The following is a 71,718-nucleotide window of genomic DNA, read 5'->3' as shown; positions in this document are numbered from 1 at the left end:
TTTATCTCATTTGCTGTTTTTGCAACGGTCTGCGTGCAAATTGGCTGCTTTGTTTCCCGACAAAACAGTGACTACACTCCAAAAGCAGTGGGCATGAAGTGCTTTTGGGCACTGAAGGTGTGAAATATGTTCTTCATGGGTCTTCTAATTCAGCTCCCTTGTACCATCAGAATCAATCATTCCTTCCGACCAGTTCCCTCAATGGGATTGTCTACATTTGTTTGAAAGACATTTAAAAGAAAATTGAAAGAAAGACTTGCATTTCTGTAGCAGCTTGCACGACCACCGGACGTCCCAAAGCGCTTTACAGCCAATGGAGTCCTTTTTGAAGTGTAGTCTCTGTTGTAATGTGGGAAATGCGGCAGCCAATTTGCGCACAGCAAGCTCCCACAAACAGCAATGTGATCATCTGTTTTTTAATGATGTTGATTGAGGGATAAATATTGGCCCAGGACAGCGGGGATAACTCCCCTGCTCGTCTTCAAAACCATAGAGCCTGCTCCGCCATTCAATGAGATCATGGCTGATCATCCAAATTCAGTACCCGGTCCCTGCCTTCTCCCCATATCCCTTGATCCCTTTAGCCTTAAGAAATATATCTAACTCCTTCTTGAATATATTTAATGAATTGGCCTCAACTGCCTTCTATGGTAGAGAATTCCACAGGTTCACCACTCTCTGGGTGAAGAAATTCCTCCTCATCTCTGTCCTAAATGGCTTACCCCTTATCCTTAGACTGTGACCCCTGGTTCTGGACTCCCCGACCATCGGGAACATCCTTCCTGCATCTAGTCTGTCCAGTCCTGTCAGAATTTTATAAGTTTCAATGAGATCCCCTCTCATTCTTCTAAACTCCAGCGAGTATAAGCCCAATCGACCCAATCTCTCCTCATACGTCATTCCTGCCATCCCAGGTATCAGCCTGGTGAATCTTCGCTGCACTCCTTCCATGGCAAGAACATCCTTCCTCAGATAAGGCGATCAAAACTGCACACAGTACTCAAGGTGTGGTCTCACCAAGGCCCTGTACAACTGCAGCAAGACATCCTTGTTCCTGTACAAACCCCCTCGCTACGAAGGCCAACATACCATTTGCCGCCTTAACCGCCTGCTGCACCTGCATGCTTACCTTCAGCGACTGGTGCACAAGAGCACCCAGGTCTCGTTGCACTTCCCCTTCTCCCAATCTATTGCCATTCAGATAATCTGCCTTCCTGTTTTTGCCACCAAAGTGGATAACCTCGCATTTATCCACGTTATATTGCATCTGCCATGCTTCTGCCCAATCAGCCAACCTGTCCAAATCATCCTGGAGCTTCTCGGCATCCTCCTCACAGCACACACGCCCACCCAGCTTTGTGTCATCTGCAAACTTGCCGATATTACATCTAGTTCCCTCGTCTAGATCATTTATATATAGTGCCGTGGGATCTTTTACATCCACCTGAGAGAGCAGACGGGGCCTCGGTTTAACGTCTCAACTGAAAGACGGCCCCTCCGACAGTGCAGCGCTCCCTCAGCACTGCACTGGGAGTGTCAGCCTGGATTATGTGCTCAAGTCTCTGGGGTGGGGCTTGAACCCACGACCTTCTGACTGAGGCGAGAGAGTGAGCCACGGCTGATTTGGGGGGGTGGGGAGATATAATTATCCTGGCTTTATTGAGAGCAGAAGTTGAATATTGAATTTTGTTCGCTGTCCTAATGCGATACAGCTGTGCGTGCTTCATTCCTCCGCCTTCGCGTAGTTTGCATCCTTCAAGAACCACTGGATTTGAGGGAAGCTTAGATCATGTTCTGGGAAAACAACAGATTGGGCGATGCCCCTTTAGGTTTCTGACTTCATGACACAATAACTAAGTTAACAATCATGACTGTAACTCCAGCCTTTATTTCCTGTGTTCGGTAACTTTTAGCTGTGCACGCGTGCTGCTGTGCCAATCTCGGGGCTATGAGCAATGTTACAGGCTGCTTAAAATGCTATTTGTGTGACTCTCTCGCTCGTGTCCACCATCACCCCAGTTTGCACTGTGGGTTGGATTCGGAGACCGGCAGCAACACTTGGAAGAACTGCAAAAGGGAACGTGGGCAGCTCATTCGACCGTGCGGGTCATCGCAGCGCGACTTGATGCTGCCCTCGACCAGCGTCCGCAGTCTCTGCTGGAAGTGTGGACAGGAGGTGGGAATACAGTGGGGCTCGGATGTAATGCGGAGCAGTCTGCTAACATTGGCCGTTCAAGTTCAAGATGTGAAGAGTGGCAAAGTTGCTGGAGTGTTGTTGGCACCGATGTGACCGCCTCAGCAAGCCTGGAGAGGCAGGGGCAGCAAAAACGCACCTAATAAAAGACGGGCAAAGCACGCAGTTTTTAAAAACTGGTTAGTTCGGGAGGAGGAAAAACTCAGACATCTCTCTCGCTGGAAGAGGTTGAGAAACGAGGCTTTTTAGTGGGAATGCTGCAATCTGCTTCACCTTCGAATGATTTCAAAAGCTCTGAAAGAAAGACTTGCATTTATATAGCGCCTTTCACGATCTCCGGACCTGGAAATATAGAAGATAGGAGCAGGAGTAGGCCCCTCGAGCCTGCTCCGCCATTCAATTAGATCATGGCTGATCATCCAAATTCAGTACCCGGTCCCTGCTTTCTCCCCATATCCCTTTAGCCTTAAGAAATATATCTAACTCCTTCTTGAATATATTTAATGAATTGGCCTCCACTGCCTTCTGTGGTAGAGAATTCCACAGGTTCACCACTCTCTGGGTGAAGAAATTCCTCCTCATCTCTGTCCTAAATGGCTTACCCCTTATCCTTAGACTGTGACCCCTGGTTCTGGACTCCCCCGCCATCAGGAACATCCTTCCTGCGTCTAGTCTGTCTAGTCCTGTTAGAATTTTATAAGTTTCAATGAGATCCCCTCTCATTCTTCTAAACTCTAGCGAATATAAGCCCAATCGACCCAATCTCTCCTCGTACGTCATTCCTGCCATCCCAGGTATCAGTCTGGTGAATCTTCGCTGCACTCCCTCCATGGCAAGAACATCCTTAGATAAGGACGTGCCAAAGCGCCTTGCAGCCAATGAAGACCCTTTGTTCTTGAAGTGTAGCCACTGTTGTGATGTAGAAAAAGCGGCAGCAATTTTCCGCACAGCAAGATGATACTGACCAGGTAAAATCTCTTTAGTGATGTTGATTGAGGGGTAACTATTGGCCGGGACACCGGGGAGAATCTCGCTAGCTATTTGAAATGGCCACCTTTTTTATTCCAAAAATGATTGCACTGATGTGACTGGTTGCAAGTGTCCTCGAATCATATCGAATCTTGCATCACAGAAGGAGGTCCACTCGGCTCATCGTTCCTGTGCCAGCTTATCCAATGAATTAATCCCCTTTCCTTGCTCTTTCCCCATAGCCCTGCAGATTTTTCCTTTTTAACGTGTATAATTCCATTTTGCAAGCTAATTGGCCAAGGGGTCATTTGTCACGTGAGTCCAGCCAATGAGTGTCTGAAGAGATATTTGCGCTACTCTGATTCTTTCCAGTCCAGCAGAGGATGATAGAATCACACAGCACAGAAGGCGGCCATTCGGCCCATCATGCCTGTGCTGGCTCTTTGAAAGAGCGATCCAATTAGTCCCCTTCCCCATAGTCTTGCAGAGTTTTCCTTTTTAATTATATATATCCAATTCCCTGTTTCAAACTGCTGTTGAATCTGCTTCCACCGCCCTTTCAGGCAGCGCATTCCAGCGTCCTCTGTGAAATACATGTTAACACAGTTCCTTGTGGTACAGTGCTCCACAAAACTGGCTCTATTCTGGCCACTAATTGGCATCTCGCTAAGAAGGCACGGATACCCGGTTTGGAAGTGGGAAAATGTTGCGATAGAGATGGGGTTGGGGCAGAGTAGAGGCGGTTTTACTCTACCTAACGTGAGGATCAGCTAACACATTGCATACCAGGGATTCATGCGGGGACTTTCCTGCTCTGTTTGGCTCGGCTTGTGAATCTCCATCTTCACCAACATCGCTAGAGGAAAAAACGCATTATCTGGTCATTTATCACACCGCTATTTGTGGAGTCTTGCTGTGTGCAATTTGGCTGCCGTATTTCCTACATTACACTTCAGAAGTACTTCATTGGCTAAAGCGCTTTTTGACGTCCTGTGTTCGTGGCATGCACTGCATGGATCAACGTTCTCTTTCTTTCACATCGCTTCCTCCCCTGCCTTCCCCTTTCTTGCTGTACTTGCCAGGGCAGTTTTTTACGCTTACACTGGCTGCCTGAACTGGAAAGTGTTCCATTTCCCGGTGCTAGCATCTCTCACCTTGCCGAGCACGAGAAAGTAAATATAGGTGTGCTGGGTCAGGTGGAATTCACGATTGGCAGCTTGACTGAAGGACAAGCCTGAAAGTCAGCCGCGCCAGCCTTCAATAACAAACTTTTGGTTTCTTTGTGCATCTTCAAAATTGCAGCTTTGCGTTTATTTCATTAGTCACTAGGCAGGTTCTGAGCATTCCTGTAAAATGGCAGCTAATATAGCCACTAAGTACATTAGGAGTAGGCCGCTCGGCCCTTCGAGCCTGCTCCACCATTCAATAAGACCATGGCTGATCATCTACCTCAACTCCACCTTCCTGCATTATCCCCATATTCACTTAATATCCAAAAATCTTATCGATCTCAGCCTTGAATGTACTCAACGACTGAGCCTCCACAGCCCTCTGGGGGAGAGAATTCCAAAGATTCACAACCCTCTGAGTGAAGAAATTTCTCCTCATCTCAGTCCTAATCGGCCAACTCCTTATTCTAAGACTGTGACCCCTGGTTCTAGACTCTCATGTTAAAAAATGTTTTAAACGGTGTCTGCAATTACCTGTAGTATTTCGTACTGAAAGAACAAAAGACTTGCATTTTATAGTGTCTTTCACGACTTCGGGGTGTCCCAAAGTGCACTGTTGTAATGTAAGAAACATGGCAGCCAATTTTCGCACAGCAAGCTCCCACAGATAGCAATGTGATAATGACCAGATCATCTGTTTTTGTGGTGTTGGATGAGGGCTATAAATTGAGCTAAGGCCTCCCTTGCTCTTCTTCGAAATCATGCCGTGAGATCCTTTACGTCCGCCTGAGTGGGAAGATGGGGCCTCCTCTGAAAGACGGCACCTCCGACAGTGCAGCACCCCCTCGCTGGGAGTGTCAGCCTAGATTTTAGTGCTCAAGTCTCTGGAGTGGGACTTGAACCCACAACCTTCTGACTCGGGCAAGAGCGCTACCCACTGAGCCACGGCTGACGCATAGAAGATAGGAGCAGGAGTAGGCCATTCGGCCCCTCGAGCTTGTTCCGCCATTTAATGAGATCATGGCTGATCATCCAAATTCAGTACCCTGTCCCTGCTTTCTCCCCATATCCCTTGACCCCTTTAGCCTCAAGAAATATATCCAACTCCTTCTTGAATATATTTAATGAATTGGCCTCAACTGATCTGTGGTAGAGAATTCCACAGGTTCACCACTCTCTGGGTGAAGAAATTCCTCCTCATCTCAGTCCTAAATGGCTTACCCCTTATCCTTAGACTGTGACCCCTGGTTCTGGACTCCCCAGCCATTGGGAACATCCTTCCTGCATCTAGTCTGTCTCGTCCTGTTAGAATTTTATAAGTTTCAATGAGATCCCCTCTCATTCTTCTAAACTCCAGCGAATATAAGCCTAATCGACCCAATCTCTCTCCATACGTCATTCCTGCCATCCCACGGCTGTTTTCTGTTCTCCATAATGGGTAGTCATGCTTGGGGAGGTGAGGGGGGGGGGGGGGGCGGCGGCGGTGGGATCTTGTTCTGGTTCCTACTGTTGTGCGTCAGTCCCACAATCGGCTGAGGTAGACCCAGAATCTCCTGTGTTCATTCTCTGGTCTGCACCGAGTTAGCTGATCTTGGCTGGGCAGAAGTTGGGAACGCCGAGATGGGAAAGATTTGGTGTTCTTCTATCCAGTGGGTGCGCGGGCTTCTGTGACCCCGACCTCTTTCTCCGCCCCCCCCCCCCCCGATCCCCCACATTTGAATGGTTTGCCAACTCTCACTCTGTCAACTAACACTTGTTGAGGTATCAGGCAGCGAGTGCATTTGAAACGATATCCCATTATGACTCGGCACCTTCGAGGGCGGAAGGCGAAAACATCCTGTAATTGGAACTTCTCCATTGAGCAGCACGAGTGTTGCTTTAATCCATTTTGTGTTTGCAGCCAACTGCCAGCACGGATCAAATCGGCAGCAAAGTATCAATGCCTTACCAGCTGGCCGACACTGTCTCTTCCCAACCCCCCCCCCCCCCCCCCCCAAGACATTGCGTACTTTGTACAGATTGTGGGCATTGAGGAGAGCGAGAGGGGCTGGTACAGAGCTGTACTTGTTGGATCTCTCAGCTGAAGGGGGGGGGTTGGGCAGCAAGGGTTGGGTGAGTCTGTTTCAGGCTTGGCTTGCGTCATAAACCTGCAGCGCAGTCCGTGTACCATCTGTGGGCTGCTGTGTACCTGTTTGTGTTTGGATGACAGCAGCCTGCTGCTCTTATTTACAGAACTGATCTCATGAAATGAGACCGTACACTTTTTAACTTGTCTGCGTAATATTTTCCGTGATCCATTTGTTTTAATTTTTTAATTCCTTTTTCACTTCCTTTGTTTTATTTCCCCTCCTCCAACTCTGGCCTCTTGTGCATCCCTGGTTTTCACGGCTCCACCATTGGTGGCCGTGCCTTCAGCTGCCTGGGCCCTGAGCTCCCGATTTCCCTCCCTAAACCTCTCCGCCTCTCTTTCCTCCTTTATGACGCTCCTTAAAACCTGCCTCTTTGACCAAGCTTTTGGTCGCATGTCCTAATATCTCCTTATGTGGCTCGGTGTCAGATTTTTGTTGATGCTCCTTTGAGGCGCCCTGGGACGTTTGACTAAAAAGAAAAAAAAAGACTTGCATTTCTATAGCGCCTTTCACGAGCACCAGACGTCCCAAAGCGCTTTACAGCCAATGAAGTACTTTTGAAGTGTAGTCACTGTTGTAATGTAGGAAAACAACGTTAATGGTTCTACATAAATGCAAGTAGTTATTATATAACAGGGGTCTTACAACATGTGGGTATACTGGTGTAAACCCCCACAACCCGGCCAACCACCACCAACCCCCCTCCTGTCCTGAAGGGGCTGTCTCTTGCTAGCATAAGAAATACGAGCAGGAGTAGGCCACACGGCCCCTCGAGCCTGCTTTGCCACACGGCCCCTCGAGCCTGCTCCGCTAATCAATAAGATCATGGCTGATCATCGACCTGTATGATTTGGACAGGTTGGGTGATTGGGCAGATGTATGGCAGATGCAGTATAATGTGGATAAATGCGAGGTTATCCACTTTGGTGGCAAAAACAGGAAGGCAGATTATTATCTGAACGGCAGTAGATTGGGAGAAGGGGAAGTGCAACGAGACCTGGGTGTCCTTGTGCACCAGTCGCTGAAGGTAAGCATGCAGGTGCAGCAGGCGGTTAAGAAGGCAAATGGTATGTTGGCCTTCGTAGCGAGAGGATTCGAATACAGGAACAAGGTTGTCTTGCTGCAGTTGTACAGGGCCTTGGTGAGACCACACCTTGAGTATTGTGTGCAGTTTTGGTCGCCTTACCTGAGGAAGGATGTTCTTGCCATGGAGGGAGTGCAACGAAGATTCACCAGACTGATACCTGGGATGGCAGGAATGACGAGGAGAGATTGGGTCGATTAGGCTTATACTCACTGGAGTTTAGAAGAATGAGAGGGGATCTCATTGAAACTTATAAAATTCTAACAGGACTAGACAGACTAGATGCAGGAAGGATGTTCCCGATGGCCGGGGAGTCCAGAACCAGGGGTCACAGTCTAAAGATGAGGGGTAAGCCATTTAGGACTGAGATGAGGAGGAATTTCTTCACCCAGAGAGTGGTGAACCTGTGGAATTCTCTACCACACAAGGCAGTAGAGGCCAATTCATTAAATATATTCAAGAAGGAGTTAGATATATTTCTTAAGGCTAAAGGGATATGGGGAGAAAGCAGGGACAGGGTACTGAATTTGGATGATCAGCCATGATCTCATTGAATGGTGGAGCAGGCTCGAGGGGCCGAATGGCCTACTCCTGCTCCTACCTCCACTCCACTTTCCCGCCTGATCTCCATATCCCTCGATTCCCTTGAGTCCAAAAATCTATCGATCTCGGCCTTGCTGGGGTATGATTTCAGGGGTGCTGGTTGCGTTCTGACCCATGACCTTCCCCCCCCCCCCCCCCCCCCATGTGACTTCTTCACCTGAGAATCTAGTCAGTGAGTGTTTCCAGGCCACGGAGGAGGGGCAGGGGAGGTGGAATCATAACCACGCCCGATTCTGTATTCAGCTGACGTCCCCACACACGTACGTTCCAGCAGGAATCCACTTGGCAGTGACCAGGAGCAGCTGATTTTCCTCTCTCTCGCCCGGCTGCTGAGATCAGCACAGACCAATGACACTGATTAACAGATTACTGCCTCTGAGGTCCAAAATATAATCATTAATTAATCTCCAGTTATGTGTTAGCTGCAGTGATTATCCCTTTAATGAGGTGAGCCCATCAAGTGAGTTTGGTGAAAGTCCCTTCTGGTGGGATTGCGGGCGGTTTATCTTGTCACAGTAAATGCCCTGTCCTCCCTCTAGGCTACATGTAGGGATGTAACTGGCCCAATTCACTTTGTTCAGGTAGCGATGCCGGTTGCCTTTTATTTTTCCATTGGTTTTGGGAACAGCCGGCAAGTTCTCCGTCTCTGCTTCCACCGGGCGGCTGATGGAGGACGGTGAGCCCAGTATAACTGGGAGGAATGTAAGAAGTCACACAACACCAGGTTATAGTCCAACGGCTTTATTTGAAGTCACAAGCTTTCGGAGCGCTGTCAAATCTATGAATAGAGATCGGCCCCAAAATCTAAGTAAAACTTCAATTTTTTTTTTTAAATCACATTTTTAAAATAACTATAAATTACATGCGACTTTCGTTTATTCGGAGGCTATATGTCCGGAATACTCGATCTAACAAAAATCAGGAGCCGTTTTTTTAGTTCTCGTTGCTTTTTTTCCCCCCCAGTCAGGCACTGCAAGGTCTGTAGCTAAGCAACAGCTTCAGCTAGAGACACTTGCAGCTGCAGCCGACTGTTTTGAAGCTGTTGCTAAGCAACAGGGTTTGTTGATTGGAGCTTTTCAGTTCCGTATCTCTCAACATTAACGCTGGTATGTCCGGCACTTTTGATGGTACGGCACTAGCTCGGTCCCGTCAGTGCCGGATATCAGAAAGTTTCCTGTAACTATTAAACAAAAATTTAAATTTTTGAAAAAATTAAAGTATTTAACGGGGCTAAAAATAAACTTACGTTTCTTTAAAGTATTTTAAAACGATAAACCTGTGGGGGGGGAAAAATCGGAAGTTCCAGGCGTACGCGCTGCTTCTCCGGCGCACGCGTTTGACCTGTGAACCCCTTCAAGGGAACGGAAGTTCCAGCGCATGCACGAAACCGGCACTTTCGTTGGCCCTACGTGTGAGTATACAGTGCGCACTCACCCATGGGGACCCGAATTTCTGGCCCAATATCTCTTGATGTGGCTCGGTGTCAAATTTTATTACACTCCTGTGAAACACCTTGGGACGTTTTCACAATGTTAAAGACGCTATCCAAATGCAAGCTGTTGTTGAGTCACTGGCTATTACGGATCAGGAAAATACAGGTAGAACGTCCCAAATCCGGCAACACTGAGGCCGAGCCGGTTTTCGGGTTTTTCCGGACTTCGGAATGTGTTTCTGATGTCCGGAAACGCCGAGCCCAGGTTGCGATATTTCCAGACATCAGAAACACGTTCCGAGTCCGGTAATACCTGGGCCCAGCTTCCGGTTTTTGGTAAGCCACCCTCGGGGTGTCTGGATTCCAGACCCCTGCCACCAATCGTTCTGGATTCCGGAACTCCGGATTTGGGACGCTCAACCTGTACCAGATTTGATCTCTGGTCTGTGCCAAGGCCACTGAAGATTGTCCGGAATCCCAAGACACTATCCTCAAAATAACAGCTCGCCGGGGGGGGGGGGACGTCCAGGGTGAGAGGGAGCAATGCTTTTAATGGGGACTAGGGTATCAAAGGTGGAGGCGAGGGTGTGATTGGGCAGTTTGGTAGCTGCAGAAATATCGTGGTGAATGGGCCGAAGGCTAGACAGTTGGGAATTTGAAAGTGTCCTAAGTGATTTGGGGGAAGTATTTTTCCAGGGGCGAGCACAGAAGGAAGTGGGGTTGGGAGGGGGATTTAGCTGGAGAGCGATACAAGGAAGTGATCAGAGATGGCTTTATCTGTGATTGACACGATGAGAGTAGAGGGGCCACGCGAGATGGCAAGGTCAAGGGGTGGCCGTGAATGGGTAGGGGAGTTTATATGGAGGGAGAGCTTTAAGGGAGGGAAATAGAAGTGATGGGCTCGGGTCCAGAGTGGCACGCGAATGGACATAGGACAACTCGAGCTACATTGACGTGGTTACTAGCAAGATTAGGATAGATATGGCCTGGCAATAAATAGATAAGAGACAAATAAAAGGGAGTCCAAAAAGAGGCCCAGTATAAGTTCTTGGCAATCCATGTGATAAAATGGAATTTGACTTATTCTGTCACTGGCCAAGACTCTGGCTGCTGTTTATCGAGGTGTACAAGTCATCAGTTTGCACAAACACACGACCCCAGCCCACCTGTTGTCTTGGTGTCACTTACACAAGACAGTTGAGTGAAGATCAGGTTTAGCTCTGATGTCTTCTTTCCCCCCCCCCCTCCCCACCCCCCAAAAAACTGGAACATCTGTTACACCTCTGCGCTGTTTATCACATGAAGAATGATCATTTGTGCAATTACAGGCGGCGTTACCCCTGCAATCATTGCGACGCGCATTGCCACGTTCAAGGTTCATGGGGGGAGGGGGGAGCTAAAGAGTTATTTTAAAAATTGGCAAATTGAAGAAGGGAAAAAAATGATACGTGGCTATCCATGCGTTGACATTTTTGGTTCAATAAAGCCTACCATTTGTGACAAATTTTGGACCGAATCACATTGCGATTTCAACTGGTTAATTGACAGTTTTACTCAGAATCCCTAAAGTGAAATATTGAGTGGATGTTTGGGACTTAGTATTTAATTAACCATCACCCAACTGTACATTGTATTTAAAATCATTAGTTTTAGGGCTTCACTAAAGCTGGGATTGTTCTCCTCTTCTGAAGACTTGCCAGGCTCCTTCTGATACCTTGGCATTCTTTGTGTGGGCACCAAGACGGTGCCAGTGGGGACAGCCTCGTCTGATCCATTCCTCGTCTGATGATGAGTCAGCCGTGGCTCAGTGGGCAGCACCCTCGCCTCCGAGTCAGAAGGTTGTGGGTCCAAGTCCCCCACTCCAGAGACTTGAGCACAAAAATCTCGGCTGACACTCCCAGCCCAGCACTGAGGGAGCGCCGCACAGTCGGAGGTGCCGTCTTTCGGATGAGACGTTAAACCGAGGCCCTCGTCTGGTGGACGTAAAAGATCCCGTGGCACTATTTGAAGAAGAGCAGGGGACTTCTCCCCAGTGTCCTGGCCAATATTTATCCCTCAACCAACATGACTAATGGATTACAATAGCAAAATACTGCGGATGTTGGAAATCTGAAATAACAACAGAAAATGCTGGAAACACTCAGCAGGCCAGGCAGCATCCGTGGAGAGAGAAACAGTTAACGTTTCAGGTCTGGGACCCTTCATGACTAACAGATTATCTTGTCATTATCACTTTGCTGTTTGTGGAAGCTTGCTGTGCGCAAATTGGCTGCCCCGTTTGCTACATTACAACACTGACTACACTTCCAAAAAAAAAAGTACTTCATTGGCTGTAAAGCGCTTTGGGACATTTGGTAGTCGTGAAAGGCGCTATATAAATGCAAGACTTTTTTGATGCCCACACTGGCACTTTTCATCAGGAGTGACTGAGTCGTGATCAGGAGCGGGAGCCCTGACCACCCTGACTAGCCTGGCGGCACTGTCAGGTATCTCATAGAATTTTATAAGTTTCAAACAGGACTAGACAGACTAGATGCAGGAAGGATGTTCCCGATGGCGGGGGAGTCCAGAACCAGGGGTCACAGTCTAAGGATAAGGGGTAAGCCATTTAGGACAGAGATGAGGAGGAATTTCTTCACCCAGAGAGTGGTGAACCTGTGGAATTCTCTACCACAGAAGGCAGTAGAGGCCAATTCATTAAATATATTCAAGAAGGAGTTTGATATATTTCTTAAGGCTAAAGGGATCAAGGGATATGGAGAGAAAGCAGGGACAGGGTACTGAATTTGGATGATCAGCCAGGATCTCATTAAATGGCGGAACAGGCTCGAGGGGCCGAATGGCCTACTCCTATTTTCTATGTTTCCTATCCCCTATCAACACTGTTGCCGAGATAAGCCTGCATAGCAAGGCGTTTCTGGACCGAGATGTAGGCCAGCAAGCACGGGGTGATGGGTGAACAGCACTTGGTGTGAGTTAGGATAGAGGCAGCAGAGTTTTGGATGAACTCCAGTTTACGGAAGATGGGAGGCCGGCCAGGAGAGCTGTGGAATAGTTGAGTCTGGCGGTAATGGATACGGGGGTTTTAGCGACGGGCTGAGGCGGGCGACGATATGGAGGTGGAAATGGGCACGTTTGGAATTGGGGAAGCGCACAAGAGTAGCCTGCTGACGCTCGCTGTCCAGCCTCGTACATTAATAATGGACACTTGGGTGAGATACTGGACCCCCACCAACATCTGTGAAACTGCAGCCAGCAAGGAGCCGATGTCTTCATTAGAGAAGGAAATGAACGAGGGGTGGAAAGCACAACCAAGTGTTATGTACGTAGCGTGCAGAATAAGCAAAAATGTCTGTGTTTTAAAATCCTATTTTGGATATTCTGTTTGGCTGTGTATGGGAACAGACTTGTTGTGTAGCTCAGTCAGCAGGTAATTGTAAGTAATCCTAACTACCTATGGCTGCACCCCTTGTGCTTCAAGGGTAATGAATGCGACATTAAGTATTGAATATAAAATGTTATGTTCCTGTATAATCTTATGTATAAATATATATGTTGAGTGTAGCTATGAAGTGACAATTTGCTTCATTTTTTTTTAACTTTTCCTTTCATTCTCCCTCCTCCCCCCCCCCCCCCCCCTGCTGAAGGCACTGTCTCTTGCTGGAGGTATGGTCTGGTTAGCTCCCGACATCTTCTATTGGACAGATCGCGACCTCCAGATGTGCATTCCCTGGATAGCAATCTGGAGTGGGGGAGCCCTGGCTGGTTGCTCACGTGCTTCCCCAGGATGCCACCGTCAGTCGCAGCACCCCCTGCTATCATCCTGACTGCGATCGGGTAACTCGGCCTCCTTCTTGAACCGCTGCAGTCCATGATGCTGCTTTCTAGCAGTTTGGTACAACTGAGTGGCTCGCTCGGCCATTTCAGAGGGCAGTTAAGAAGTCAACCACATTGCTGTGGGTCTGGAGTCACATATCGGCCAGACCGGGTAAGGATGGCAGATTTCCTTCCCTAAAGGACATTAGTGAACCAGATGGGGTTTTTACAACAATCTGGTAGTTTCATGGTCACCATTACTGATACTAGCTTTTTATTCCAGATTTATTTAATGAACTGAATTTAAATTCCCCAGGGGCCATGGTGGTATTTGAACTTGTATCTCTGGATCATTAGTCCAGTAATATAATCACTGTGTGCTTGGTCTGTTTGTGCTTTTGAATCACTCAGCTCCAAAATCCTTTGTGAAGTTAGTTTCATCTTTTATAAAAAGAAAAATACTAAATACTTGTTTTTGTACTTGCATGACCTCAGGATGTCCCAAAGCACTTTACAGCCAATTAAGTACTTTTGAAGTGTAGTCACTGTTGTATTGTAATGGGGCCGCGAAGTGAGCGCATAGAATTGCTCACACCTTTAGCGAGATGTCTGCCGATCCCCAGAAATGCATGACAGTGACACCCTGTGACAAATGTTAGATACTGCAGTTAGAATTGAAGGGCTTGACTTCATTTTTATTGACAGTCACAACGTTAGGTGGCATAACTTTATGCTTAGTGCGCCCACCTGCGGGTGCAATATTATTACAATGTTAAGACCACTTACCATTTTTAATATACCTTTTAATGTATTGATACTGAATTCATTCTGTTTCTTTTCCTCCCCCCCCCCCCCCCCCCCCAAACTCAGATTTCCTGTTTAAGTTCCTGGTAATCGGCAGTGCGGGAACAGGGAAATCATGTCTCCTTCATCAGTTTATTGAAAACAAATGTAAGTCTGTGATTTAAAGGGGACTTTCTATTGTCACCGGGTAGATACGTACTAGAGAACTGTATTTACAAACGCCGGGCCACTGTTTGGCGTAGCACCATGTTGGGTCCACCACACGGCTTTCTCTGCTAAATTAGGTTGCAGTGGTGGTAATTGGGATATATTTTTGGAAGAGGGAATATGTGCCCCTTCTCTATCCTCGGACTGTGCAATATAACCATTTGCAGCAATTTTGAGAGATTCCTGCCCCACAAACGCATAGGTTCAATTTATCTGCAAACTCTCTTCTCTCCACCCCCCAAAATCAGTTTTCTCCCCTTTTCTAGAAGGTGCTGCCTCTTGCTGTGGGTACAGATCCACACAAGGTATCTCACCCAAGTGATTATTCTTTGCATGCACCTAGGCACAGAGAGTCCACGAGCTATTCGACTGAGAGCTCATCATAACCACGCTCGAAGCCATTTTCCCTAACCTTGTGGACTGAGGCCGATTCTAGCGCCCTGCCCGAGATCCACTAACTTAGTACAGTCCAATTCGAGAACTGGCACAGACACGATGGGCCGACTGGCCTCGTCCTGGTTTTTGCAAGGTCTGAGGGAAGCTCGCAATGTCAGTAAATTGCAGGTGTAGACCGGCACCTACCGACCCATAAGCCAATGCATCTGAGCACGGTGCAGTTCATGGTTTCCTTAAGGTGCAACAACCCTGCATCGTAAGACCACCGTGATCTGGTGCTTGAGCAGTGCAAAGCTGGAACAATCCTGACTGGAAGACAGTACAGTCGGACTCCAAAAAGGCCCCGGCTTGCTCACCTCGTGCATTTAATCATCTGTCGGCTCCGTTCCTGCATGGCATGTCATTCCCAAACCGGCAGACCTATCTGAGAGAGAGCCAGCCTTCTCCCTCCACAGATTCCCCCCTCTTCAGAGGCCGCTGGCCTCATGCTGGATGGAGTGCAGTCCTGCAGGTGCCCCCTGCCCCCCCCACCCCTTCAGTAGCTCTTTCAAGTGGCCATTATTCGTGTCTGCCTTGAGAGCGAGTGCGGGCAGGCTATTATTCCCTTGTAGGAGGGCATCACAACTGAGCCCGATTATGCATCGTCCATACGTGTGCTTTCCAGCATGGCTCACTGGACAGTGAGCAGAATCCATGGTCGATTGTGACCGTCCCCTCCCGCTCCTCTCCAGCCTAAGCCTGGTACACTGAGCAAATTGTAGTAGTCTTGCCACCGAGCCCAGATCTGTTAACTCGGCACAGGCTGGAATCCATTCAGTACCCAGCGCTGCCAACGAATTAACTTAAGTGGTTGCTGGTGGGAGTGTCGTAGTTTTATACCTTTTTTCTCTTGGCTTTTATGATCTCCTTTGGTTACCGTCTCGATGCTCTTGTCTCCAGTCAAACAGGATTCTAACCACACGATCGGCGTCGAGTTTGGATCGAAGGTAGTTAACGTAGGGGGCAAGACAGTTAAACTACAGATCTGGGACACAGCGGGACAGGAGCGTTTCAGGTGAGCCAGACGTGAGAGTTCTCTTTAATTATTTGTCTGTGATTACCACAGTAAAGAATGGTGTCTCTTGTAGATTAAAGAGGGCACGTCGACATAAAAACCCAGCCTCATCTTTATTGTGTTTCTAACGTTTTTATCCGACTGCTGATCCCGTCGAGAAGTTTCTGTCAACAACAGGATAAGGGAGCTGAATCATCCCGGGCTGATTGCTGTCTCCAACTATGATTCAGCTCCCTCACCCAGTGGGACTCAGTAACTTCCCTCAAACATGCAAAACCATGCTCAGAAACCAAATATTTGGCCCATTGGTTCTGTGAGGGTGTTTTTCTGCACGCGTCACCTCATCTAATCCCACTCTTGTTCGCTCCCCATCCAATGTTCCCGCGAATTTATTTCTCCGTGCGCAGTCTCTTTAAATCTGTTCCAGCTGTTGAGCAGCCACACGCCCGCGCAGCTCGGGGGGGTCGCTGCTCTCATCCCCTTTAGCATTCCTCTGTTTAAAGTGACTAATTCGCCTTCAACAGTTTGTGACCGAGAATTCCACACTCTGAAAAGATTTTTCTAGCCTCCCGTTCAATTTACTTTGTGCTCTTCCTCTGGCCAATTTGAAGACCTTTATCAGCTCACCCTTTGACCTTATTCCATGAGAATGTCTCACGCCATAAGAGTACAGTACAGTTCCGTCTTTCAGATGAGACATAGAAGATAGGAGCGGGAGTCGGCCATTCGACCCCTCGAGCCTGTTCCGCCATTTAATGAGATCATGGCTGATCATCCAAACTCAGTACCCTGCCCCTGCCTTCTCCCCATATCCCTTGATCCCTTTAGCCTTAAGAAATATATCTAACTCCTTCTTGAATATATTTAATGAATTGGCCTCAACTGCCTTGTGTGGTAGAGAATTCCACAGGTTCGCCACTCTCTGGGTGAATAAATTCCTCCTCATCTCTGTCCTAAATGGCCTACCCCTTATCCTTAGAGATGTTAAACCCGAGGCCCCGTCTTCCCCCTCGGGTGGACGTAAAAGATCCCACGGCACTATTTCAAAGAAGAGCCGGGGGAGTTCTCCCCAGTGTCCTGGGGCCAATATTTATCCCTCAATCAACATCACTCAAAACAGATGATCCGGTCATTATCACATTGCTGTTTGTGGGAGCTTGCTGTGCGCAAATTGGCTCCTGCTTTTCCTACATTACAACAATGCCTGCACTTCAAAAAGTACTTCATTGGCTGTAAAGTGCTTTGGGACGTCCTGAGGTTGTGAAAGGCGCTGTAGAAATACAAGTCTTTTTTTTATTCACTGGTGAAAAAGCGGTAAACTCATCAAGTTTGTCTTCATAACTAACTCCTCATCCCTGGTAACATCCCTGTACTGCACCTTTTTCCATTGCTTTTATGTTCTTGCTATAACGGAGTGACCAAAATTGTACACCTTGCTCCACCTGAGGCCTAACTAAAGTCTTGCACAAATTCAGCATTACCTCCTTGCTTTTGTGTTCTATGCCTCTAGATACAGACCCAGCTCTTCCATTTGCTTTTTTTATAGCCTCGTCCACTTATGTTGCCATCTTCGACTTGTGTATCTGCACACCAAGGTTTCCCTACTCCATTTATATACAGTTTAAGATATATTTATTTCCTTTCCTTATTCAAAATGTATTACTTTACATTTTACTATGTTGATCTGCCCATCCTCCAGCCTATCTATGTCCTCTTGCGGTCTGCATCACAATTTCCACCCAAATTTCGTATCAGAAATTGTTACCTCAATTCCTACTTTCCTTAGCTGAAGGCCATTGAAGTACTCTGCACAGACACGGGATTTTACCTGGGAGATTCTGGTCTCTGTGACTAATACAAAATGCCTTTACCAACCAAACAGTCAGGGTACCCGAGCCTATTTTTTTTCCACTCTCTGCCCAGTGAAACAATTTGAGCACATCTCCGATCTCCCCTTCCCAGAGAGGTGCAGCATCAAGGTCTGGCAAACCATACAGATCAGGAATACCAAAGGTTCAATTCCTGGTCTGGACGGAGCTGATTAGCAGTGGGATCGCTGCACTTGCCGAATGCTGAAGTCAGACCGGGCTCTTTCCCATTCCTGCTGGCTATCCGATGAACCTTTCCCACATTACAACAGCGACTACGCTTCAAAAGTACTTCATTGGCTGTAAAGCACTTTGGGACCTCCGGTGGTCGTGAAAGGCGCTATAGAAATGCAAGTCTTTCTGTCTAATTTGTGGGTGCCTGGTGAGGGCAAGTTTGGGTTTGGCTGTGATGGTTCCAATGGTCGAATACCCCCACCAATGTCCCCCGTAAGCTGCACTGCTTTCTGTATGGCCTGCCTCCCCCAATGCACGGTGCATGCGCGCTTACCTACAATATAAAAGCCGGTGAGTGGCCTGCGGGGGACCTTGCCGATGACTCCGCGGCCATACAGCTTCACGGCAGCATTGCCTCCCACCCCACATCTCGCCACCCATAATGGAATAGTCCACTGGAATGGCGCTCTCATTAAGAATAGGGTAAGGTACCAGATGGCCCATTAAACAATGCCCCAGCATACGTTGCTGTCTTGAGAAGAGAGATAAACGGACGGGGTAGAATGAACTTCACCTCTCGCGTCGTCCTTGGGTGCATTGTTTGCCCAGTGCAATTGTTATTTCCCTACATACATTGCCCTTGCTCCTCTGAATGCAGTTGATGGATTTAGAGACTGACAGAACAGCTGATTTGCTCTGATTTTTCAGAAAAGCATGGGTTGCTAGATTAAGATGACACAAATTTATTTCCCCCGGGTGACTCGGCAGCCTTCAGAGTCGTCCTCAAAGTTGTTTGACGTCTAGGAGCGGAAGGGAGTGTTGACAGCGGACATGTTGCACGGAACAATTTCAGAAACAAGGCAGCCAGCTTCACACTTGGTGCTCGAGGCCACTGTTAATCACAAATTTAGATCTAGACATTTCTGAATAAATTCCCTACTCATTCCCACCCCAGCAAACCATATACTGGAAGCACTGTTCCAGTCACTAACCTGTTGTTTCTCCTGTGCCCCTTCTCCCCGAAATATGGTGCTAACTTGCTGGCACAAGGTTCCATGGGTGCCATCTGTGGGTGCAAAAGTCTGCATTCCCTGACTACCTCAAATGTTCTTTCTGGACATTCTGTGGGATCAGCACAGCATGTGTTGTAAGTTGTGTAAACTGGCATAAAAGCAAGGATATCTCCATAGGAAAGTAAAATAATAGAATGTGCAAGAGTCATTCAGCCATATCGGTACTGGTCTGGAATATGTCAGCTTGGTCACTTGTGTTTATGGGAATGGGAAGAGTTTAAGATGGCAATTCAGGTCACTTCTGGTCATGGCAATAAAATAATTTAGAACCTATTTGGGTTTGTTATTCTGTTGGCATTTGTATGCATCTTTGGCGTACAGGTTGAACCCCGGTAATCCGGCACCTCAGACCAGGCCGGTGCCGACCATTGAAAGGGATTTCGTGAGGAGCCAGGCTGGGGAAGGTTAGGTAAATAACACCTAAAATAACAATATTAGTATTGTACCTAATATTGTTATTTTAGGTGTTATTTACCTAACCTTCAGTGGTTCAGAATTTTCAATGGTCCGGCACCGGCCTGGTCCTGAGGGTGCCGGATTACCGGGGCCCAACCTGCACTATAATTTATTGGTGGTATGCATGGAATGTAGTGATCAAAGGTGAAATTTGGTACGAGATGCGAGTGAACCACTGTTCAGCAGCTCACTGGAATCGTGAGAGTATGGAGTCTCTCCGAGCCCATACTGGTTGTGGTTAGTATGAGGTTTCAATGAAGTCCTGATCCTGCATTGTTACAACTGAGTGAGTGAGTGTGTGTAATCTGGTGTTTAAAGATTTTTATTTATTTGTTCTGGGGATGTGGGCCTCGCTGGCAAGGCCAGCATTTATTGCCCATCCCTGTGAGGGAGTCCCAGGATTTTGACCCAGCAACGAGGAAGTAATGAGACGAAAAAGAACAAGAAAGTAATCCAATGTCAACCATCCTCTGGTACATTGCTCAAGTGGCTATTTTTCCAAGTATGAGCCCACATGGTCAATGAGCTATTTGATTGTGGGTATTACAGCTGATCTAAATCCCGTCCTTTAGTCTGATATGTACCCGTGCACTATCCAGCGGGTAGCACTGGACAGTAGGGTACTACCCCTACCCCAGGCCAATTATGGTGCCCTTAGAATCATAGAATGGTTACAGCACGGAAGAAGGCCTTTTGGCTCGTCGAGCCCGTGCCGACTGTCAGCTAGTCCCACTCCCCCGCCCTTTCCCCGTATGATGTGCCAAATAACTGCCTGAATCCATGAGGTTACAACTTAAAACTAAAGGCTTTTATTAAGTAAGAATCTTGGCATCAAGTTAGCACAGGGCAACCATCATTCATCACCGACCCAGCCCTTATGAGTAAAACACAGCTCTTATAAATAAGACTTACACCAATCAGGAGGATCCATAAAGGCGGAGCTAGGGAGGAACATTAGTGGTTACACCTGTAAAACATTTACAGACATTAACAAGTACAACAACAGACAATCCAGAACACAGAGTTATTTCATCACACCGTAGCCCTGCAATTTTTTGTCCTTCAGATACTGAGCCAACTCCCCTTTGAAAGATAAAATTGGGTCTGCCTCCGCCACCCTTTCAAGCAGTGCATTCCAGATCTTAACCACTCGCTGCGTAAAAAAGTTTTTTCTTACGTTGCCTTTGGTTCTTTTGGTTCTATTACTGCTCCAGCTAAGATTAGCTAACACAGCACAGACCTGGGATCTTCTCTCTGGTTCAGTGCCACACAGTGTAGTACAATTTACTGACTGAGCCATTGGGATGCATTACAGTTATGAGGGGCCTAGATAGTGGATAGGATTGACCTATTTGAGAGGTCAATAACCGGGGGAATAGATGTAAAGTAATTGGTAGAAGGATTAGAGGGGAGTTGAGAACTGTTTTCACCCAGAGGGTGGTGGGGGTCTGGAACTCACTGCCTGAAAGGGTGGTAGCGGCAGAGACCCTCATCGCATTTAAAAAGTACTTGGATATGCACTTCAAGTGCCGTAACCTACAGGGCTACGGACCAAGAGCTGGAAAGTGGGATTAGGCTGGAGAGCTCTTTTTCGGCTGGCACAGACACGATGGGCCGAATGCCCCCCCCCGTGCTATAAAGTTCTATGATCTTTGTCTCGTCTCTTTCAGATCGGTAACGAGGAGTTACTACAGGGGAGCAGCAGGGGCACTTTTGGTATACGACATCACGAGGTATGTTCACTTGTGTTCCGATGTAAGTTGCATATTCCTGTTGATGTGCCTTCAATAACCACAAAACTAGAAGTTATAAACTTTAACAAGTTGGCTTTTAATCACTAAGATCAGAGCTAACATCTCAACACACTGACTGGCTCGCAGGAGTGAGTCATAAAGATCCTGGGATCTTTATGTAAGAGAAGTCAGGGGTAGAGCCAAGACCTGGAACATTCCAGGTTAGTCAGGAAAGAGGAAGTGAAACTATACACCGTGTGGGGGAGGGTAATATACATGAGTGCAAAACAAATACAGGCAAGCCAAACACATTTCATTACACCTGTATAAAGCGATGCAAATTTAAGGCTTTTTGCTTAAGTGTGGGAGTGACGTATATGTCAGTTTTATGGTGTGTAGTCAAACGCGGAGCCAGTAGAATGTTTTTAACCTCTCCTACTCTCGCGTATCCATTGGCTTGGGTGTGGGCAGTGGCCTACCTCTGGTGCCTTGCCATTCTATAAGATGGTGAGGGTCACTAGAGTGTTTGTCCATGGAGGCCAACTCTGACCTCACCTGACATCCCCAGCAAGAATCACTGGATAGTGATTAGGAGTGGGAATTCCTGGCTTGGGAGAGGGGGTGGGGTGGTGGGGAAATCAGCTAGGGTTCTGCTGAGGGCAGTTGCAGCACCTGTACAGATCACGGATTGAAACTGGAACCTCCCTGTCTACATTGCCCAGTGTTACTCTGGAAAGTGCGTTTAGTAACTGAGCCGTCAGTGAAGGCTGGCGCTCCTTTCTCTAGAAAAGAGAAGGCTGAGAGATGACCTAATAGAGGTCTTCAAAATTATGAAGGTGTTTGATAGGATAGACGTAGAGATGTTTCCGCCTGGCCTCTTGCACATTCCCGATTTTAATCGCTCTACCATTGCCATTAGCTGCCTGCGCCCTAGGCTCTGGAATTCCCTCCCTAACCTTCTCCCCTTCTCCACCTCTCCTCCTTTAAGACGCTCGTTAAAACCTACCTCTTTGACCAGGCTTTTGGTCACCTGCCCAAATATCTCCTCCTGTGGCTCGGTGTCAAATTGTGTTTGATTACGCTCCTATGCAACGCCTTGGGATGTTTTACTATGCTAACGGTGCTATCTAAATGCAAGTTCTTGGTGTGGGGGAATCCAAAATTAGGGTCCATAAATCTAAGGTAGTCACCAATAAATCCAATAGGGAATTCAGGAGAAAGTTCTTTACACAGTGTCTGGTTAAAATGTGGAACTCGCTACCACATGGAGTAGTGGCGGCGAATAGTATAGATACTGTACAGGGCGTTGGTGAGACCACGCCTGGAGTACTGCGTACAGTTTTGGTCTCCATATTTAAGGGGGGATATACTTGCATTGGGGGCAGTTCAGAGAAGGCTCACGAGGTTGATTCCGGAGATGAAAGGGGTTGTCTTATGAAAAAAGGTTGAGCAGGTTGGGCCTATACTCATTGGAGTTTAGAAGAATGAGAGGGGATCTTATTGAAACACATAAGATTCTGAAGGGGCTTGACAGGGTAGATGCAGAGAGGATGTTTCCCCTCGTGGGGGAATCTAGAACTAGGGGCATAATTTCAGTATAAGGAGGCACCCTTTTAAATCGGAAATGAGGAGGAATTTCTTCTCGGAGGGTCGTGAATCTTTGGAATTCTCTTCCCCAGAGAGCTGTGGAGGCAGAGTCTTCGAATATATTTAAGGTGGAGATAGACAATTTTTGAATGGTAAGGGAGTCGAGGGTTATGGGGAGCGGGCAGGGAAGTGGAGTTGAGGCCAAGATCCGATCGGCCATGATCTTATTGAATGGCGGAGCAGGCCCGAGGGGCCAATTGACCTACTCCTGCTCCTACGTCTTATGTTCTTATATGTTAATAGTGTAAAGGTGAAAGGAATGTTGTTTCTTTCTCCTGGATCAGCCCATTGATGAGCTGCAGGGAGATTTTGCTGGCAGAAGTCATCATCGGCTCCCTCAGTTACTCAGTGGGTTCAGAATCGGTGACTGAGCCCACTATATCCCAGGCTCAACCCCCCTCTCTTTCTCCCACCCCCCCCAGTCTGTGGTTATTGTGCTGAACCCGCCAGAGCAGCAGCAGCACAGAGTTGGGACGAGGCAAATCATGTTCGGGTTCCCGCTGCTTCTAGCCGTCCAGTGACCCCTACTGGAAGAGCATCTTGGTGTGGTCACTGGGACAGGATCAGGCTCGAATGTGATGGCTCCCTGTGGTTTAATCGCCACCTGTACTTTGCCCTGGGGCAATACTGCTCAAAATACTCTTTCCGATTACAGCCCAGCCTTGGAAGGGCAGGATTTTCAGCTGCCTAGGCCCTAAGCTCTGGAATTAGCTACCTCTCTCTCCTCCTTTAAGACGCTCCTTAAAACCGACCTCTTTGACCAAGCTTTTGGTCATCTTCCCTAATTTCTCCTTATGTGGCTCGGTGTCAAATTTTGTTTTATAGCACTCCTGTGAAGCGCCTTGGGACGTTTGACTATGTTAAAGGCGCTGTATAAATACAAGTTGTTATAATTGTACAGTTTTATTTTACAATTCAAGTGGACACAGCATGCAAATTTTATACCCCCTACCATTGCACTTTACTGAAATACTAGCGACCATACACGCGTAGTGCTTTTTTCCGCCTTGTAGTGTATTAATGCTAATAAGCCCAGCAACAACAATGAGAAAACTAGACCGATAATCTGGAAAGTAGGAAACCCTTCACACTTAATGCACAAAGTAATTCTAAAACAAAACAAACACGACAGCAAACGAGAAGCTAAGACCTCTTGACATCGGCAACACTCCGGGCAGCGAGCCAGTGGAGCTCGGCACTTGGGAATCTCGACCACGGCCAAACAAAATAAACTAACAGGCTGCTAGGATGGAGAAATACGGTTGTCCCCACCGTGAAGGGAAATCCAACAGGTAGAAGCGTCGGTGGGGGTGCCTTGGGGAAAGATGTCTGTGTACTGATCCACTCGTCACTTGTACTGGTACCTGTACAGTAGCATAATGATTATGTTACTGGACGAGTAATTCAGAGGCCTGGATTAATAATCCGGAGACCTGAATTCAAATCCCAACATGGCAGCAGGAAGTTAAATTCAGTTCAGAAAATATATCTGGAATAAAAAGCTAGAATCAGTCATGCTGATCTTGAAACTTTTGGATTATCGTAAAAACCCATCTGGTTCACTAATGTCCTTTAGGGAAGGAAATCTGCCGTCCTTACCTGAACTGGCCTATATGTGACTCCAGACCCACAGCAATGTGGTTGACTCTTAACTGCCCTCTGAAATGGCCAAGCGAGTCACTTGGTTGTATTCAAGAAGGCGGCTCACCACCACCTTCTCCAGGTCAATTCGGGGGGGGGGTGGGGGGATGAGCAATAAATGCTGGTCTTGCCGGCAACGTCTACATCCCGTGAATGAATTTTTAAAAAATTGAATGCTACTGTAACAATTGTACTACAACAATGCACTCATGGTTAATAACGCCTCTTGTGTAATTTCTTTATTCGCCGCCTCTAATTGCTCCCATGATAGACCTGTAGCCAGATCCCACTCAGAATGAGGCAACTCGACTGTTAAAATTAAGATTTTCTCTCTCAAAAAAAACCCAAACTTTCCATAAGTGGAGCTGAATCGCCTGTAAATTGAAACTATCGCATCTTGTGTGTAAGGCAAACAGAGTAGCAAGAACAGCAATTGCCCCCTCGCCGTGGATTTGGCATTTTCCTGTCCACTTTGAAAGGCAAACACCCTATTGTTGAACCAGTTCATTCAGGCTAAAACTAGTAAGTCGAGTTTATTTGCAAGTGAGATAATTACATGGGTAGAAATGCATTATAAAGTGCTAGTACAGGTAGACTATCCTTTATCCGAAAACCTCGGGACCAGCCGAGTTTCGGATAAAGGAGAATTTCGGATTTCGGAAGGTGGGTCGGCGGGGGTCCGCGGGGGGTCGTGCGCACGACTGACGCTCAGCGTAAGTCAGTCGGGGTCGGTGGGGGTCGGGGCCGGCGGTTGGTTTCCTTTTAATCTAGCATTCTGACACACTGTGAGTATATGACTTGCCCGTGGTCCTGGAGATCTGGTTTAAATGTAAAATCTTTGTGGAAGGTGGATCCTATTAGTCTTGAGCTTTGGAGTGCACGTCATGCCTGATGTGAGAAATTGACTGTCCGAGAGGCCGTGGTGCATTCAAAACTGTACGCTGATCTTGCAAATTCTTGTCCTCATCACAAACAGTGTTAGAGATGAAAAGTGATTGGAGTAACCCAGGTGACTCAGTGAGTAAATACATTTCTGCAAAGGATCTGAGATTAGTGGGGTTGCATAATCCGCAAAATTCAAAATCAGAACACCAAGTCCTGCTGGCGGTTGTCGGGGCTGGCGGGGTTGTCGGGGCCGGCGGGGTCCGCGGGGGGGTCGGCGGTTGTCGGGGCCGGCGGGGTCCGCGGGGGGGTCGGCGGTTGTCGGGGCTGGCGGGGTCGGCGGTTGTCGGGGCCGGCGGGGTCCGCGGGGGGGGTCGTGCGCACGACTTACCCTTTATCCGAACTTCCGAAACCGGAACCCTCTAAAAACCTTCGGTTTTTTCGTTCAGCGTAAGTCGTACGCACGACTTACGCTGAACGAAAAAACCTTCGGTTTTTAGAGGGTTTCGGTTTTCGGAAGTCCGGATAAAGGGTAGTCTACCTGTAGTATAATATTTGACTTCATATGTAAATTTTCCAAAACAATATGGTCCTGAAAATTCCGTTCCTTTCAGTAACTTTTTTTACACCGATGAATCATCTTGTAGCAAAGACTCCACTGAACCTCTCCCGTTAGCTGCCTAGCGTGCAATAGGCAGAGCCTCGTAGGGAAGTAAAGATCGTGGGAAGACCCCACCAGTCCTTAAGCAGTTTTAACTGCAATTCCAAAGGCAATTTTGCTCTCTAGATCAAATTCCTCATAATCAGGCACTTAAGGTATTAACACTTTCTAACATTTAAGCAGATAAGGAATGGACTGTGTGCTTTCAGCCATTTGGTAGTTTGTTTGTCCATAGCAATTATCCTTAATGCCTGAAGGGCAGTGAGTTTGCACTTAAATATGTCCATTGTTCCTTAAAGAATTAATGCTCAGTTATCCCTGCCCCCTTAGCACAAACTGTACCCTGGATGACGCACATCAAACAATCTCTTTGTCGCTTAGAAACTGGAGTCTCTGAATAGTACGTCGCTACAGGACGCCAAGCCAAAGAGCCTGCTTTAATGATGCAGCTCCCAGATGCCAATCTGTCTGTCTAAAGTCATTTTTAAAAATTAAAATTCCTAAATTTTCCTCTTTGACACATGATTGCATTCTGCCTCCGTCACTCTGGGTTGGGAGGATTGCTAGGTGGCTTTCACTAGTAAAGTACGCAGTGCGTAAAAAATTTTACACTTGCTCCATTACACTGCAGTCCTAGTGACTGCCTCCTGTAAAGTCTCCAACTCACTGAACTGGTTCCTTCTTCCCTTTGATGTCTTCACTGTGTGCGAAGGAGGTGATTAACTCATTATGTGCTGAAACAGAATTTTAAAATCCAATACCATGGTAAAGGCAAAATACTGCAGATGCTGGAAATCTGAAGAGAAATATAAAGAGAAAATGCTGAACACAATCAGCAGATCAGGCAGCATCTGCGGAGAGAGAAACCGAGTCAGCGTTTCAGGTCGACGACGAAAGGCCATCGACCTGAAACGTTGACTCTTTTTCTCTCTCCACAGATGCTGCCTGACCTGTTAAAAGTATTTACAGCTTTTTCTGTTTATATCACGGTAAACCTTGGGCCCAGGGAAGTAAAGATCGTGGGGAGACCCCACCAGTCCTTCATTTTTTCAGTGTAATTAACGAGTGTGGTCACTCTCAAAGCACGGTGTGGTGTTTTCTTTCCTCCCTGTCCCTTCATTTTCTCCCAACACTCTTCTTTAGACCATCCTGTTTCCTGTTAAGCTGGTTTTTCATTTAATTCCATCAAGTGCAGATACTCATCGGGTTGAAATGCGTCAACTTGTATTTGTATCGAACTTTCGAGATAATAAAACATTCCAAGGTACTTCATTAGACTACAAGTCTGAGGCATTCGTGCGGAGACTGTAGAGTGTTCTGGCCGTGTCATACCCAGAGTCCTGAGTTTAGTTCTGGTCGCCAAGGCATTCTGAGACTATTCAGGCCTTGGAGATGGTGCAGTGAAGTTTCAGGGGCTGGTTTATCATATTAGCATACTGAGTTATGAGATAAAGGCCAGAAAACCACAAGCTCTTTATTGGCTCTCGTGGAAATTAGCCTAATGGGCGAGGATTTCATCGAGATGCACAAGATACCAAACAGAATAGAAAAGGTAGGTCAGGAGCAGTATTTCTAAATTGAACCACAAATGCAGGACAAGGGGTGGGAAACTGGTAAGCAGCAAGTTCACGACTGATGTCATGAAGCACTTCAAACACAGTGAACTTACATGTGGAAAGAACTTCCAGAGAGGGCAATGAAGGCAAGAAGAGTGGAAATATTGAAGTGGAGGGCTATAGGTTTCCATAGGATGAGCTAGATGGGCCAATTGGCCTCACATCTGCACGGATCTTTGAACTACTAAAGTTAACCGATCTGATTCCAGTCGAGTAACTTTTCACTGTGTGGGGAGAAAAATGAAGCCATCTGCACATCAGAGAATCCGCTTCTAGCAGAGCCCTGCGGTAAATAGGAAGGAACATAGGGGCAGGAGGCGGCCATTCAGCCCCTCGAACCTGTTCCACCATTCAATTGTATCCTGGCTGAGCTGTATCTCAACTCCGTCTACCCGCCTCGTTTCCGTAACCCTTGCCCGACAAAAAATAAAAAACTGATGTCGTCCATTTGTTTTCTTGTCCTGTGAAGCCGTGAGACCTACAACGCACTCACAAACTGGCTGACGGATGCCCGGACGCTTGCCAGTCCCAATATTGTCATCATTCTCTGCGGGAACAAGAAGGACCTGGATGCAGATCGAGAGGTCACATTCCTGGAGGCGTCACGCTTTGCACAAGAAAATGGTAACTGTTCGCCAGTTCGGTCGTTGCCCAACCAAGCTGAAAGTTTGCTAATCTGAGGAGATATTTATTAACCTGGTATCGGGCAGTTGTTGTCCTTGACTCTGGCACGGCTATGACCCACCAACTGTGGAGGGACCTGTATTGTGTGAGGAGACAGGAATGGATTTTGTAAGAATCAAATTTTGTTCTCCCACCACACTGTTCTCCCCTCCCCTCCTGAATGTGCTGCCTCGTGACTGGCTACAGCTCTACGATGCCAGCAGCCCTCTGCTCTCTCTCAAAAGGCCATTCTTTGCAAATTGAATTGAACATTGCACGTCGGCGGGCTATTTGACTGTGGGGGCATCACACAGCCAAGCCTGATCTTGTCCTCCTCGCTCAATGCCCACAAATGTCAACTTTCCAGCATAGGGCATTGAATGGTGATCAAGAGCGGAAACCCCTGATGAATATTTTTACTTTTACACTCTTTCCTCCCAAGCCCCCCCAAAAAAGCCCCATTGCAGCATCTCCGCTGTTGGCCTGGCTCAGAACAGCACAGACCAGGAATGGAACCTGGACGCTTCCTGCTCTGTATAGCTCCGTGCTGGAAAATTCCTGATCGGGAATAAACATAGAAACATAAAAGATAGGAGCAGGAGTAGGCCATTCGGCCCCTCGAGCCTGCTCCGCCATTCAATGAGATCATGGCTGATCATCCAAATTCAGTACCCTGTCCCTGCTTTCTCCCCATATCCCTTGATCCCTTTAGCCTTAAGAAATATAGAAACACGTGAACGAAGCAGCTAACCCAAGGAACGATCAGAAGTCTGAGACCCGCCTGTGTTTTTACTTTTTACAAGCCATGGGGCACAGATGTTGATTGTGGTATCCCCAGTTAAGATCACGATCTTGAACCTGTGATCTTCTAGTCTCGAAGGCCCTTTACCGCACCAGGCCCTACACCCACCCACCAATCCCATTTTCTTTTTTCCTAGTTATGATTTCTTTTTCCCCCTCGGAATCCCAGGACCGCACACCATCTGGAATGCACAGCCTGAAAGGGCAGTGGAAGCCAATCCAATAGTACCTTTCAAAAGGGAATTGGATAAATATTTTGTGAAAAGGAATAATATGAAGGGGCTATAGAGAGAGCCGGGGGGGAGTGGAACTAATTGGATAGCTCTTTCAAAGAGCCAGCACAGGCACGCTGGGCCGAATGGCCTTCTGTGCCGCAAGACTGCCGGCTGAGTGTGGAAGCCGGCACCCAGGCTTTCATCAATCCTGTGCCTGCCAGCCACCAGGAGGTACATGACGACGGGCAAGGACTTGGCTGGTATTGCCCTGTGATGAAGCAATTGAAAGCTCCCTGCAGTCACGTGGCTGAGATCAGTGACGCAGCAGTGGCCGGGGGGGGGGGGGGGCGGGTACTTATGAACCGTGGCTTTCCGAGTTTGGGAATTGCAGCTCCTTTGGGCAGCGATGGTACCAGTTGCGCCCACAGAATCTCGGGTGAAAGTGCGTGACTGCGAAGGGTTTTTTTTTCCTGAGGGTCTCACTTGAGGTCTTTTGGTTTTCCTGGCACAGAGCTGATGTTTCTGGAGACCAGTGCGCTGACTGGAGAAAATGTGGAAGAAGCATTTCTGAAGTGTGCTAGGACCATTTTAAATAAAATCGAATCAGGTAAAAAAAATATATATATATATGTAATTGTGGAACGCTGTTTGTTCTCTTCCCACCTGCTGCCAAATCAAAAATAACCTCCTCTTCCTCACCACTCCTTCCCTGGCCACGCTGATACACAAGGGCAGAGATGGCCCTCAGTTACCCAAGTGGTCATTCCTTGTGAGCCCAGATGTCAAGTGTTGGCATGTCATTCAGCCATGGCAAGTATCACAGTCCGGTCTCAACTGAGGTCCAGGTGCACACTATCTGGCAGGGATCAATGGGTAGCGACCGGGAGCGGTTTATTGTCTAACTTATCTGACCACCCCATCTTACTGATCCAGATGTTGTTTCTTCGAATCCTTAACCAGAAAGGGGGACCGAGACTTTAAGCCATGTCTGCCGGCTCAGGTGGATGTTAAATATCCCATGGCACTATTTCACAGCAGAGTTGTGAGGCGATCTTATTGAAACATATAAGATTGTGAAGGGGCTTGATCGGGTGGATGCGGTGAGGATGTTCCCAATGATGGGTGAAACTAGAACTAGGGGGCATAATCTTAAAATAAAGGGCTGCTCATTCAAAACTGAGATGAGGAGAAACTTCTTCACTCAGAGGGTGGTAGGTTTGTGGAATTTGCTGCCCCAGAAAGCTGTGGAAGCTACATCATTAAATAAATTTAAAACAGAAATAGATAGTTTCCTAGAAGTAAAGGGAATAAAGGGTTACGGGGAGCGGGCAGGAAATTGGACATGAGTCTGGGTTCGGAATGGTCATGGCCCTGTGGGTAGTGGAGCGGGCCCAGGGGCCGTGTAGCCTTGTTCTGCTCCTACTGTGTTCTAATTCTGTTAGATTTCAGGAGATGGTTTTATTCCTGTTCCTGGCTGGGGTGGAGATCGCCTTTACAGAAGGTAAGTACTGTAGAAAATATAGGGACAGAGTGATCTCCTGGAAGAATTTCGATCGCCTAGATGGGTCGGAGAGGAATTTCCCAGATTTTTTTCTCCCAAATTGGCCATTGGGTCTTTATCTGGTTTTTCGCCTCTCCCGGGAGATCACATGGGTTCGGGTGGATGCAGAGTGATAGAAGATTTGAGGTTAGGATCAGATCAGCCATGATCTTATTGAATGGTGGAGCAGGCTCGAGGGGCCGATTGGCCTACTCCTGCTCCTAGTTCTTATGTTCTTAGTTAGGAGTCCTCACTGCGTCCTGATCCTGACCATTCCCATCTCAAGCCAAAAACAAAACTCATTGACTGGCCATGAATCTCATTGCGATTGTAGGATCCTGGCGTGTGCAAAATGGCTGCCATATTTGCCAAATGTCGCTGTAATTCATATAAAACACTGAGATTTCAATGTTCCAATATTCCAATGCTCTCCGGACTTCCATCTTCCAACTTCCGTAAACTTGAGCTCATCCAAACCTCTGTTGGCCGTATCCTAACTCTCACCAAGTCCCGTTCACCCATCACCGCTGTGCTCGCTGACCTACATTGGCTCCCAGTCCAGCAGCGACTCAAATTTAAAATTCTCCTCCTTGTCCTCCACGGCCTCGTTCCCCTCCCTATCTCTCTAACTTCCTCCAGCCCCACAACCCTCTGCAAACTCTGCGCTCTTCCAATTCTGGCCTCCTGCACATCCCGGATATTCATCGCTCCACCATTGGTGGCTGTGCCTTCAGCTGCCTGGGCCCCAAGCTCTGGAATTCCCTCCTTAAACCTCCCTCTCCTCCTTTAAGATGCTCCTTAAAACCTACCTCTTTGACCATCTGTCCTAATACCTCCTTATGTGACTCGGTGTCAAATCTTGTCTGATAACGCAGCTGTGATGAGCTTTGGGACGTTTTACTACGTTAAAGGTGTTATATAAATGCAAGTTGTTGTTGATTAGATGCTTGAGAGGTGAGAAGATGCCATATAAATGCAAGTTTACTTTAATTATATTTTCTGTAATTGATAACCCACCCCCAGCAAAGTGCCTGGGTTTTCAATGTACCATTTTTTTTCGGGTAAATTACAGGGTAAAGCAAGCTGACTCCGTTTCTTAATTGGCAGGATTTGGGGCCCTATGGGTTTCTACGCAGTTGTTTTCAGAAAGGTGAGGTAGTAATGATGGGTTTGCCGAGATGTTTACTCCTATGGATCAGCTGTTCACATTCCTCGTGGTTTGCTGAGTTTCAAAAGCATTGAAAGTGGGACAAGAGGTTTATTCTGCTCGCCCCGCCCCTCCCCACCTCTCCTGAAGGTGCAGACTCGCCTCACCAAGTGACCGTTCTTCACGCGTTAGTCTAGACACGTCAGAAATGAGCCCGGTTCTGTCTGCACCCGACGTCCACACGTGCCCAATAAGGTCACTGGACAGCATTCAGGAATGACAGCCCTGTCTGATTTTCCTTCTCTTTCTAGCCAAGGAGCTCTGAGACCAGTTGAGCAGCCCCACTGCTACCTTGGCCAAGACTAACTAACTCAGCATAGCCAGCAGGAATTGACCTGACTCATATGGGTTTAAAGCTGCTCCCAGTCCGGCAACGCCTCGAATTTAAAATTCTCATCCTTTCCCACATTGCAACAGTGACTCCACTTCAAAAGTACTTCATTGGCTGTAAAGCGCTTTTGAGACGTCCAGTGGTCGTGAAAGGCGCTATATAAATGCAAGTCTGTCTGTCTGTTTCTTTGTGTTCAAATCCCTCCATGGCCTCGTCCCCTCGCTATCTCTGTAACCTCCTACAGCCCTCCGCGATCTCTGCGTTCCTCCAATTCTGGCCTCTTGTGCATCCCCGATTTCCTTCGCCCCACCATTTGCGGCCGTGCCTTCAGCTGTCGAGGCCCGAAGCTCTGGAATTCTCTCCCTAAACCTCTTGCACCCACGTGCGTGCCCTGTTTAAGCTTCTTTAGGTGTCTGATTCTGTGTATCGCCCAAGTTACCCCATTCATTTGCGCAAGAGCTGAATGGGCTCCTTCCCATGTCGCGTGTGCGGTGAGCTGTCCCAACGGGGAGGGCGGAAGAAAAAAAACGAAAATCTTTTCTCTCTTTTTAAAAAAAAAACCTGCAGGTGAGCTAGACCCCGAGCGCATGGGCTCGGGGATCCAGTACGGCGACGCCTCACTACGCCAGCTGCGGCAACCGAGGGGCATGCAGACACAAAACAAACAACAGTGCAACTGCTAGGCACGGCTGCAGGGACTTGATGCTGCGGAGCTCGAGAGGAAAAAGGTACGCTCGGGAGGGGCAGTTCCCTGCGTGAGGAGGGGGGCAGCAAGAGGGGGACTGGCTGCTGGTAGGCTAAAAGGGTTAAATTACAAGGACAGGTTGCATAGACGAGGCTTGTATTCCCTCGAGTATAGAAGATTATGGGATGAGCTAATTGAGGTGTTTAAGGTGAGTTGATAGAGCGAAACTATTTCCTCTGGAATCGAGAACAAGGGGGCATAACCTTAAAATTAGGTAATATTGCAGGTGCAGCAGGCGGTTAAGAAGACAAATGGTATGTTGCCCTTCATAGCGAGAGGATTTGAGTACAGGAGCAAGGATGTCTTGCTGCAGTTGTACAGGGCCTTGGTGAGACCACACCATGAGTATTGTGTGCAGTTTTGGTCATCTTATCTGAGGAAGGATGTTCTTGCTATTGAGGGAGTGCAGCGAAGATTCACCAGACTGATACCTGGGATGGCAGGAATGACGTATGAGGAGAGATTGGGTCGATTAGGCTTATATTCGCTAGAGTTTAGAAGAATGAGAGGGGATCTCATTGAAACTTATAAAATTCTAACAGGACTAGACAGACTAGATGCTGGAAGGATGTTCCCGATGGCGGGGAAGTCCAGAATCAGGGGTCACAGTCTAAGGATAAGGGGTAAGCCATTTAGGACTGAGATGAGGAGGAATTTCTTCACCCAGAGAGTGGTGAACCTGTGGAATTCTCTACCACAGAAGGCAGTTGAGGCCAATTCATTAAATATATTCAAGAAGGAGTTGGATACATTTCTAGAGGCTAAAGGGATATGGGGAGAAGGCAGGGACAGGGTACTGAATTTGGATGATCAGCCATGATCTCATTAAATGGTGGAGCAGGCTCGAGGGGCCGAATGGCCTACTCCTGCTCCTATCTTCTATGTTTCTAATTAGAACTAGGCTGTTCTGGGGTGATGTCAGGAAGCACTTCTTCACACCACAATGTAGTGGCAATCTGGAACACACTTCCCCCCCCCCCCCCCCCCCCCCCACAAAAAAGATGTTGACGCTGGGGGCCATTTGAAAATGGCAAAACCAGGGATATGGAACCAAGGCGGGCGAGTTGAGATACAGATCAGCCATGATCTGATTGAATGGCAGAACAGGCTCCAGGGGCTGAATGGCCTCCTCCTGTCCTTAGACACTTCCTCTGAGACCTGGGTTTAACGCCAGTCCAGACTGACGGGGATGATGGTCTTTTCTGCCCACTGACAGGATCGCGTGTGAAGTACTTTTGGGAAAGTTGCTGTGCGTGGACCGACAGCACAAAACCACTGCCGTTTTGGTGCGAATTGCCAATCTCCGAGAAGCTGGTACGGGGAAAATGTCACAGTATATTCAAAATGTTGGTGAATTAAAGTCTATTGCCCTGAGTCTGCCAATAGAGTAAGAGTTTAAAAAAAACTCTCCACTGAAATAAAAATTAAATAGCAGATGGCATTGTTCTGATGTTGGAGTGGAGACACATTTGTGGACAGTGTAGAGGGAGCTTTACTCTGTATCTAACCCCGTGCTGTACCTGCCCTGGGAGTGTTTGATGAGACAGTGTAGAGGGAGCTTTACTATGGTATCTAACCTGTGCTGTACCTGCCCTGGGAGTGTTTGATGGGACAGTGCAGAGGGAGCTTTATTCTGTATCTAACCCCGTGCTGTACCTGCCCTGGGAGTGTTTGATGGGACAGTGTAGAGGGAGCTTTACTCTGTATCTAACCCGTGCTGCACCTGCCCTGGGAGGGATTGATGGGACAGTGTAGAGGGAGCTTTACTCTGTATCTAACCCGTGCTACACCTGCCCTGGGAGTGTTTGATGGGACAGTGTAGAGGGAGCTTTACTCTGTATCTAACCCGTGCTGTACCTGCCCTGGGAGCGTTTGCTGGGTCATTGTAGAGGGAGCTTTACTCTGTATCTAACCCGTGCTGTACCTGCCCTGGGAGTGTTTGATGGGACAGTGTAGAGGGAGCTTTATATAGCATCTAACCCATGCTGTACCTGCCCTGGGAGTGTTTGATGGGACAGTGTAGAGGGAGCTTTACTCTGTATCTAACCCGTGCTGTACCTGCCCTGGGAGTGTTTGATGGGACAGTGTCGAGGGAGCTTTACTCTGTATCTAACCCGTGCTGTACCTGTCCCGGGAGAGTGTGATGGGAGAGTGTAGAGGGAGCTTTACTCAGTATCTAACCCGTGCTGTACCTGCCCTGGGAGTGTTTGATGGGACAGTGTAGAGGGAGCTTCACTCTGTATCTAACCCGTGCTGTACCTGCAATGGGACAGCAGCACACCAGGAGGTGCACTTGCTCACTGAGCTAATGGCAGAGCTCAGCATATTTGCTAAAGGGATCAAGGAATATGGGGAGAAAGCAGGGACAGGGTACTGAATTTGGATGATCAGCCATGATCTCTTTGAATGGTGGAGCAGGCTCGAGGGGCCGAATGGCCTACTCCTGCTATCTTCTATGTTTCTATGTAAACCCTTGGGTTCAGGTGAAATTATTCAAACTGCACTGTCACACTTTGCATAGCTCTCTTTTAATGCTAGAAGTGCCTTAGTTTTTTTAGGCAGTAAATGGCAATATATGGAGAGGGTTGTCCTATGAGGAGAGATTGAGTAAATTGAGCCTATACTCTCTGGAGTTTAGAAGAATGAAAGGTGATCTCATTGAAACATATAAGATTCTAACGGAGATTGACAGGGTAGGTGCTGGGAGGCTGTTTCCTCTGGCTGCGGTGTCTCAAACTAGGGGGTCTCCGGCTAAGTCGTCGGCCATTTCAGACTGAGATGAGGAATTTCTTCGCTCAGAGGGTTGAGAATCTTTGGAATCCTCTGCCCCAGAGGGCTGTGGATGCTGAGTCGTTGAGTATATTCAAGGCCGAGACCGATAGATTTTTGGAATCAAGGGATATGGAGATAGTGCAGGAAGGTGGAGTTGAGGTCGAAGATCAGCCACCTTATTGAATGGCGGAGCAGGCTTGAGGGGCCGTATGTCCGACTCCTCCTATTTCTTACGTTATATGTTGTCAGCTTATAGTTTTTGACTGTTTTGCATTACAAGACTACACTTCTAAAATACTTCTGGTTGTAAAGCGCTTTTGGATGTCCTGAGGTCCTGAAAGGCGCTCTAGAAATGCAAGTTCTCTTTACATGCCGATACGCCTGACCGCTGTTTTTCTTCTCTTCCAACAGTGCTGCAAGTCCATCAGTTTGACGGAAATCTTAGGACCGGAGGGTGAAGCACTGCCCTTGGCTGATTTTTCCGGGGGGTTGGTGCCTTGCCTTGAGGTCTAACGACCCAGAGATCCCGCCTGTACAGTATACTGTATGTCATCTGCCTTGTTTAGTGAGCAAGCCTTGCAATTCCAATGTTTTATATAACTGTATCCCTTTCGGTTGGCCTTCCTAGCCACATAACTCCACAGGGTGCAAAGAGGAAAAATAATACCCTCTTTTTAAAAAAACAAAAAAAACAAATGAGCGTGCACAGAAGAGGGTGTGTGAAATGGTTTAGATTCTCCCATTGGGGCTGTTTAATTTTTATTTCAGTGATGATATTTAACTCGTACTATATTGGCAGATTCCGTGCAATAGTCTTTATTCACCGCCGCCATTTTGAGTATGTTGTTCAAAATGGCCGATGTATATAGAGCCCCTCCTTTCCCATATTCACACAACTTGTTGCGCTTTCGTGTTTCGATGTAACATTTTATTTAACTTTATTTGCAATTGAGCACACGTCCCAATCCTACCTTCAGTGTTGGTCAACACTTTATTTTTTGCACTGGGTGACTGATCGCTATTTGCTCCCGTTTTAGTCAGAGGGTATTTCCACATTTAGTTTTTTCTCTCGTCATCTACCTCCTAACCTACGACACCCCTTACCTGACTTCAACCTGCCTTCCTTGCCCCCTGACATCTTGCTTTGCACATCTGTCGGAGCGACGCTGCATTCTCTCTGTAATGAGCCCTTGCGCCTTTTCTTGCAATATTACCTTGCACCATTTTTGTTGTTGTTACTTTTGCCCCACTCCATTACCCTCCCCGTTGCTCTGTGCCCCCCCCCCCATGAGAGGGTTCGATCAGCACCCATTCATGGGAATCTAGGAACGTGCAAAGCCCTCGAGTCTTTTCCGCCAATCCGTTAAATCATGGCTGACCTGTGCCGCTAATCCATTTATCCGCCCTTGCCCAACAAAAATCTATCGATCTCGGTCTTAGAATTGAATTGGCCCCCCAGCACCCATAGCCTTTTGAGGAGACTGTGCCAGACTTCCACTACCCCTTCGCGTGATAAAAATGCTTCCAGATTTTGTATTTGGAGGCAAATGCTCGTTTGGAGAGGGGGGCGGGGGGGCTACGTCCGAGCAATCTTGAGGTGACCCACCTTCACCCCACCCACCCCCCCCCCCCCCCCCCCCCCGCAATGCCTCAACAGCGGAACATATTGCCTGCCTCTCCTGACCTTGATCAGAAACCAATCCTAGGAGGAGTTGGTTGCCGGTCCCGCTCCTATGGTACGAGGATGGTAAAGCCCACCTGCAGCTCTTTACCATCTGGGCTATTGGGGGTGAATCTTCTCCATGCCCTCTCGCTCCCTCTTGAGGGAAACATTTATGCATTGGTGACCCAGTGTAAATATTGAGCGCGTTTAAAAGGAGATGGCGCCTGACACCCTGCAACCACTTGTTCAAAGTTTGTAGGTTCTTACTGTGCCTTTTGTAACTTGGAGCGTCCAGCCCAGTACCTCGAGCCAAGCACTCCACTGGCTGAATAAATCCAAGTGTGGGGGTCACTCTTGCTTGGTCAGCTGTGGCTGTGCGAGTGGTTAAGCCGAAAGTTGTTTGGGAGGAAAGGTTTTGTCTCCGTCCGCGCCTTGAACATAGCAGCTGCTTCAGGCTGTACAGACCAACAGGTCTGGCTCCATTTTCAGACCTGCAGTACCACCCTTTCTACCCCCCCCTCTCTCTCCCCCTGCAACCCCCCAAAAACCTCAGTGTTTTGAGGAACTAAGAATTGACCACTTTAATTTCCTTGTAGTCTCGGAAATATGCGTCGAACCGTTCCTCGAATAATATTCCTGTGTCCGGACTGAGCAACAGGCTCATGTTTTAAAGGAAGTTGTGTAACAGATGCTGTCGTCTTGCTGTGGTAATGTTCTATGTTAGCCCCCCCCCCCCAACCCCCGGTGTTAAGTTAGCCCACCCCCCCCCCCCCCCAAGAGGCACCCACCAAATGCGGTCCTGCACTCCTGAACCAATTGGATTCTTTTCTGCAGAGTTTCTTCGAGTTGTACATACGGCAGAGTGCGCCTGCCAACCAAATGACGCCCCCTCTGAATCCTCCGGCCTGTGTTTATCAAGCCAGTTCACTGTGGGGGGGGCGGGGGGCCGTACTCTGCCACAGCAGCAGCAGGGTCTGATTAAATGAGAGCCGCAGGGGTTCTGAGGAGGCAGCAGCTAACAGCTAAGCCGCAGCATTTAATGCACTGGCTCTACCAGGCGGTAAATTCATTGGGCTTTCGAGTCGGGCAGACCAAGAACCTGCTGCGTTAGTGGGTCTTGGCTGAGGGGGAGGGGAGGGGCGCGCGCCGTATTTGGCCACTGGGCAAAGCCCGGGGTGCCTGCCACCCAATTGCTGTCTGGTGTGTCCCGCCCTGTGTGAACGGCAGAATTGAGCTCCGATGTGGTAGCGCCCCAAAGGTTGAATAGCTCAGCGGCAGTCACTGTCAGCTCACACAGAAAGATCGATCACTTGAAGTGCCAGAGAGCAGCCTTTGGCTGTGGAACTGTACCCCAACAAGAGTTATCACTGTCCAGAGGGTTTGTGGGGGGGAGGGGAAGTGTAGTTACTGCAGTTTTTTGTAATGTTTTGCAAAATGTCCTCACCAATATTCTCACTCGGATGTCAGTTGAATGTCCCTTCGTTTCTGCAGTAGTAAAGCGGTTGCTGAACGCGACTGTGTAGAAAATGTATTCCTCCCTTGCCTGTTGAACTATTTTGTGGTACTTCTCAAGTGCAGCCTTGCCTCACCTCTTAATCTTTCCCAGTGGAGCAGTACCTCGAACGCTGGAGGTTGGTCATTAAATCAAGTTTGAGCAAATACAGGCGAAGAGCATCGAGGTTTGTCATAAAATATGCCGAAGTCTTAGCGCTGTACTACTCTACATATATAATACTGTTGGTTTATATAATAATATACAAAAGTGTTTTGCAGATTTAGCACAGTTTTACAATATGTGTATTTACTCTTTTTTTTAAAAAGACTTCAACCTAATCCAACCAAACTTAACTGACCTCAGTCAACTTGAGTTTGATCGGCCACAACCAGCTCAACTCGTCCTGAATTGATGCAATCCAGCTCGACTTGACTGGGCCGGCCTCGACTAACATGAGCTCGACCGATCTTGACCCGGACCGACCCCACCACGCTTCCTGTGGCCAAACCCTGCTGATTAAAGCCCAACTGTGTTTTCTACAGTGAAAGGGGAAAAAAAATAAGGGATCTATTACACCATGACATCACTTGCTGCAAAAACTCTTAACCGGTGTCCATGGCATTGTCACATATTCCCCTTGGAGTGGAACTCGTTGCATTTTCGCCGTGCTGCATCTGAGGCAGGAAATTTGGTAATTAAAGGGTTAAAGCCAGTTGGAAGGTTTATGTATGAATGACTGGTCAGGACATTGGGCGATGAGCCTGATTCTCGCGCTCTCTCGCGCACTCTCACTCTCTCACACTCTCACTCTCTCTCTCACTCTCTCTTTCTCTCTTTCTCTCTTTCTCTCACTCTCTCACTCTCTCACTCTCTCACTCTCTCACACTCTCACACTCTCACACTCTCACACTCTCACTCTCACACTCTCACTCTCACACTCTCACACTCTCTCACTCTCACTCTCACTCTCTCTCTCTCTCTCTCTCTCTCTCTCTCTCTCTCTCACACACTCACTCACACTCACTCTCACACTCACACTCACTCTCTCTCTCTCTCCCTCTCTCTATAGTAATACATAGTGTATTTTATTAAAAGCATTCTCGCTGTAAAATAGGATATTATTTCCTCAGTAAAACGCCGTCTTCTAGCCATGTGCCCCCCACTGTAACCTGACTCAATTGGTATTGGCTTGTAATGTGGACCCCTTCCCTGTGAAACGCCACAAAATGAAGTTGGCGTTTATAATGGAGCAGTAAGAACATATTTGCATCAGCGATAGATAGAGATACACTCCAGGGATAAACCTCCTATCAGGAAGGTACAAGTCAGGCAAATGTATATAGTAAAGATTTAAGAGTGCGTTCCGTGCTAAAACACACCTCTGGGGTTGGGATAATGATTAAACCGCACAGTTCTGTGCTGGCGGTTCATGATGTCGCTTGACCTCGAGTATGTTACAGGATGGTTTGATGTGTTCCCTGCGAGATGCTCAGCTGTGTGTGAGATGTGCCGTGCCATCTGTTGGCACCTCAAACAGTAGGGCTCATGATGTGGCCTTCCTCCGTGTCCTTTGACCTGCTTCTCCATGGGTGTCTTGGCTTCCCACGCTGGTGTTGTCTGCCTTGTGGGTTGCTGACCAACATTCAGCGTTGCCTCCTTCTCCTCTTGCTCTCTCACGACAGAAGGCAAAGGAATTCTGGGCTAGCTTCCTTACACCGAGGGCCTTATTACGTTGCTGTACCTTCGCTTTCTCTTTCTGTAACTGTGAAGAAGTGTCTTGCCGTGAAGCAACGGTTCACAGCGGCAACGATTGAAAGCAGGGGTTGACCGTGTAGGAATGACGGACACATCCCTCTGTCTCCCTCAGTGCAGTTTTCCCGAGATTGGCCGTCGAGCAAGTTGGGAATAGTGGCCGTCGCCAGAGAGTTGGCAACACTGCTGTAGAATCTGGTGCGGATGATGCGCGGCGTTTCTCACAGCTGCGGACGTTCAGTTTTCTTGGGAGTTGATTCCTGGTTATTTTTGCACTGCATCTGTAGCGTGTCACTGGATTACTGCTCTTGCTGATGGGCGAAGCCCTGGCAAACAGTCAGGGAATGTTGCACTTGCACTGGACGTTTGGCGCAGTGCGAGCCTCTCGTGGGTCTGTCTGTGCAGGCCCGATTTGATCTGCCCACCAGTCCAGGTGTGTCGGCCGTGCGTGCAGCTGGGAGATTTTGTCCCAGTGCAACCTGTGGGGATGTTGAGATTCATTGCTGGGGGAGAGCGGGGTTCAGCGCTGGAGAATTGGGAAGCTGTGTTTCTTATAATCCTGTCTGTACAAACCGTGGGGGGGTGGAAATGTACCTGAGTTTGGGGTTTGCGTAAACGTGGCCACGATTGCCCCAGACACACGACTAACTTCGCAGCCCGCTGTGTTGTACTGTCTCTGGTGGCCCTGGAAATGTGTCTTGTTCTTGCGGAGATCTGGTGCATGCAGATTCCCCCCTCGTACTGCAGGTGGCGGTGTTGGAGGTGCCACCTTGGTGCGAGAGTCTTTGCGTAAATCCATTGCGCAATGCAGGCACCTAGATTGCATCAGTCAGCGTTCCTGACTCATAATTGGCCTGACCAAAATAACACTGTCCTGGCCGTTCTCCAATCCTAAAGGTTTGCCCATCCCTTTCCCTGAAGTCACGGTGCCCCTTTGATCGACAGACATTTTTATTTATTTTGCACACCATTTTGTCCAGGTGGCTCAGTGAGTGAGCGTGCTTCCATGTCGGTTTGGCACTGATGCAGAGCAGATCTGCTCTCCAGTCTCCGCCTAGTTAGCAGGTCTCCGACAGGGCAGTGGTACCAGAATTGGTTTTGGCGCTGTGGGGATGTCGGCTTTTGTTTTTAATTTAAAAAAAAAAAAAAAAAAACAGGACTGGACTTGGCCGTGATGCCCCCTGTCGTCAAATGGCCTGCTGACGCTCCGCGTTCACACATGAAGTGTGGCCGCTTCGATGAGTCCACAGAAACCCCTTGCCTTTGGTACGGGAGGAAGTCATGTGAGCGGAGGCGGGATGTCACAAAGCCTGTCCCGTGAAGCACAGCAAGGCAATTTTTCTAGTTACCCCACAGGAGCCAAACATCATCCAGCCATGGCTCACACTGGCTCCCCCTTCTCTGGTGCCTACCATCAGTGCCCTCTTTTGCGTTGCATCGGTCTTTGTACCCCGACATACCCACTTGCAATTAAGCGCCTGAAAATGGGATCCACAGGCCCAATTTACTCTCCCTAAATGTGAAACTCCCTTAAGCCACAAACCGCGCCTGTTCTAGTTAACCACGGCACTTGCTGAATTCCCAGCGAGCTCTCTGATTACAGCGTTTAAAAAAAATTGAAATTCTGAATGAATGAGATGGTTGTTGCAACGCTACTGATGGACAGTATGTATATTTGGAGCTTAGTCTATACTCTGATGTAAATAGGTTTGGTTTTTGATTCTGCCTCTTGTGTTTTACGCTGTTTTTTGACTGTTATTTATTTCGGTGTATGTTGTAAGTTTTACTGTGATTATAACCGTCCTTAAAAGTGTCTGCGCCCCGTCAAAGGAATGGATGTGAAAACCCCAGGATAATGGAGCTGTGAATCTAACTTGAGTATCGGAGCTGTTGCATTGCCGTCAGTTTTAACACTTGTCAGCACTTTGCGCGCCACACACACACACACACACACACACCACTGTGTGTAATTTTGAGTACCTTTGTGTCTTGTACCATCCTTCATTTGGGATAGGGCCAATTTGCCGCCACCACCATTTCTCCCCCCCCCCCCCAAGCCTTAGCGACTGTCCCCCTCCCTCCCTCGCCGTTCCCGCTGCAGCGTTTGTAACTGGCTCGAGTGGGTCTCCCCCTTTCTTTCTCTGTCTCCCTTCCCTTCACGGAGAGACAGTTGTGAGCCAGCAGCAGCCGCCAAGGACCCTGGCCGTCTCTAACCTTATCCCGCCACAGTCGGTAATTGTCCATCTTGTGCGGAGTCCCGCCTGGCCCGCATTTGGAGCACAGCGGCACTTCGAGGCTCCTTGCATCCCGTCCCCCACAGCGGGCCTGCCTCCGAGCCTCCATTCATGGTGGGATGTTGATGGGTCTGGAAATCCATGCTATTCTCTCATCTCTTGCTGCCTCCTAGTAGCATTCCCTTGCTGAGAGAGAGAGAATAGCTTCCAAACAGCGAGTGAAAGGGCCCCATTAAATAGCCCAACAGGGTTTCTTGTAGGAAGTGCCCACTCTGGCGTGATTGCCAATATGGGTGCGCTTTTGATTTCAGCTGCTGGCATAGCCCTGTGCTGCACCGTTGTGTGTGGCAGTGACCCTTCCCTCACGACAGTGGGCCCTGAGCGAGGTTGGCACGATCCCCTCGGCACATACTTCAAACTCCGCTGTAGCAGTGCGTGTCATTTCTGGGCATGGAGGGTGAAGAGAAAGGAGAGACGATTTAAAAAGTGCTGCTTATACCAATTTCAATTTCAATTTCAATTTTATTTGTCACATAACCAAATACAACGAGTGAAATCCAGTCAGTGAAATGCTTTTTTCTTAACGAGCCGAGCGCACCAAGCAGCAAAGGACACTTAGCTGCCTGGTACGCACGGAGCCCGCAAGGACGGCAGCCATCTTCATCGGCGCCATCACAATAGGGTCCGCTCTCTCCTCGCTCCGCCTTTCCCGCACTCCTGCCCGACAATCTTCAGCCGCCGTGGTTTCAAGGCAGATCTATCAGCTGCAGTTTGTGCCCTCTGAAGAAGCTTGTTGTTTGCTCCCCCCCCACCACCCATTGCCTTCTAGCTGACTGTAGTTACTGGAGACATCAGAGAAATGAGTGCCGATCTTTGTGGTTAAAAATCGGCTGGGATGGAAAGGGAAGTATCGGGCTTCTGAGGAAACGTTGCCCCTTGCTCACTCTGGTTCAGACCTCATCTTAAATCGGAGCATGTTCTGTACATGCAAGGGGAGAGGCCAGAATAAATGAACTGTTGCTGCCGCAAACCTGCTAACGTCAAAGATCCCCTTTGCAGAGACCCCAGATTGTACAGCAGCAGTTACTCACTGACCACACTCTCTCGCTCGCTCGCTCTCTCTCGCTGCATGACCGCCACCGAAAGAGCTGCCTTAAGCTCTCTTGTGCAGTGGATCTGACGGAACTGCAGTAGGCTCAACTCTGCCACTGCCCCCCCCCCCCCCCCCCCCCAAAAGGGTGGGTATGCACACTCCCCTAAACTCCATATCATGATTGCACTTTGATACTCGCAGTTCTAGAACACCCCCCCCCCCCCCCAAAGACTTGTTCCACCTTTACTGAGATTTGATGCCTCTGGCATTGTGCAGGAATGATGGTGCCCGTGTCTCTCACTGACACGTGTACCAACATCCCTGTGATGTTTGGGCCTCTTCCCTTTGTTTAAAGTCCAAAAGCACCATTTACCAGTCTGACGTGAGACTGCCCTTGTGCTCCAAAACGACACGTGTCCTGAATAAGTACATCTCTCTCTCCCTTTACAACGCCAGGCTCATCGGTGCTGCTGTACACCCCTTGGTTTGGTTGTGTTAAGTCCCCACTCCTGCTCGCTGTCCCTTGTTGGAACGTATGTGTGCACAGACATGAGATGGGCAAGGATCTGGCTTGGTCCACCTTGCCTCCCTTGACCAAACGACCTGCCAAAGCTTGCTTATCTGGGTTCACACAAGGAGCACGCCCACTGGGATGAGGTGCTGGAGCATGCTTGGTGCCCATCAAACCCAACCCAAGAAAAAGCCGGAGGGGAGGGGGAAAAGGGGGCGAAGGGCTAGTTGAAGCTAGCCCGTGCACAGATGTTTTGTGGCGAGGTTCTGTGTGGGAATGAGGAGGCCGAGAGCCAACGATCCTGCTTGCCAAGCCCACATCAGGGACAACTGTAGGTACATCATTACCGGACAAAGGCAGCGAAACAAATAACTTGGCTGCACACGATCCCCTCCCCACTCCCCTTTCTATAGTGAGATCTGGCTGATTGGAACAAGCTCTCTGTGCCCATTGGCGTCCCAGTCATTGGGGAGGGGGGGGGGTGGGGGGAGACTTGGCGTTTTCTACTGTGCATGTGCAAGCAGATGGCTTCTGTCTGATGGAAGAATTCCCCTCTAATGGGGCTTGGCATCCCTCCCCAAGTTATGAATCCAGCCAGGGGCTGGGTGATTGACATAGACAGGGTTCGGAGTGTCAGGGCGCAAGCGTGCGAATGCACCGAACAGGCTCCACACCAGACCAGAAGGTGCCCTATCTGATGACCACTCCTGGAGATCTGGGTCGTGCTTGCACCCCCACTCCCCTCCCTCGTATATTCGGGACTGTCACCGGACGAGGGCAGAAGGCTGCACCTCCCATCAACGACCTTCCCTCGAGGTACGTGTGCCAATTTTCTTCACGGCATTCACCCAGTGACTGCCGGCAGTTCGCCCCGTTTATACCGTGGGGGCGGATCTGGCGCAATGCTGGTAACGCAGGAAACCGCTGAGTGCGCGCCGCGCAAGATTTCCAGCCACGTCGTTGGTCGAAGGTCACGTCGGCCACCTGTGAGCTTCCATCCGCAAACCTTCCCTGCTGCTCGGCCCACCCACAGTTGGTGGATCCGCTGCACGTTAAAAAAAAAAAAGACGTTTGCGCTTCGACGGAGTGTTGTCATTGGGAAGAGCACCCTTCTGTCCCCGATCAGCCGCACTCGCTAGGGTCGGGTGCCAATTTACAGTCGGTCCCTGTGGTCGGGTTGCCAACTCTGGTTTGACGTGTTCCTGGAGATTTCATCACACGACCTCCTTCCAAAAGCCCCGCCCAGTAAAATGGCCGTTCTGCCCCCCCCCCACCCCCCAAATTTCCAATTTTTTATAACTAATAAAAGTTCAAAGAAAATGAAGCACCACCATTTTTTCCACCCCTATGATTTTTCTCCCAGCTTTGCTCGCAATCCTGGAGATTAATCTTCAATTCCTGGAGGCTCCAGGGCAATCCTGGCAGGTTGGCAACCTGACGTTTCCCCCCCTAAGGTGCGCGGTCGCACATTGATCGGGCGGTCGTGCAGCAAATTTAAAGGGACCGCGCGCAATAAATAAATAAATAAATAGCAAGCAACATTGTTGGCAACCCAACCTTTGGACGGGGGGGGCGGTGAATGAGAGTAACAGGCAGGTGTCTGGGGGGGGGAGGTGCTGGACGCCAGCTTGTTCATATTGCGATGTAAGCGGGGAACCCAGACCCCAATAAGCTTCAGATATCCCTTCCCCCTTATAAGCTACGCAAGTTCACTTGAAAACGCTTTTTAATATAGTTCGAGCACACGTAGTACTTGAAACAAAATTTAAAACAATTTCTCTGCTCATTTTTGTGCTAAATCTTTTTCTTGCCGTTGGCATAATTTATTGAAATCGGAGGGAGGGCCTTGGAAACTTTAATTGCAATCACGGGTAGCCCAACACATGCTTCTCAATGTTAATATGCGAATCTTGACGAATAACAGTGGAATTAAATAGAAGCAAATTGCAGTAGCCTCTTGTGGGTAACATGACCTTCAATATAATAATTCAGTTTGTGTTCTCTCGGTGAAGAGTGTGTGGAGAGCGTTTATGTACAGAGACTGCACTATAAAACGTTTTGAACAGCACTGTACCGTGATTCGGGGAAAGAGTAAATCTGCAATAATTCCTCGTGTTAAATTGTTTTGAGTTTTAATTTTGCTTCTACATGCATTCAGACATGATTTGCGACTTGTTTCTAACAGCACGTTGCCTCAGATGTATCAGATTCCTGTAACATTGATTTAATTAAAACATAATGACGAACACCTTATATTACAGCCTCTCTGGTCTTTGTGTCTCGTGTGTGTGTATACAGGATTTGGTTTGGCTCCAGCGATGCCTTCCATGGTTCAATATGCTGCGGACAGTCACAGTTCACACTCGTACTTGGAGAAATGGCCACTCGGGGGGGCTGTAACAGAGAGCTGCTGCTGCCTTTGGAACTGTATCCCTACATTCCTGTTTCGAAGTTGTTCCAGTTTGGGCAGTAAGCTCCTTCATTTCACTCCCGTGTAATTTTATTCCCCATTTTCTTAAATAACATTTGTGCAGCACCTTTGATGTCAGAGTCCACAGCACAGAAACCAGCAATTCGTCCCAACTGCTCCGTGCCGGTGTTTATGCTCCACGCGAGCCTCCTCCCACCCCTCTCTATCTCACTCTATCAGCATAACCTTCTATTCCTTTCTCCCTCGTGTTTAATCTAGCTTCCCCGAAATGTATCTATGCTGCTCGCCTCAACCACTCCCTGTGGTAGCGAGTTCCGCATTCTAACCACTCTCTGGGTAAAGAAGTTTCTCCTGAATTCCCTATCTGATTTATTAGTGACTATCTTCTATTGATGACCAATGTTCTCTGTAAGCTGCACGGCCACACAGCACTCCAGGGAAGTCCCCAGAGCCGGCTTGCCGGCTTTTGATTATAAAAATGCGCAAGTGTGGTATTTTGAATGGCCTGCGCAGCCCCTTAAAGGGATGCACCCTCTCGCTCCCCATAACCCTCGAATCCCCTGTATCTCAAATATCTGTCTATCTCCGCTTTGAATATATTCAATGACTCCGCCTCCACAGCTCTCTGGGGTAGAGAATTCCAAAGATTCACGACCCTCAGAGAAGAAATTCCTCCTCATCTCCGTCTTAAATGGGCGACCCCTTATTCTGAAACTATGCCCCCCTAGTTCTAGATTCCCCCACGAGGGGAAACATCCTCCCTACATCTACCCTGTCGAGCCCCCTCAGAATCTTGTATGTTTCAATAAGATCACCTCTCATTCTTCTAAACTCCAATGAGTATAGGCCCAACCTGCTCAAGACAACTCCTTCATCCCAGGAATCAACCTCGTGAACCTTCTCTGAACTGCCTCCAATGCAAGTATATCCCTCCTTAAATAAGGAGACCAAAACTGCATGCAGTACTCCAGGTGTGGTCTCACCAGCGCCCTGTACAGTTGTAGCAAGACTTCCCTACTTTTATATTCCACCCCCCATTGCAATAAGGGCCAACATTCAATTTGCCTTCCTAATTACTTGCTGTACCTGCATGCTAACGTTTTGTGTTTTATGTACGAGGACCTCCCCCAGATCCCCCTCTACTGCAGCATTTTGCAGTCTCCATTTAAATAGTTTGCTTTTTTCTTCCTACCATAATGATTTTCCCACATTATACTCCATCTGCCAAATTTTTGCCCACTCACTTAACCTATCTATATCCCTTTGCAGACCTTGTGTCCTCCTCACAACTTGCTTTCCCACCTTGCCGACACTATAATCTATTCTCACCCGCGGGGAGTTGGTCATTTGATGAGGTGCTGTGTAGGGTGATTGCTGCCGGTGGAGCTTTGCCCCAGCGCTGCCCGCAGGATAGGAGATGGGGACCAAACCGATAACTCGTGGACGAGTACCAAGCTCTCTCCGGAACAGGCTCGAGGGGCTGAGTGGCCGACTCCAGTTCCTATATTCGGATGTGTCGTTGGTTAATTCGTACGGGGTGAGTAAAACTTGGTTCGTGCGATCTCCTGGACTGGTTTCGATCACCCGAGGGGACCGGAGAGGAGTATTTTTTTTCACTTATTGGCCCTGGGTTTTGCCTCCTACATGTTTTTGTGGGGTGGGAAGTATCTCTCAATGCTCCAGCCATCCTGAGGTGTGGGGCAGGCTTGATGAACCATCTCGTCTTGCCAGTCAATTTTGTATGTTCATACCTCTGGTATGTGGAGGACCTGGGAATAAGCGCTCGCCTGGTGAATACGACATTTGATGGTGAACCGGCTGTAATTCTACTCTGTATCCTACAGATGGTGCCAAAATGTCAAGGATCTAATAAAGGCTTTGGTAAGTGACAAAGGACGAAATACTGCATTTCTAATTAATATATTGGGGGTGGGGGGGGAAACACCATCTACAGTTTCATTTAAGATAATTAGGTTGTCTTAGTGGGTAGGTGTGCTGCCTGGTGTGGTACTGAGCCTTGCAGAACAGGAAGAGCCAAGATTCTATATCTCTGGACTGTGCAGAATTAACTGATTTTGGCCATAGGGGCAATGTGGTCGGATAGGGAGTTTGGAGAATGGGGGTCAGGAAGAGGAAAATGGGGGCAGAGAGGGGTATGGAGCTCAGGAAGAGGAGAATAGGGTCAGGAGGAGGGAATGGGGGTCAGAGGAATTGGGGTCAGAGGGGGAATGGGGGTCAGGGAGAGGAGAATGGGATTAGATGGGGGTCAGGGAGAGGGGTATGGGGCTCAGGAAGGAGAGAATAGGGTCAGGAGGAGAGAAATGGGATCAGAGGGGGAATGGGGGTCAGGAAAAAGGGAATGGGGTTTGGAGAGCTGGGGAACCCCAGAGGGCTGTGGATGCTCAGTCGTTGAGTATATTCAAGGCCGAGATCGATAGATTTTTGGACTCTCGGGGAATGAAGGGATATGGAGATCAGGCGAGAAAGTGGAGTTGAGGTCGAAGTTCAGCCATGATTTTACTGGATGGCGGAGCAGGGCTCGAGGGACCGAATGGCCGACTCCCCCTCCTAATTCCTATGTTCTTATATTGGGGATTTGGGGCAAAGTAATTGTCCTGGGTGCTTTTGGGCTGTGGAAATCAGCTAATGTTCCTGCTCTAGTCACAATCTTGACGCCCTGTTTGTGTGTGTGTGTGCGCGCGCGCGCCCAGGCCCGTGCTTGAAGAACGGCCACTTGGGCCCATACCAGAGGGCTGGCGGTGCCTTTGGACCTCAACCCCAGCAAGAGCAGCTGAATAGAAGAGAAATGTGAATGGTTTTGTTGATCGGTCAAAGAGGTTGGGTGCGGCTCCTGCTTCGGGAACCGGAAAAAGGCAACTTGCATTTATATAGCGCCTTTTAATGTATAAAAACGTCCCAAGGCGCTTATTCAGAGGGGTAATCAGACGGCAAGAGGAGATGATATTGGAGGAGGTGGCCAAAAGCTTTGGGTTTTGTAAGGAGTGCCTTGAAGGAGGTGGCGAGGCTTGGGGGCTTTAGGGAGGGAATACCGGAGCTTGGGGCCTAGTTGGCCTTTGTGAGGCGCCGGGAGGAGATGCCCAAGTGGTCGGTGTTGGCGGAATGGAGAGGCTGGAGGAGATTAGAGATTTGGCGGGGGGCTGAGGGTGTGGGGGAGAGCGAGGCCAATGAACAGATTATAACTCGAGGATAAGCTGTCCATTAACTGACCGGTGATTGGCGGTTGTCTGAATATTGCCCCAGCTTCTTGCCCCTGTGCCTGAACTAACCTCACCAGCCGGACTCGAACATAACCGATAATCAGAGTCTTGCTTACAGGCTGGCAGCCCAATAATGGTAATGGACGACCAATCCTCGGTAATAAATTCAAATATCTACTCTAGCAAGTTGTGAATTGAATTCAATAAATCTGGTAATTTGTGAGCTGACAGCAGCTAAATTGACCACGGAAGCTGCCAGATTGTTGCGTAGCCTGGGCCTATATTCTCTAGCGTTTAGAAGAATGGGAGATGGTCTCATTGAAACTTATAAAATTCTTAAGGGGCTTGACAGGGTTGGTGCTGAGGGGCTGTTTCCCCTGGTTTGGGGGGGGGGGTCTAGAACGAGGGGTCGCAGTCTCAGGATAAGGGGTCGGCCATTTAGGACTGAATTGAGGAGAAATTTCTTCACTCAGAGTGGGGTGAATCTTTGGAATTCTCTACCCCAGAGGGCTGTGGAGGCTCAGTCGTTGAGTGTATTCAAGACAGAGATCGATAGATTTTTGAATATAAAGGGAATCAAGGGATATGAGGATAGTGCAGATGAAGTAGAAAATCAGCCATGATGCTATTGAATGACGGAGCAGGGCCGAACGGCCGCCGCCGCCTCCTGCTCCTGTTTCTTCGGGTTTTGTGTAAAACCTCCTGCTCCTGATCGCCACCTGTCGACTCCCGCTGGAAAGTGCAGCTGTCGGACGAGGACAAGAATAGGCTGGACTGTGATGCCCTCGTGGTTGAATAGCCTGCGAGTGCTCACATAAGGGCAGTTACTGGAGCATGGCTGGTACCTGTGCTGTATCCCAGCGACACGTGAGAGCCGCCTGGAAAGGAGAAAACATGGGATTTTTTATTTGTTGGTGAGATCTATGAAGACAGACTTGCATTTCTATAGCACCTTTCACGACCACCGGACGTCCCAAGGCGCTTTACAGCCAATGAAGTACTTTTTGAAGTGTAGTCACTGTTGTAATGTAGGAAACGTGGCAGCCAATTTTGCGCACAGCACGCTACCACAAACAGCAAAGTGATAATGACCAGATAATCTGTGTCAGTTATGTTGCTCTTCGAAATAGTGGCCACGGGATCTTTTACGTCCATCTGAGAGAGCAGACGGCGCCTCGGTTTAACATCTCATCCGAAAGACGGCACCTCCGACAGTGCAGCACTCCCTCAGCACTGCAGGAGTGTCAGCCTAGATTTTTGTGCTCAAGTCTCTGGAGTGGGACTTGAACCCACAACCTTCTGACTCAGGCGAGAGTGCGACCCACTGAGCCACAGCTGACACATTGCAGTTGAGTAAAAAGACAGCGTTCATGTGAATTTTGTATCTTTACCAGAATTCTTGCTTGGGAGGGGAGGGTGACAGCAAGAGTTTTGCCTTAAATCCAGAGTCGTTTTCGCTCAGGGACGTTTCCTCTCTGTTAGTTTGCAGTGAAACAGAACATTTTGTTCTTTGGCCCAGTGCGTGGGCGGCCTGATCACGTACATTTAAAAACAAGGTCACTGCTGTGTGACTGTGTACCTCAAAACTGCATGTACAGCAGCTCCGGCATGGTTTACTGAGCTACGATCAGGAGCAGGAACCTTCCCTCGGGTGTGCCAAATACAAACTGTAGCACCTTTCCGAGACACAAGGTACAAGTCAGGAGTGTGCTGGAATACTCTCCACTTGCCTGGACGAGTGCAGCTCCAGCAACACTCAAGAAGCTCGACACCATCCAGGACAAAGCAGCCCGCTTGATCGGCACCCCATCCACCACCTTAAACATTCATTCGCTCCCTCCACCACCGGCGCACCGTGGCTGCAGTGTGTACCATCTACAAGATGCACTGCAGCAACTCACCAAGGCTTCTTCGGCAGCACCTCCCAAACCCACATACTCTACCACCTAGAAGGACAAGGGCAGCAGGCACATGGGAACACCACCACCACCTCTGCTAAGGGAAATGGGTCCTTTTTATCCACTTTATCTATGCCCTTCATAATTTTATATCTGGGTGAAGAAATTTCTCCTCAAATCCCCTCTAAACCTTCCCCCAATTACTTTAAATCTGTGCCCCCTGGTTTTTGACCCCTCTGCTAAGGGAAATGGGTCCTTTTTATCCACTTTATTATCTATGCCCCTCATAATTTTATATACCTCAATAAGGTCTCCCCTCAGCCTCCTCTGTTCCAAGGAAAACAAACCCAGCCTATCCAGTCTTTCCTCATAGCTAAGATTCTCTACTCCCGGCAACATCCTTGTAAATCTCCCCTGTACCCTCTCTAGTGCAATCACATCTTTCCTGTAATGTGGTGACCAGAACTGCACGCAGTACTCTAGCTGAGGCCTAACTAGTGTTTTATACAGTCGAAGCATAATCCCCCTGCTCTTGTATTCTATGCCACGACTAATAAAGGCAAGCATCCCGTATGACTTCTTAACCACTTTATCTACTTGGCCTGCTACCTTCAGGGATCTGTGGACATGCACTCCAAGGTCTTAAAGGAGGAGAGCGAGGCGGAGAGGTTTAGGGAGGGAATTCCAGAGCCGAGGGCCCAAGGCGCGGCCACCAAAGGCGGAGCGATGGAAATCGGGGGATGCGCAGGAGGCCAGAATTGGAGGAGCGCGGAGATCTCGGAGGCTTGTAAGCAATGGCCCCTCCAGGCTGTGCGGCTGGGCAGTAATGGGAGAGGGTCCCGCGCAGGCCGGCTTCTCCGTTGTAAATACCGCGCTGGCGCGGAAATTTAAAGGGACCGCGCGCTAAAGAAACAGGCCGCGCAGAACAAAAGCAAAGCTTACAGGGATCATTGGTTGTGAGGGCTGGAGGAGGGAACAGAGATAGGAGGGGGTGGGGGGACGAGGCCATGGAGGGATTTGAAAGCAAGGATGAGAATCTTAAGATCAAGGCTGGGCCAGGAGCCAAAGCAGGTCAGCGAACACGGGCGACGGGTGAACGGGACTTGGTGCGAGGTAGCAGAGTCAGTATGGTGTCATGTCAAATCCTTGCATTAGGGCGAAGATTAACAGAGCAGTGCTATTGACACGAGAGCATAGGCCAGCTACAGTGTTGCCCGTGGTGAAACGCATGCTACACAGACAGGGTATAACCTCAGAATAATTACATAATCCCTTAAGGTTTAATCCCGAGATATCTGCTTAAGAGGCGAATCGCACAGCCTGTCTGTCTGTCGGGGTCAGGTTGGGGACAGCAGTCCCAGGCATAAGGCTCCCAACCGCTTACAGGCCTTAAGTGCAATGAGTCTGTGCCGCTTTCAAGGCTAATCCTAATCCCAATAAACAGGAACCAGAAAAAAAAAACAGACAGGTTTACATTTCTACAGCGCCTTTCACAACCTGCATCACAACAGTTCGAAAGTACATCATTGGCTGTGAAGCGCTTTGGGACATAAGAAATAGGAGCAGGAGTAGGCCATTCAGCCCCTCGAGCCTGCTCTGCCATTCAATAAGATCATGGCTGATCTTGGGCTCAAAGCCACTTCCCCGCCCGCTCCCCACCCATAACCCTTCACTCCCTTATCTTGCAAAAATCTGTCTATCTCCACCTTAAATGTATTTAATGACCCAGCCTCCACGGCTCTCTGGGGCAGAGAATTCCACAGATTTACGACCCTCCGAGAGAAGAAATTCCTCCTCATCTCAGTTCTAAAAGGGCGACCCTTTATTCTGAAATTGTGCCCCCGAGTTCTAGATTTCCCCACGAGGGGAAACATCCTCTCTGCATCTACCTTGTCGAGCCCCCTCAGTATCTGATATGTTTCAATAAGATCACCTCTCATTCTTCTAAATCCCAATGAGTATAGGCCCAACCTGCTCAACCTTTCCTCATAAGTCAACCCCCTTCTTCTCAGGAATCAACCGAGTGAATCATCTCTGAACTGCCTCCAATTAAATGAGGAGACCAAAATAGGGACGTCCTGAGGTGGTGAAAGGGGCTACAGAAATGCAAGTCTGTCTTTCTTTAGAAGAGGTGGAATACTGACTGTCCCCACCATCATTCATTAAACATGCTGATAAGGATGGGAGACAATGTGTTGCCTTACTCGCTATTACTCAAGGACGTACTATCTAGACGAGGTTTAAACCGTCTCCAGCAGAAGGCACTTTTCTTGCAGCCACCCTCCAGTAACTGGTTGAAGTGGCCATCCTTCGTGGCAGTGAGTATCGGAGGCAATTCGACTATAGGAAGGCAGCACAGGCCACACCCAATTCTGTCCTCGCCCGAGTCCACCTCGCCATGGAAGATAACGATCCGGAGTGGGGGAACCCTCAGCATCGCTCTGCCTGTGTACAGTTTCAGGCCCCGCACCTCGGAAAGGATATATTGGCCTTGGAAGGAGCGCAGCGCAGATTGTTACCAGGGTTCCAAGGGTTAGATTATGAGGTGAGATCATAGAGTCATAGTGCCATAATGGCACAGAAGGAGGCCATTCGGCCCATCAAGTCCGTGCCGGCTCTCTGTAGAGCAATCCGGTCAGTCCCATTCCCCCGCTCTATCCCCGTAGCCCTGCAAGTTTATTTCCCTCAAGTGCCTATCCAGTCTCCCCTTGAAAACATCGAGTGTCTCCGCTTCCACCACTTCCGTCGGCGGCAAGTTCCAAGTCCTCACCACTCGCTGCGTAAATAAAAATTTCCTCACACACGCCCCCGCCCCCCGTATCTCTTGCCCAAAACCTTAAATCTGTGTCCCCTAGTCCTTGTCCCATCAACTAGTGGGAACAGCCTTTCCCCGTCTAGCCTGTCCAAACCTGTCATAATCTTGTACACCTCTATCAAATCACCCCTCGACCTCCTTTGCTCTAATGGAAACAAATCCAGCTTCTCCAACCTGTCCTTGTAGCTAAGATCCCCCATCCCTGGAACCATTCTGGTAAATCTCCTCTGCACCCTCTCAAGGGGCATAAACTTGGCTTGTGTTCCTGGAATATAGGTTAAGGGTGATTTGATTGAGGTTTTTAGGATTTTGAAAGGAATTGATAAGATAGATTGATGTAATAAAACTCAGTACGCACTTGGTTTGAGTATAAAGCAAGGCTTTAATCAACTTGTTTCAGAACATGGAGCTCTAGTTGTACTTCACTAGTTCCTGTCTTACAAAATGTCCCTGGGCAAGCTGGGCCCACGCCCGAGTATTTATACTCCTTGGACGGTGCCACTAGCTGGCCGTCCAGTGTTATTTCATGAGTAGGTTCTTTATAATGATGAGATTTATAACATAGATCGAGAGAAACTTTTTTCCGCTGGTGGGGGAGTCGAGGACAAGGGGGACATAACCTTAAAATCAGAGCCAGGCTGTTCAGGAGAGAAGTTTAGGAAACACTTCTTCACACAAAGGGTGGCGCTCTCCCACTAAAAGCGGTAGATGCGAGCTCAATTAATAATTTCAAATCTGAGATTGATAGATTTTTGTTGGGTAAGGTTATCAAGGGTTAAGGAACCAAGGCGAGTGGATGGAGTTAGGGATACAGATCAGCTGCCATCTCATTGAATGGCGTAACGGGCTCGAAGGGCTGAACGGCTTCCTCCTGTTCCTATGCTCCGAACGCGGCACAGACTGGGTATCGATCATGGGGCCTTCGCAAGCTGTGTAAGTCGGTTATTCAGTGCCTGCGTAACTGGTCCATTGAGAAAAGAAATAAAGAAAGACTTGTATTTATATAGCGCCTTTCACGACCACCGGACGTCTCAAAGTGCTTTACAACCAATGAAGTACTTTTTGGAGTGTAGTCACTGTTGTAATGTGGGAAACGCGGCAGCCAATTTGCGCACAGCAAGCTCCCACAAACAGCGATGTGATAATGACCAGATCATCTGTTTTAGTGATGTTAATTGAGGAATAAATATTGGCCCTAGGACACCGGGGAGAACTCCCCCTGCTCTTCTTCGAAATAGTGCCATGGGATCTTTTACGTCCACCTGAGAGAGCAGACGGGACATCGGTTTAACGTCTCATCTGAAGGACGGCACTTCCGACAGTGCAGCGCTCCGTCAGCACTGCACTGGGAGCGTCAGCCTAGCTTTATGAGCTCAAGTCCTTGAGGGAGCTTAAACCGTTTTCTAAGGCAGTAAGGGGAGAGGCTGAACACACAGTGCTTTGGGCCGGCGGAAGATTAAGTAAATTGAGGAAGGGGAGGTCAGAGAAGTGTTGCAAAAACTGACGGGACTAAAGAATTGCCCCTGACCTCAGGGCTACTCATCTGCTGGGCCATTCCTGAAGTTAACAAATTTTGTCACATTCAGATGAGAAAAAATTGAGATGTTCTAATGTTAAAACCAAGCTAGCTGCGCTTATGAACATAAGAAATAGGAGCAGGAGTAGTCCAATCGGCCCCTCAAGCCTGCTCCGCCATTCAATAAGATCATGGCTGATCTGATCCTAACCGCCAATCTACTATCACAGAACCATCTCCTGAATCTAACAGAATTAGACACACGAAATAGGAGCAGGATCAGGCTACACGGCCCCTGGGCCCGCTCCGCTACCCACAGGGCCATGTCCGATCCGAACCTAGACTCATGTCCAAATTCCTGCCCGCTCCCCGTAACCCTTAATTCCCTTTACTTCTAGGAAACTATCTATTTCTGTTTTAAATTTATGTAATGATGTAGCTTCTACAGCTTTTTGGGGCAGCATATTCCATGGACCTACCACCCTCTGAGTGAAGTAGTTCCTCCTCATCTCAGTTTTGAAAGAGCAGCCCCTTATTCTAAGACTATGCCTCCTAGTTCTAGTTTCACCCATCATCGGGAACATCCTCCCCGCATCTACCCGATCCAACCCCTTCACAATCTTATATGTTTCAATAAGATCGCCTCTCATTCTTCTGAACTCCAATGAGTAGAGTCCCAATCTACTCAACCTCTCCTCATATGTCCATCCCCTCATCCCCGGGATTAACCGAGTGAACCTTCTTTGTACTGACTCGAGAGCAAGTATGTCTTTTCTTAAGTATGGACACCAAAACTGTATGCAGTATTCCAGGTGCGGTCTCACCAATACCTTGTACAACTGAAGCAATACCTCCCTATTTTTATATTCTATCCCCCTAGCAATGAAAGCCAACATTCCATTGGCCTTCTTAATCACTTGCTGCACCTGCATACTAACCTTTTGAGTTTCGTGCACCAGGACCCCCAGATCCCTTTGTACTTCAGTACTTTCCAGTTTCTTGCCATTAAGATAATAACTTGCTCTACGATTTTTCCTGCCAAAGTGCATAACCTCACACTTTCCAGTATTGTATTCCATCTGCCAAATCTCTGCCCACTTACTTAGCCTGTCTATGTCCCCTTGCAGGTTTTTTATGTCCTCCTCACTCACTACTTTCCCTCCCATCTTAGTATCATCTGCAAACTTTGATAAGTTACACTCGGTCCCCTCCTCCAAATCGTTAATATAGATTGTAAAGAGTTGGGGACCCAGCACTGACCCCTGCGGAACACCACTAGTTACTGATTGCCAGTCTGAGAATGAACCATTTATCCCAACTCCAATCCTCTATCCATGCCAGAATATTACCCCCAATCCCGTGATTTTTTTATCTTAAGCAATAATCTTTTGTGTGGCACCTTGTAAAATGCCTTTTGGAAGTCTAAATGCACTACGTCCACTGGTTCCCCTTTATCCACCCTATATGTTACTTCCTCAAAGAACTGAAGCAAATTTGTCAAACATGACTTCCCCTTCATAAAACCATGCTGACTTTGTCCTATTAAATTATGATTATCCAAATGTCCTGTTACTGTCTCCTTAATAATAGACTCCAAAATTTTACCTACCACAGATGTTAGGCTAACCGGTCTATAGTTTCCAGCCTTCTGTCTACTGCCCTTTTTAAATAAGGGTGTTACATTAGCAGTTTTCCAGTCTGCCGGGACCTTTGCCGAGTCCAGGGAGTTTTGGAAAATTATTACTAATGCATCCACAATCCCTACCGCCACTTCCCTCAAGACCCTAGGATGTAAGCCATCAGGTCCAGGGGATTTATCCGCCTTGAGTCCCATTATTTTACCGAATACCACTTCCTTAGTGATTTTGATCGTGTTTAGCTCCTCCCCCCCCCATAGCCCCCTGTTTGTCCAGTGTTGGGATATTCTTAGTGTCCTCTACTGTAAAGACTGATACAAAATATTCATTCAGTGTTTTTGCCATCTCCATATTTCCCACCATTAATTTCCCGGTCTCATCCTCTAAGGGACCGACATTTACTTTAGCCACCCTTTTTCTTTTTATATAACTATAAAAACTCTTACTATCTGTTTTTATATTTTTTGCTAATTTACTTTCATAATCTATCTTCCCTTTCTTAATCAATTTTTTTGTTATTTTTTGCTGTCTTTTAAAGTTTTCCCAATCCTCTATCCTCCCACTAGATTTGGCTACCTTATATGCCCTTGTTTTTAGTCGAATACTATCCTTAATTTCTTTACTTAGCCACGGATGGCTGTCTTTTCTTTTACACCCTTTTCTTCTCAGTGGAATATATATTTTTTGGAAGTTGTAAAATAACTCCTTAAATGTACACCACTGATCATGTATCGTCTTACCCTTTAATCTATTTTCCCAATCCACTCTACTCAATTCCGCTCTCATACCTTCATAGTCTCCTTTATTCAAGCTTAGCACGCTTGTTTGAGATCCAACCTTCTCACCCTCTAATTGAATATGGAATTCAACCATGTTATGGTCACTCATTCCAAGGGGATCCTTTACCAGGACATTTTAAATTAATCCTGTCTCGTTACACAGAACCAGATCTAAGGTTGCTTGCCCCCTGGTCGGTTCAGTTACATACTGCTCAAGAAACCCATCCCTAATACACTCAATGAACTCATCCTCAAGGCAGCCCTGCCCAATTTGATTTGTCCAATTAATATGATAGTAAAATCCCCCATAATTATAGATGTTCCCTTATTACAAGCCTCAACTATTTCCTGATTGATACTCCGTCCAACAGAGTTGCAACTGTTCGGAGGCCTATAGACTACGCCCACTAGTGTTTTTTTCCCCTTATTATTCCTTATCTCCACCCAAACTGTTTCATTATCCTGATCTTTTGACCCAATATCATTTCTCTGTATTACAGTGATTCCTTCCTTTATTAACATAGCCACCCCACCTCCCCTTCCTTCCTGCCTGTCCTTCCTGATCGTTAAATAACCTGGTATGTTTAATTCCCAGGCATTGTCACCCTGCAGCCATGTTTCTGTAATGGCCACAAGATCATACCCATATGTAGTTATTTGTGCCATTAACTCGTCTATTTTGTTACGAATGCTACGTGCATTCAGATAGAGAACTTTCAAATATGTTTTGTGACACTCAGTTCCTGCTTTTGCCCTTTTTATTACTTTACCTTTTACTCCATACCTTCTGCCCCTTCCTGACACGCTCTGGTTTTTAATTTCCCCACTGCTACCTAAGTCTATGACCTTCTCTGTTGTCATTTTTATTATTTGCTCTCTAGGAACCTCCCCCCAACTAGTTAGTTTAAAGCCCTCTCTACAGCCCTAGTTATATGATCCGCCAGGACTCTAGTCCCAGCACTGGCCAAGTGAAGCCCGTCCCAACGGAACAGCTCCCTCCTGCCCCAGTACTGGTGCCAGTGTCCCAGGAAGCAAAACCCATTTCTCCCACACCAGTCTTTGAGCCACGCATTTAACTCTCTAATTTTATTTGTCCTAGCCAAATTCGCTCGTGGCTCAGGTAATAATCCAGAGATTATTAACCTTGAGGTTCTGTTTTTTAATTTGACCCCTAGCAGCTCATACTCCTTTAACAGAACTGGCTTCCTAGTCCTATCTACGTCGTTTGTACCAACATGGACCACGACAACTGGATCCACCCCCTCCCACTGCAAGTTTCTTTCCAGCCCAGAGGAGATGTCCTTAACCCTCGCACCGGGTAGGCAACACAGCCTTCGGGACTCTCGCTCTCGGCTGCAGAGAACTCTATCTATCCCCCTAATAATACTATCCCCTACCACTACAACATTTCTATTTACTCCCCCCTCTTGAATGGCCCCCCGTTCCACGGTGCTGTGGCCAGGTTGCTCATCCTCCCTGCAGTCCCTGCTCCTGTCCCCACAGGGAGTAAGAACCTCGAACCTGTTGGACAAGAGCAAGGGCTGCAGCTCCTCCAACACTACCTCCTGGATCCCCGTGCCTGCCTCACTCGTAGTCACACCGTCCTGTCCCCGACCATGGGCTACATCTGAATTAATTAACTTCATAGGTGTGACCACCTCCTGAAACACAGAGCCCAGGTACTTCTCCCCCTCCCTGATGTGTCGCAGTGTCTGAAGCTCAGACTCCAGCTCAGACTCCAGCTCATCAACACGGAGCTGGAGTTCCTGTAGCAGCAGACACTTGTCACAGACGTAATCACCGTGAGCCTCAATGGGGTCCACCGGCTCCCACATCTCGCAACAGTAACACATCACCTGCTCCATTCTATGTAATTAATTAAATTTTTTATTGTTAGTTATGGACACCCTCTGCCCGATTTTAGATGCTAGTATCCCCTTTAATTAATTGGATTTCAATTAAATCAATCCCTCTAATTACACCAGTTAAATGGTTTACCAACAGTCACTCTGCACCAGAAAGGCCTTATTAACTACAACCCACAGAGTTAAAGTTTGAAAAGAGCACCTAACACCCAACCTCACACTTACCCAAACTCACAGCACTCTCTGCTGACACGCACTCAGTGCTGGCTCGCACTAGCCTGGTCTTTTTATACTGTTTGTTTGTTTACAGCCAAATGAGTCACCCCTGCTAATTGGTTAGAAAACTGGTTTCCACTGCCTGCTGTGCCAATTTACTCCTACTGCAGTGTAACCTTGTTTTACTCTTCTTAAACCAACAGAATCCCGAATATTTAACTTTTCCCCTTTACTTAAACTGCTTAAGTAATCTTATCAAGAATGATTTAAAGAGAAATAATAATTAAAGAACTCTCACACTTACCCAAACTCACAGCACTCTCTGCTGACTCCTCCCCTTTCCCCCTCAATGTGCTGCCCTTTCCTGGGGTACACTTCCACGATGGTCAAACTCCCCTCCCCCCTCAGTACCCCTGATGCGCTATCAATTACTCATAAAAGACTGAGAGTTAAGAGAGTAACTAAAGGCTTTTATTAACAAAAGAATGAAAGTCTGCCTCGAGTGGTCGACCGGTCCAGAAATACAAAGGGCTGGGGAGCAGTCACCTTTATACTAGGACTTGTGGGAGGAGTCAGCCGAGGCATGTCCAGGCATGTACACAGTGGAATACAAACAGTGGTTTACCACATTCACCCCTTGTTTAAAATTGAATCCGGCGGGGTGAAGTGTATTAAAAGTTAGTGTATTGGAGTCTCTCCGGAGGTCTTGTCTGCCGCTGTGATCGGCGTGGCGACGGCAGGGGTAGTGGAGCTTCCGGCGTCGAGTCCTGCGTGGGCTGTGGCACAGGCGTGTCGTCCTCGTAGATGTCGAGCGGGTCGCGGGGCCCAGGCCTGCCGTCTGCTGGGGCTGGATATCGGATCGTGGGGGGGGGTGGTAGTGAGTAGTGGGTTACTGCGGCCCCCGAGGGTGCAAGGTCTCTTATGGAGACTGTGTCCTCCCGCCCGTCCGGGTATGCAATGTAAGCATACTGGGGGTTGGCGTGGAGGAGGTCGACCCTCTCGACCAGGGGGTCCGTTTTATGGGTCCTCACGTGCCTTCTCAGTAGGACCGGCCCTGGGGACGTCAGCCATGGCGGTAGCGATGTCCCCGATGTGGACTTCCTTGGGAAGACAAACATTTTCTCATGAGGGGTGGCAGTGCAGAGCAGTGACCGAATAGAGTGGAGCGCATCGGGGAGCACATCCTGCCAGCGGGAGGTTGGAAGGCCCCTAGACTTTAAGGCTAGCAGGGCGGCCTTCCAAACTGTCGCATTTTCTCTTTCCACCTGTCCGTTCCCCCGGGGGTTGTAACTGGTGGTCCTGCTTGTGGCAATACCCCTAGTTAGCAGGTACTGACGGAGTTCGTCGCTCATAAACGATGAGCCCCGGTCGCTATGGATATAGCTGGGGAAACCGAATAGGGTGAAGAGATCGTTCAGACATTTAATGACCGTGGCACTGGTCATGTCCGGGCAGGGGATGGCGAACGGGAAACGGGAGTACCCATCAATAATATTGAGGAAGTACACATTGCGGCCGGAGGAGGGGAGAGGCCCTTTAAAATCAACGCTCAGGCGCTCGAAGGGGCGAGTGGCTTTTATCAGGTGGGCCCTGTCTGGTCTATAAAAGTGCGGTTTGCACTCAGCGCAGACTTGGCAGTTCCTGGTCATGGTCCTGACCTCCTCAATAGAGTAAGGCAGGTTGCGGGCCTTGATGAAGTGGAAGAACCTGGTGACCCCCGGGTGGCAGAGGTCATTGTGGAGGGCCCGCAGTCTATCGATCTGCGCGCTGGCGCAGGTGCCACGCGATAGTGCATCCGGGGGTTCATTGAGCTTCCCGGGCCGGTACAAGATCTCGTAATTGTAGGTGGAAAGTTCGATTCTCCACCTCAAGATCTTGTCATTTTTGATTTTGCCCCTCTGCTTGTTGTTAAACATGAAAGCAACTGAACGTTGGTCAGTGAGCAGGGTAAATCGTTTTCCGGCCAGGTAGTGCCTCCAATGACGCACAGCCTCCACAATCGCCTGGGCCTCCTTCTCAACAGCGGAGTGTCTGGTCTCCGGGCCTTGGAGGGTTCGTGAAAAGAAGGCCACGGGTCTCCCCGCCTGATTGAGGGTAGCGGCCAGGGCAAAGTCGGACGCGTCGCTTTCCACCTGGAAGGGGATGGATTCGTCCACTGCGTGCATGGTGGCTTTGGCAATGTCTTCCTTGATACGGTGGAAGGCTAAGCGGGCCTCTGCCGTCAAGGGAAAAGAGGTGGACTTGATCAGCGGATGGGCCTTGTCCGCATAGTAGGGGACCCACTGGGCATAATAGGAGAAAAACCCTAGGCACCTCTTCAGGGCCTTGAGGCAGTGGGGCAGTGGGAGTTCCATAAGGGGACGCATCCGGTCGGGGTCGGGGCCGATGACTCCGTGTTCCACAACACAGCCAAGGATGGCGAGGCGGTTTGTGCGGAATATGCACTTCTCCTTGTTATATGTCAGGTTCAGGAGTTGGGCGGTGCGGAGGAATTTTTCGAGGTTTGCGTCATGGTCCTGCAAGTCACGGCCGCAGATGGTCACATTGTCCAGATATGGGAAAGTGGCCTGCAACGCATTTTGATCTACCATCCGGTCCATCTCCCTTTGGAAGACGGAGACCCCGTTGGTGACGCCAAAGGGAACCCTAAGGAAGTGGTAGAGGCGGCCGTTTGCCTCAAAGGCAGTATACTGGCGGTCCTCAGGGCGGATAGGGAGCTGGTGGTAGGCTGATTTCAGGTCAATGGTCGAGAAGACGCGGTACTGCGCGATCTGATTGACCATATCAGCTATGCGGGGGAGTGGGTAGGCGTCCAGCAGGGTGTAGCGATTTATTGTCTGGCTGTAGTCGATGACCAGGCGCTGCTTCTCGCCGGTCTTAACGACCACAACCTGGGCTCGCCAGGGGCTGGTGCTGCCCTCAATAATCCCTTCCTTCAGGAGCCGCTCCACTTCGGTTTTAATGAAAACCCTGTCCCCGGCACTGTATCGCCTGCTCTTTGTGGCGATGGGCTTACAGTCGGGGGTGAGGTTAGCAAACAGTGGGGGGGGGGTGACTCTGAGTGTGGAGAGGTTGCACCTGGTGCGCGGCGGGCAATTTGGGAGCTGCTGGCTGCGGACTGTGAGTGGGGGTAGGGGTCCACCGTACGCCATCGTAACACTTTTAAGGTGGCACTGAAAATCTAACCCCAGCAGGATGGCAGCGCAGAGGTCGGGCAGGACCAGAAGTTTAAAATGATCGTACACGGTCCCGTCTACTACGAGTGTCACTACGCAGTAGCCGCCGATGTCCGCCGACTGGGACCCGGAGGCCATAGAAATCCGCTGGTGCGCAGGCAGGACTGGGAGAGAGCAACGCCGCACTGTATCGGGGTGGATGAAGCTCTCCATGCTCCCAGAGTCAAAAAGGCAGATTGTATCGTGGCCATTTACCTTAATGTCCATTGTGGAACTGGCCAGCTGGTGCGGTCTCGCTTGGTCCAGTGTAACGGATGCCAGCGTAGGGGTCGGTGTGTCGCTGCGGGTATCAGATGAGGCGGTGTTGGGGGCCTGCTGCGTTCCGGCTGTCGTCCAAGATGGCGGCGTCCATGATCCCCATGTGGCTGGAGGCGTCCAAAATGGCTGCTGTACCGGTGGTTCGCACGTGGCCGGGGAGGCCCAAGATGGCGGCCCGCATGGCCCACACGCGGCGCTGCTGGGGTTCGGGGTGGCTTTGGCCCTGCAGACGTTAGCGTAGTGTCCCTTCTTCCCGCAGCCCGAGCAGATCGCGTTTTTCGCCGGGCAGCGCGCTCTGGGGTGTTTTGCCTGGCCACAGAAGTAGCATTTCTGGCCTTGGGGCACTGCTGTCTGGCCTTGGGACACTGCTGCGGTAGTTGGGCCGTTGCTGGGGTGTGGCTGGGGTGGCACGGCGCTATGAGGCGGTCCTACCGTGTCCCAGGCTGTCATTCCCCGCGGCGTCCACGGTGCAGAGGAGTAGGCATCCATGCCCCGGTAGGCTGCATCCAATGATAGTGCGAGTTCAGAGGCCTTGTTGAGGTCGAGGTCACTCTGCTCCAACAGTCGCTGTCGGGTGTAATTGGATCTGTGGCCTGCTACAAAAGCATCCCGGATAAGTTCCTCTGTGCACACGGCGGCCTTTACATCCTTACAACCACAGGCCCGGCCAAGCACAGACAGTGCCTGAAGGTATTCCACGATCGATTCCCCAGGTTGTTGTTTACGACTCCCCAGAAGGTGCCTGGCGTACACTTCGTTCACTGGGCGCGTGTACTGGTCCTTGAGGAGCTTGATAGCGTCCGCGTACGAGGTCGCGTCTTGGATGACCGAGTACACTCGGTGGTTCTCTTTGGAGGTCAGGACATCCAGTTTGTCCTCGTCCGATTTGATTGCTGCGGAGGCGGTCAGGAATTTTTCGAAACACTTAAGCCAGTGAGTAAACTTGGTGGATGAGTCCACCTCCCGATGATCTAAGTCCAGGCATGCTGGTGTGAGGATCTTCTCCATTATAAAAATTTTGTTAATAAAATTGATGCGCTATCAATTACTCATAAAAGACTGAGAGTTAAGAGAGTAACTAAAGGCTTTTATTAACAAAAGAATGAAGGTCTGCCTCGAGTGGTCGACCGGTCCAGAAATACAAAGGGCTGGGGAGCAGTCACCTTTATACTAGGACTTGTGGGAGGAGTCAGCCGAGGCATGTCCAGGCATGTACACAGTGGAATACAAACAGTGGTTTACCACAACCCCTCACCCCCCCCCCCCGCTTCTCCCCATACCTCACCCACGTAGTCATTTGTTATGTATCCGCTGCCCGTGTCCTAACTCGCACCGAGTCCCGTTCGCCCATCACCCCCTGTGCTCACTGACCCACATTGGCGCCTGGTCTGGCAACACCTCGATATTAAAATTCTCATCCTTGTTTTCAAATCCCTCCATGGCCTCGCCCCCTCCCTATCTCTGTAACCTCCTCCAGCCGTGTGTGCAGTTTTGGTCGCCTTATCTGAGGAAGGATGTTCTTGCCATGGAGGGAGTGCAGCGAAGATTCACCAGACTGATACCTGGGATGGCAGGAATGACGTATGAGGAGAGAGTGGGTCGATTGGGCTTATACTCGCTGGAGTTTAGAAGAATGAGAGGGGATCTCATTGAAACTTATAAAATTCTAACAGGACTAGACAGACTAGATGCAGGAAGGATGTTCCCAATGGTCGGGGAGTCCAGAACCAGGGGCCACAGTCTAAGGATAAGGGGTAAGCCATTTAGGACAGAGATGAGGAGGAATTTCTTCACCCAGAGAGTGGTGAACCTGTGGAATTCTCTACCACAGAAGGCAGTTGAGGCCAATTCATTAAATATATTCAAGAAGGAGTTGGATATATTTCTTAAGGCTAAAGGGATCAAGGGATATGGTGAGAAAGCAGGGACAGGGTACTGAATTTGGATGATCAGCCATGATCTCATTAAATGGCGGAGCAGGCTCGAGGGGCCGAATGGCCTACTCCTACTCCTATTTTCTATGTCTCTATGCCCCTACTCCCCGAGATCTCTGCGCTCCTCCAATTCTGGCCTCTTGCTCATTCCCCATTTCCATCGTTCCACCACTGGCGGCCGTGCCTTCAGCCGCCTGGGCCTCGAGCTCTGGAATTCCCTCCCTAAACCTCTCCGCCTCTCTCTCCTCCTTTAAGAGGCTCCTTAAACCCGACCTCTTTGACCAAGCTTTTGGTCACCTGTACTAATATCTCCTTTTGTGGCTCGGTGTCAAATTTTGTTTGGTGACGCTCCCGTAGAGCGCCACGGGACGTTTTACTACGTTAAAGGCGCTATATAAATACAAGTTGTATCAGCCTAGACACTGAGTGCCAACAGGCTGTTTTGTTAAAGGTTGGTTTTTATTAATGGTTCGATGTTCTTATCTATGCCTCAAAATCAATAAGGCTCTTGAAATGTTGAGGTTAAGCATTCATAGATTCATTAAGCATACTGTACATGCAATAATGCTTAAACATGCATTTAAAATGTCAAGCCGACAACCACACAGAATGGTTGGGAGGCTCAAAGCGTTCAGGACTGAGCTCAGTACTTCAGGCTGATTTAAACCCTTACGAGTCAAAATGCTCATTGCAGCCTGCCACTCTTGATGCATTTCTCTCACACCGCCTGCGCGAAAATTCGTACATTTCTGCGTTACGCGGTTACACCAACAGTTAATACACAACTCCATTTCAGGGCAAATTTAATTGGGACTCTGCCATTACAATAACTTCAGTTAATAAGCAGGTTTCCCTTACTAATGAGCTCTTTTTCCATTGGGCTGACAAGATCTGTATAGCTCCCTCACTTTGTTACCTTATCAATAATTTTGCTCTTGCTGCATGAAATTGCTAATCCACCAAGTGAAACTATTAATTATGAGTCTGCTGAAAATCCTCATCTCCATGCCTTTGTTATCTCTAGACTTGACTATTCCAACGCACTCCTGGCTGGCCTCCCACATTCCACCCTACGTAAACTTCAGGTCATCCAAAACTCGGCTGCCCGTGTCCTAACTCGCACCAAGTCCCGTTTGCCCATCACCCCCTGTGCTCGCTGACCTACACTGACTCCCGGTTAAGCAACGCCTCGATTTAAAAAGTCTCATCCTTGTGTTCAAATCCCTTTGTGGCCTCGCCCCCTCCCTATCTCTGTAATCTCCTTCAGCCCCACAACCGCACCCCCCCGCCGAGATAGCTGCGCTCCTCTAATTCTGCCCTCTTGTGCATCCCTGATTATAATCGCTCCACCATTGGCGGCCGTGCCTTCTGTTGCCTGGGCCCTAAGCTCTGGAATTCTCTGCCCAAACCTCTCCGCCTCGCTACCTCTCTTTCCTCCTTTAAGACGTGACATGAATCAGTCATTCATGAAAGAAAGACTTATGAAATAATACTGAGCGGCCTGCGGGTGGCGCTGTCCAGGGAGAGTATAAATACTCGGGCACGGGCCCAGCTTGCGCAGGACATTCTTAACAGGAACTAGTGAAGGACACAACTAGACCTCCATGTTGTAAAACGGTTGATTAAAGCTTTGTTTAACGCTTAGACCAAGTGCCTAGTAGTTTTCTTACCTCTTTGACCAAGCTTTTGGTCACCTGCCCTAATTTCTCCTTATGTGGCTCGGTGTCAAATTTTTGTTGTTGTCTTAAAATACTCCTGTGCAGCGCCTTGGGACGTTTTACTATATTAAAGGTGCTCTATAAATACAACTTGTTGTTATTGTCTTTGATTCTGTACCATCCGACACCAGCTAATTCTCCCATTCTACAGAACTTCCAATTGAAAAGACAATATTTACCCAGATGTTTTCCTTTGACAGGACAAACTGTTGTTTTTGCTCTCATTATATGTGATTACATCTCGCTGAAACTTAGGAACCAGTGTGCAATGGTCTGTCGTTAATTAAGTTCCCTCATTAAGTAAGTGATTACTTTGAATTAAAACCTACCAGCACAGTTGGGTCAGTCGCAGTCCAGTAGTCACTACTTTAAAATTGAATCATACTTCCCTTCTAAGCCGTGGCTCAGTGGGTAGCTCTCTCTCTCTCTCGCCTCTGAGTCAGAAGGTCGTGGGTTCAAGTCCCCACTCCAGAGACTTGAGCACAAAAATCTAGGCTGACGCTCCCAGTGCCGTGCTGAGGGAGTGCGGCTCTGTCGGAGGTGCTGTCTTTCGGATGAGACGTTAAACCGAGGCCCCGTCTGCTCTCTCGGGTGGACGTAAAAGATCCCGCGGCCACTATTTCGAAGAAGAGCAAGGGGGAGATCTCCCCCGGTGTTCTGGTCAATATTTATCCCTCAATCAACATCACTAAAACAGATTATCTGGCCGTTATCACATTGCTGTTTGTGGGATCTTGCTGTGCGTAAAATTGGCTGCCGCGTTTCCTACATTCCAACAGCGGCTACACTTCAAAAAGTGCTTCATTGGTTGTAAAGCGCTTTGAGACGTCCTGAGGTCGTGAAAGGCGCTATAGAAATGCAAGTCTTTTTTACTCAGTGAGCAGTCTTGGGCAGTGATGGGCGGGATCACAATTGGCCTCAGCACTCCTCTTTCATTTTTTTAAAAGCTAAAATTACTGCAACATAAAGAAACATGAATAGCAGTCTTACATTAAGACACTTCAAAGTCAGTATGATTACACAGAATTTATAACTATTCGGTCCAACTGGTCCATGCCGGTGTTTATGCTCCACACGAGCCTCCTCCCACCCCTCCTCATCTCACTCTATCAGCATATCCTTCTATTCCTTTCCCCCTCATGCACTTATCTAGCTTCCCCTTAAATGCATCTATACTATTCGCCTCAACCACTCCCTGTGGTAGCGAGTTCCACATTCTCACCGCTCTCTGGGTAAAGAAGTTTCTCCTGAATTCCCTATTGGATTTTTAAGTGACTACCTTATTTTTTTGTTATATTCGTTTGTGGGATGTGGGCATCGCTGGCAAGGCCAGCGTTTATTGCCCATCCCTAATTGCCCTTGAGAAGGTGGTGGTGAGCCGCCTTCTTGAACGGCTGCAGTCCCGTGTGGTGAAGGTGCTCCCACAGTGCTGTTAGGGAGGGAGTTCCAGGATTTTGACGCAGCGACGATGAAGGAACGGCCGATATATTTCCAAGTCAGGATGGTGTGTGACTTGGAGGAGAACTTGGAGGTGGTGGTGTTCCCATGCGCCTGCTGCCCTTGTCCTTCTAGGTGGAAGAGGTCGCGGGTTTGGGAGGTGCTGCCGAAGAAGCCTTGGCGAGTTGCTGCAGTGCATCTTGTAGATGGTGCACACTGCAGCCACGGTGCGCCGGTGGTGGAGGGAGTGAACATTTAAGGTGGTGGATGGGGTGCCAATCAAGTGGGCTGCTTTGTCCTGGATGCTGTCAAGCTTCTTGAGTGTTGTTGGAGCTGCACTCATCCAGGCAAGTGGAGAGTATTCCATCACACTCCTGACTTGTGCCTTGTAGATGGTGGAAAGGCTTTGGGGAGTCAGACGGTGAGACACTTGCCGCAGAATACCTGACCTCTGACCTGCTCTTGTTGCCACAGTATTTATGTGGTATTTATATTTATGGCCCCTAATTCTGGTCTTTTTCCCTCCCCACAAGTTGAAAGATCTCTACGTCTGCCCTATCAAACCCTTATCATAATCTTAAAGATCTCTATCAGGTCACATCTCCGCCTTCTACTTTCTAAAGAAAAGAGCCCCAGCCTGTTCAATCTTTCCTGATAGTCATATCCACTTTACTAACCCTTTGCTTTCTGTTTGATCATGGAGAGTATCACAGTACAGCCTAATTCTATCCTCGCACGGTATTTACACACACACACTTTCCAGCGGTGGGCGGAGATCATAAAAACATAGAAGATAGGAGCAGGAGTAGGCCATTCGGCCATTCAATGAGATCATGGCTGATCATCCAATTTCAGTACCCTGTCCCTGCCTTCTCCCCATATCCCTTTAGCCTTAAGAAATATATCGAACTCCTTCTTGAATATATTTAATGAATTGGCCTCAACTGCCCTGTGTGGTAGAGAATGCCACAGGTTCACCACTCTGGGTGATGAAATTCCTCCTCATCTCAGTCCTAAATGGCTTACCCCTTATCCTTAGACTGTGACCCCTGGTTCTGGACTCCCCAGCCATCGGGAACATCCTTCCTGCATCCAGTCTGTCTAGTCCTGTTAGAATTTTATAAGTTCCAATGAGATCCCCTCTCATTCTTCTAAACTCCAGCGAGTATAAGCCCAATCGACCCAATCTCTCTTCATACGTCATTCCTGCCATCCCAGGGATCAGCCTGGTGAACCTTCGCTGCACTCCCTCCATGGCAAGAACATCCTTCCTCAGATAAGGTGACCAAAACTGCACACAATACTCAAGGTGTGGTCTCACCAAGGCCCTGTACAACTGCAGCAAGACATCCTTGCTCCTGTACTCAAATCCTCTCGCTTTGAAGGCCAACATACCATTTGCCGCCTTAACCGCCTGCTGCACCTGCATGCTTACCTTCAGCGACTGGTGCACAAGGACACCCAGGTCTCGTTGCACTTCCCCTTTTCCCAATCTATTGCCGTTCAGATAATAATCTGCCTTCCTGTTTTTGCCACCAAAGTGGATAACCTCGCATTTATCCACATTGGGCAGATGCAGTATAATCAACCAACCTGTCCAAATCATACTGGAGTTTCTCTGCATCCTCCTCATAGCACACGAGCCCACCCAGCTTTGTGTCGTCTGCAAACTTGGAGATATTACATCTAGTTCCCTCATCTAGATCATTAATATGTATTGTGAATAGCTGGGGTCCTAGCACCGATCCCTGCGGTACCCCACTAGTCACTGCTTGCCACTCGGAAAAAGACCCGTTTATTCCAACTCTTTGCTTCCTGTCTGCCAACCAGTTCTCTATCCAAGTCAGTACCTTGCCCCCAATCTCATCAGAGCAGGAACTGCAGCTGATTCTCCCCTCACTCGCTCAGAGACACTGCGGCTAACTAGAAACACCCAAAACGCTGCCTCAACTGTGATCAGCTGCTTCAGCACCGGCCGGGCATTAAACCTAAGACAAAATCACCTTAAACTGTACCAGTTACACAGACACAGAGAGTGTTTGATGGGGACAGTGTAGAGGGAGCTTTACTCTGTATCTAACCCGTGCTGTACCTGCCCTGGGAGTGTTTGATGGGACAGTGTAGAGGGAG

The 71,718-nt window shown here is 48.6% G+C and overlaps 1 protein-coding gene across 1 annotated transcript; it reads left to right on the top strand.

Annotated features, from left to right (window-relative positions):
• The first annotated feature begins 12,693 nt into the window (after positions 1-12,693).
• Positions 12,694-46,883, top strand: rab4b (RAB4B, member RAS oncogene family). Its single transcript, XM_085973128.1, has 8 exons — positions 12,694-12,902; positions 14,256-14,347; positions 15,743-15,857; positions 21,099-21,161; positions 28,078-28,232; positions 29,799-29,894; positions 32,933-33,093; positions 36,294-46,883. Exons 1-7 carry the CDS (start codon positions 12,694-12,696, stop codon positions 33,046-33,048), a joined length of 846 nt encoding a protein of 281 aa, XP_085829254.1. The 3' UTR covers positions 33,049-33,093; positions 36,294-46,883.
• Positions 46,884-71,718: the final 24,835 nt, after the last annotated feature.

The sequence above is a fragment of the Somniosus microcephalus genome, chromosome 34, assembly GCF_052327205.1.
Source record: "Somniosus microcephalus isolate GS21.2 chromosome 34, FLI_Smic_1.0, whole genome shotgun sequence".
In the NCBI taxonomy this organism is placed as follows: domain Eukaryota; kingdom Metazoa; phylum Chordata; class Chondrichthyes; order Squaliformes; family Somniosidae; genus Somniosus; species Somniosus microcephalus.
The sequence above is the reverse complement of the archived record's forward strand: the minus strand, read 5'-3'. Positions and strand labels throughout refer to the sequence as shown.

Coding starts and splice junctions, on each gene's coding strand:
- rab4b (XM_085973128.1), top strand. CDS start 12,694: ATGGAGGTGGAAATGGGCACGTTTGGAATTGGGGAAGCGCACAAGAGT. Junction 12,903..14,255: donor AAAGCACAACCAAGTGTTAT/GTACGTAGCGTG, acceptor CCCCCCCCCCCC/CCCAAACTCAGATTTCCTGT. Junction 21,162..28,077: donor TTGGTATACGACATCACGAG/GTATGTTCACTT, acceptor TGTCCTGTGAAG/CCGTGAGACCTACAACGCAC.